The sequence below is a fragment of the Dreissena polymorpha genome, chromosome 1 (genome assembly GCF_020536995.1).
Source record: "Dreissena polymorpha isolate Duluth1 chromosome 1, UMN_Dpol_1.0, whole genome shotgun sequence".
Classification (NCBI taxonomy): domain Eukaryota; kingdom Metazoa; phylum Mollusca; class Bivalvia; order Myida; family Dreissenidae; genus Dreissena; species Dreissena polymorpha.
Window position 1 is genome coordinate 156,090,531 of NC_068355.1, and position 72,089 is coordinate 156,162,619.

The 72,089-nt window shown below is 34.7% G+C and overlaps 2 protein-coding genes and 2 long non-coding RNA genes across 12 annotated transcripts; 3 read left to right on the top strand and 1 right to left on the bottom strand.

Moving 5' to 3' along the window:
- Nucleotides 1-9,890: 9,890 nt before the first annotated feature.
- Nucleotides 9,891-21,969, top strand: LOC127867487 (uncharacterized). Of its 4 annotated transcripts, XR_008043515.1 has the most exons (7): nt 9,891-11,135; nt 11,253-11,316; nt 11,938-12,063; nt 12,841-12,902; nt 15,035-15,109; nt 15,653-15,766; nt 20,856-21,969. It is a non-coding gene; the product is annotated as an uncharacterized LOC127867487 (long non-coding RNA). The 4 variants fall into 4 exon arrangements; XR_008043512.1 differs by lacking the exon at nt 11,253-11,316; XR_008043516.1 differs by lacking the exon at nt 11,253-11,316 and having other exon boundaries at nt 15,035-15,105.
- A 28,463-nt stretch (nt 21,970-50,432) lies between these two features.
- Nucleotides 50,433-63,539, bottom strand: LOC127857402 (phosphoserine phosphatase-like). 6 transcript variants are annotated; one of them, XM_052393822.1, is made up of 7 exons: nt 63,467-63,538; nt 57,279-57,305; nt 56,390-56,620; nt 54,915-55,049; nt 54,200-54,345; nt 52,713-52,855; nt 50,433-50,637 (listed from the first exon to the last, which is right to left on the bottom strand). In XM_052393822.1, exons 3-7 carry the CDS (start codon nt 56,563-56,565, stop codon nt 50,524-50,526), a joined length of 714 nt encoding a protein of 237 aa, XP_052249782.1. In that variant the 5' UTR covers nt 56,566-56,620; nt 57,279-57,305; nt 63,467-63,538; the 3' UTR covers nt 50,433-50,523. The 6 variants fall into 6 exon arrangements, with proteins under 6 accessions (XP_052249782.1, XP_052249760.1, XP_052249768.1 ...); XM_052393800.1 differs by lacking the exon at nt 63,467-63,538 and adding an exon at nt 59,507-59,604; XM_052393808.1 differs by lacking the exon at nt 57,279-57,305 and having other exon boundaries at nt 63,467-63,539.
- LOC127857446 (uncharacterized) lies at nt 59,674-60,745 on the top strand. Its single transcript, XR_008038384.1, has 2 exons — nt 59,674-60,007; nt 60,569-60,745. It is a non-coding gene; the product is annotated as an uncharacterized LOC127857446 (long non-coding RNA).
- A 575-nt stretch (nt 63,540-64,114) lies between the features above and the next one.
- On the top strand, nt 64,115-69,010 carry LOC127867498 (uncharacterized). Its single transcript, XM_052408681.1, has 5 exons — nt 64,115-64,527; nt 64,678-64,732; nt 66,253-66,467; nt 67,127-67,234; nt 67,828-69,010. Exons 1-5 carry the CDS (start codon nt 64,419-64,421, stop codon nt 68,004-68,006), a joined length of 666 nt encoding a protein of 221 aa, XP_052264641.1. The 5' UTR covers nt 64,115-64,418; the 3' UTR covers nt 68,007-69,010.
- Nucleotides 69,011-72,089: the final 3,079 nt, after the last annotated feature.

A 72,089-nucleotide genomic window follows, 5' to 3' on the forward strand; every position in this document is an offset into this window, starting at 1 on the left:
CTTTGGTTAGATTTATTTGTTAAATATTCTCAAAACTACATCTGCGGTGTTCTAAGAGGAATTTATTCCGCGAAAGCATGACCCAAGACTCCTTGCTATGGGTCTTGCTTTTATCATGATGGTTTCCCCCATCCAGGAAGAAATTGTATTCAAAAAAGCTAAAATAATAATGTCCATGCGCTATGAATAAATGTGTCGTTTCGAAGGTCAATGTATATCTATATGCAAATTCTTTCATAAATTGCTTATTCTCCTTTATAGTTACTTTTCATGTTTATTTTGTATTTGCTATTTAGTATAATATTAACTCCGCAGTCGGCGGAGTCTTCAAAAAGTGTCAGATTATTCGAGATGTGAATAATGTGATCTTTAGCAAGTTTCATGAAGATCGGATTATAATGCTGGACTACATATAAATATATAAAAAATATCTAAATCTCACTATGCATTTAAATTAAACAAAGTTTGACTAAACGTATATTTTTTATAAAAACTGGTTACATATAGTCGAATGCAACGACAAATTCTAGTAGATAGGACAAGATTTCTGCTAACAAGGTACGTAATCTGTTCTAAGGGAGGTTAGTACAACATTCAAAAACGTGTATAAATAAGCGTTTCTCATAATCGATCGCACAGAGACTGACCAAGCATGCTTATCTTAAACAACCTATAACTATTGAAAAGATACTCGGAGTCAATTGTTTAAAAATTAAAAAAAATACATTTATACGAAGATAGTTAATTTAACAAGAGGGACATCATGGCCCTGAATCGCTCACCTGACTAACCAAATACAATCCCAACCAGATTTCATCAAGATAAACATTCTGACCAAAGTTCATAAATATTGGATGAAAACTATGACCTCTTTTGTCTACACACGGTGTTTCTATAATTTGAGCTAGTGACCTAGTTTTTTTAACCCCAAGTGACCCAAATACAATCCCAAGCCAGATTTCATCAAGATAAACATTCTGATCAAATTGTATAAAGATTGGATGAAAACTGTGACCTCTATTGTCTACACAAGGTTTTTGTATTATTTGACATAGTGACCTAGTTTTTGACCCCAGATGACCCAAATACAATCCCAATCAAGATTTCACCAAGATAAACATGCTGACCAAATTTCATAAAGATTGGATGATTAGTGTGACCTCTATTGTCTATAAAGGTTTCTTTATTATTTGACCTAGTGACCTAGAATTTGACCTAGTGACCTAGTTTTTTGACCTAGTGACCTAGTTTTTGACCCCAGATGACCCAAATACAATCCCATCCGAGATTTCATTAAGATAAACATTTTAACCAAATTTCATAAAGATTGGATGAAAACTGAGACCTCTACTGTCTACACAAACAAATTGTTGACGGTTTTTCTATTATTTGACCTAGTGACCTAGTTTTTGACCTCAGATGACCTTAATACAATCCCAACCCAGATTTCATCAAGATAAACATTCTGACCAAATTTCATAAAGATTGGATGAAAACTGTGACCTCTATTGTCTACACAAGGTTTTTCTATTATTTGACCTAGTTTTTGACCTAGTGACCTAGTTTGTAACCCCAGATGACCCAAATACAATCCCAACCCAGATTTCATGAAGATTAACATTCTGACCAAATTTAATAAAGATTGGATGAAAACTGTGACCTCTACTGTCTACACAAGGTTTTTCTATTATTTGACCTAGTTTTTGACCTAGTGACCTAGTTTTTGACCCTAGATGATCCAAATACAATCCCAACCCGAAGTTTATCAAGATAAACATTCTGAATACATTTCATAACGATTGGATCAAAACTGTGACCTATACTGTCAACACAAGGTTTTTCTATTATTTGACGTAGTGACCTAGTGTTTGACCCCAGATGACCTAAATACAATCCCAACCCAGATTTAATCAAAATAAATATTCTTACCAAATTTCATAAAGATTGGATGAAAACTGCGACCTCTATTGTCTACACAAGGTTTTTCTATTATTTGACCTAGTTTTTGAACTAATGATCTAATTTTTGACCCCAGGTGACCCAAATACAATCCCAACCCAGATTTTATCAAGATAAACATTCTGACCAAATTTCGAAAAGATTGGATGAAAACTGTGACCTCTACCGTCTACACAAACAAATTGTTGACGGACGGACGCACGCACACACAACGGACGCCGGATATCCCACGGTCAAGTAAGCTCACCATGTCACTTCGTGACAGGTGAGCTAAAAACAAGAGAAAGCGTAAATTTCAGCTCTTGTTGATATTTTTCCGCCGTGTTTATTAATTCAATGCATAAACATGTATACACTTTTTCATACAGTTTTTACTACGATGAATATGTCCCGTTATGCCACTTAAATTTTTTAATACTGTTCGTGTGTATTCTCGTTGTTATAACCCCTCGCACAAACATTTAAATCAAATGCAGCTTACCAAACATTTAAGTTCCATGACTTGCAAGTACTTAAAACTATTCACGAAAATACACAGTATGTAATTTTGTTTTTAAGTTATTTTTATTTACAATTTCTTTGTTTTTTGGATGAATTATGAAGCCAGCTTAGACAATTGCGTCATCGGTTATCTCGCGGTAAGTTTTTTATCATCCAAAAATACTTTTTAAATTGAAAAACAAAACTCCAGTTATACAAAGATTTTTTAATAATACACTGAATTAAATAGTACGAATAAAAAGCCAAAGTTTGACTCCCATTTAAATTTGATGTACACCTTACATTTAGAACCCGGACGATAAGGTACGAATTTTTTTATGCAATGTGGCAGAACACACTTAATTGCCTTGCATTAGACTAACTATCGTATTCACTTAGCATGCAATTTAAAACTCAAGACATTATATGTGATACTAACAATCTTCTAAAATGTAATTCCGGTCACTGTAAAACTATATACATGTATCAGAAATTTCTCCCCGGCTTATTAACAGTTTTTGCTAAAACCGTATAGTGCTTAACATGTTGTTGCTTTCAGTTACTTACAATATGCTTTTCAATCATGATTTGACATAAGTTTTGAATTATACCTAATATGTAATTGCTACTTGTATTTTATTCCGCAATTATCTTGCAAAATTGGTAAAAACCAGCCAGTGCCCGGATGTATGTAGTCAGCCAACCATATTGATAAGGTTTGTCAATGTCTTTGCAGAGTTGTCGTTTCATGCTCTCACATACACCTCTGCAACAGGCTCAGCAGCAATTAGAACAAGAATCTTGTTCGAACGGAACAAACGCGTTCAACTTATGTTTAATTCGCAAAGTGGGATCAAAAACATAAATCAATGAAATGTTATCTAACCGTCGTGCAAAAGATTGAAGGTCTGTATGTTTATTTATTGTCTCAAAGCACTAGTATAATCATTTCGATTCTTTCAGGACGGGTTATAATTAACTCCACAGTCGGAGGAGCCCGCAAAATGTATCAGGACTGTTCAATGTACGAACATCATTGACATTGGAAGTTTCATTACAATATCTCTCCGCGTGTGAGCACGCAATCTTTTAATCTAGCAAATATAAAACATATCAAACTTTAAATTTCAGTTGTTATATATATAACTTATTTCAAATAAGTTTCAAAGATAAAATAATGCAATCAAGCGAAGAAATAAAAAGCTAAAGGCTTAACATTTTATTAACAAGGAAAATTGTGTATTTAAAGGGAAATAAATTACAGATATTCATCTGTAAAGACAAGAGAAATTAGAGACTTTACGTAACTAGCTTAAATAAAAAAGTCAGAGTTAACAAATGGCAAAACAAATATCATTGTGATGGTCAATACACAAAAATGCGACATATATATTATAAATTATTTCGGTTTGAAATGGTGACCTTACATTTTAATCAATGGCTGACATTTAAAATAGAAAATAATTGTCTAAAAGTCAGCATGGTTTCTGTAGACACGATTTCCATGGAGATGGCGTCTCCTTATCAACAATCGTAGAAAATCGCAGGTAGAATGACAAATATTCCATGAATTAGGACAGTACGGTTCTTAAACTTCGCTCGACTACGGCATTTCGTGAGCACTTAAAATGCACTTTAAAAACGAACAAACATCAAAAACAAACGTCTCTATTTATAAACTTTGAATTTCATTTGTTGTTACTTAAGAAAAGTTTGTGTTTTATTGAAATGCAAGCGATTGATAATTTACCAGGAGGGAACCCTTATTTTTGAAATGGTATTTTTAGTTTAAGCCATGTATTTTAGTTCGATTCCATTGACACGGCGACCTAGATTAACGGTAATTTCCGAGAGTATGACACAAAACACGTGTAAAGATGTCGCACAATTAAACAATTAATACTTGAACATTAATGAAACCGGGATCAGCGCATTGGGACGGTCACTCCAAAGCATAGTGTGTTTAAACCGGTTTTTAAAGAGAAACGAATGGGATTCTGAGTCGATTGTTAGATAAGTAAGTCAAACTGTCATCACATCAATTCGTTGACGAATATGATGCTGAGCAAACGGGAATGGACACTTATTTTAGTGTGAGTTCGCTTGTAATTGATTGTTTAACTATTTACATTGACATTAAATATGATAAGTTGTGTTATTCATTTTAGAGTGATATTGCTCTCATTTTTACATTTCATCAAATCGTCGATCAAAGAAAATAAATTACTTAAAGATAACATTTATTTGTTCTTTTTTGTCAAATCCCATAGTTTGAAGACATTCTCGGATACATAACCAAAATAAGAAAAATGTTAATGTTTATTACAAGTGCGATTAAGTGCATAATGATCCGCGAACCTCAATTACACATCGTGCATACAGTACATGTTAGGGCCATCGTACATCGAAATAATAAGACTTATGTTTTACACGGGAGTGATTCAGTACTACTTATTTTATGATGGCTACAAATGACTTCCATAGCGTACGTTCTGGACAACCACCGTCAAAACTGTTGTTAACGTAATGCTACCTCGTTGAGAATGGTTTATCGGTCCACGAGTGGGATTTACATCTATTACTTTTGAGTTCCACTGTCGATGAAGCCTTTAGAAACAGGTTTCATAATACTATTTGTTTTGCTTAAAAGGGAATTGTCGTACAGTGCGGCTTAAAATAAAATATAAAAGCAAACATTAAAAGGGCTTTTTTCACATTCTGGTAAATTGACAAAATTAAAACAGTTGTTTCAGATTCGCAAATTTTCGTTTCAGTTATAATATTTGTGAGGAAACAGTAATACTGAACATTAACCATGTTGTTAAATCATTTCCATTATATGCATCTTTCGGCGATTTAAAAACCTGAAAATTATAAAGTGTTGCAACGCGAAGTGTCTTGACAAGCTCGGGCGAACTGCCAGGGCACGCATTTACGCAACTACATTCAATCCTTACAATGGCTATAAAGAGCTTTCTGAAAGCCGGCTCCACGCAAACATACTCAGGGTTTAAGATCCTTGACATATTTCGGTGTACATGAATTACAATTTAGCTCGCCAAGTCCTTATAAATGTATATTTTCAACTTTACGTGGACAGCCCGGAGTCACATTTGCATAATATTGTGACTACACGCTCGCATATTGAAATGACGACAACGACTGATTCAATGGTTTTCGAATATATCCAATTTTTAAGGATATGAGATGGTTTCTGATCGACAATGTCGGATGAATATGAAAGTATGAATGTCACTCAAAATGCATCCATCAACACAGAAAGAATTGAAAAGTTTCACGGTGCAGAACACCATTGGCATATATTCACGGGAAGCGGACAGCGACAACAAGCGAGGCATGGTATTGTAATGCGCAATGGGGGGGGGGGGGGGGGGGGGGTAAGAGGGTTAGGTTAAGGGTTAGTGTAGGGGTCGGGTTAGGGTAAGGATTAGCCTTAACCCATACCTTAACCCTAACCCGACCCCTAACACAAACCCTTACCTAACCATAACCCAGAGTTATCTCCCCTATACCATGCCTCGCTCGTTGTAATTGTCCTCTTCCCTATATTCACGAGCTAGTAAGTCTAAATGTCCGTATGTTTGGCAAGTTGCAAGTAAGTCCGGTTTTGTATGTATTATCTATTTTCAATAAATACATTTCTTTGCATAATGATCAATCAGCAAAACGAAATCGGACGCCAATTTTATTGTTTCCATAGATTATACCTCTGCCAATGTTATCTCCCTGTATAATAATTTGCAACAAATCGTCAAACATCTTATTGTTCATTTTAATATATAAGAATGAAGTGCAGCCATATAAATATCAACGTGGCCTTAAATTACCCTCTTCACAGAGTAAAGGGCTGTAACGTAACGGCATATAATGTAAATAAAATATTAAGGGTTCTATAAAGAAAATATTTGAATATTAGAAACAAAAATTACATAAATGAAGTTTGGAAATTTAATATCAAATCTTTGTGATATATTGGTCATGATTATAGGATTTGAATATTACTAATCTCCTTGCAAGTAAAAACCTGACATACTCTTACATTCATTGTTAAAGTAGGCTAAATCAACAATTTGAAAGGTCAACGATAAGATACTCTATACGAACGAATCTGTTATTCAGCAATGTGTAATTAACCAGATTAAGTTATTTCTGCAAGTACCGACAATTACAAAATCCTAATCTTATTAAATAATCTCCTACATCCATTGGTAAGACGATAACAATGATGACATTATTATCACCAGAACCGATAAGGTGGGTAAACACGTGCACCATTCCCGGGGCCTGTCATGTCAGAACAGTATTTTAGCGGTCAACCAATCGAATAGCAAGGGAACTCTATGACCAAACCAATTAGAAATCAACAATTAAGTAGTCAGTGAAACGCTTTGACCAATTAAATATGTTATAAGGAATAGTGTTATTTTATGTTGATGTGTATTTCAATATAAAACGAGATGTTTTATGTAGCAAAAAAAATATTCTGATGTTAGATTTGTCACATTTTTTGTACATCGTGGCGGCCAGTATTGGCCGCCACGCTGTGAAATTGTATTTCACAATCATTAGCAAGCGTTGTATTAGAAAATATTTAACAGAAATAAATCGCGATGAAAACAGAAATGAACTTTGTTTGTTACTGTGTGTTCTCCACGAACAATACGTAATTACGGTCACAGGGCATTTTACCTGCAAAGTTCACGGACCTCGATAACATAATTCAATAAAACGTATAAAAAACATTCTTACCGTGCTTGCCGTTGCATTATGCATCAAAACTAACTGTCCAGTGCCATTTGAAACCTTTGTTTACATACATTTCAACTAACTGACATATTAAACACACGAGTGATTTCATTGGTCCAATGCGAAGGTGTGTCCTTTACACCTGAAGATTTGATTCATTAATACTGTCTGATCGGTGTCAAGAAGGTCAGGCGAGTTGTGTATCGTGTTATTTCTTAAAAGTTGACTCAGCATGTATTAAAATATTGCAAGACATGTACATTTCCAGAAAGGAAATTCATGTCTAAGTCTTCATCGTCCGGGGAAGACATAATGGACATTCGATAAATTTTAATAACACAGTTTTCTTTTCAAAATGAGGAAACAAAAACTACCAAAAGGCGGAAATCGTTTCATTATCTAACCACAAATGTATGCTGTACTCTTCAGTCGGTTTTCAAATAAATTTCACTATCAAATATATATATAATTAACAAGGAATTCAACTCCAAATTACCCGAAAACAGAGTGCATCGCTTTGAACAGCCATAATTTCAATCAGTTGTGCAGCAATTTCAATGCACACCACTCGGTCTTAGATTTATTTGCTAAATATCATCAAAACTACAGAGGAATTTATTCCGCGAAAGTATGATCCAAGACCCCTTGCTATGGGTCTTGATTTTATCATGATGTTTTCCCCCATCCAGGAAGAACTTGTACTCAAAAAAGCTAAAATAGTAATGTCCTTGCGCTATGAATAAATGTGTCGTTTCGTAGATCGATATATATCTATATTCTAATTCTTTCATAAGTTGCTTGTTCTCCTTTAGTGTTGCCATTTATCTTGTGTAATTGCTCGTTAGTACACCATTAACTCCGCAGTCGGCGGCGTCTTCAAAATGTGTCAATTTATTCGAAATTTGAATAAAGTGATCCTAAGAAGTTTCAAAGTTCTAAGTTTTCCTACAATGTTTCAATGTTTCACTCCATTTTTATATACAAAAAAATCAAAATCACATTATGCATTTAAATTAAACAAATTTTGACTACATGTATATTTTTAATATAAACTGGTTAAATTTAATTGAATGCAACGACAAAATCTAGTAGTTAGGACAAGATTTTTGCAAACAAGGTACGTAATCTGTTCTACGGTAGGTTGATACAACATTCCAAAACGTGGATAAATAGGCGTTTCTCATTATCGATCGCACAGAGACTGACCAAGCATGCTTATCTTAAACAACCTATAACTATTGCAATGATACTCGGAGCAAATTATTAAAAAAGGTGAAAACAGAAATTTATACGTACCTAGTTACTTTAAAAACTAGAGAAAGCGTTAATTTTACCTCTTTATGATATTTTTCCGCCGTATAACAAATAGAGGATATTTTGTCAGTGTTTACAAGATCGTTTGTTATTTCACGAATGATCATAGAAAATATGATTTTTCTATGATCACGAGTGAAATAGCAAACGATGTTACACTGACATTAACAAATTTTATGTTTCTTGTATGCCCCTTTTTCAAGAAAATGATTAACAGCTGATATACATTCGCTAAAAGTTACCCTTTCTCAGGTGACGTTCCTCGATACATTGCAATACACGAAATGACGTAATTACACCAGCGAAATCCTCCGGTTAATTAAACTCTTTTACAATGTAAATAAACGGTGAAAAAAGCATAACATGATTGGTTTTTGTTGGATTCGATAGAATATCGATTTTAATTCACTCGTGATCATAAACAAGAAATATCTTTAAAAAGATATACGGCGTTGATGTCAATATTGCAAGCATCATAGTGATATGAATTTTTTGCAAAGAAACATATTTACACTAATAAACGCAAATATGGATTATAATAAATCAAAGACATTTATATTTCCAACACCCATATATTTCCTTAGTATCGCGGGCTACCGCCCCCAAACCCCCGCTTTGTCGATAGTGGTAAACAGCTGCGTACCGGTAAAGTGCAATCTAGCCTGTTTGTGTAGTGTTTAGTGTGGCCGCTAAGGCATTTAAACAATAGATTCTTTTAATTGTAGAGACATGTGATTAATGCTATACTGCTTCGTAAACTAAGGAATAACATTTCGATGTAATGTTTAGAGGATGTTTTGTATCATGACAGTTTTTAATTTATTGTAATTTACATGTTATTTACAATATATTCATATTTCAGTTCAAATGATATGCATCCAATGTTTTAGTCTGGGAACCCAGCGATTTTTTTGTCCTATTGGGAAAAGTACCCGAACCGGTCCAATTGGGAACAATTGAGTCGTGAAAACCTCAAAATTCGGAAAAATCGAGTCGTGAAAACCTTGAAATTTGGAAAAATGCGTCGTGAAATCTTCTAATTGGGAAATTAGTGTATTTGATTTTTTGCTAACAAATACTTTAAAATTGAGAATAACCGACGTCAAGTTGTTAATGTTATATTTATTAAGGTTCTAACCATAGAGCTGCATAAGTAAATTAATTAAAAAGTAGAGGCTGTGGAAGGGTATATCCGGACAAAATTGGAACATATTTGAAACTTATATTTTCTGAAAGGTTATAGCTTGTAGAATCTGATATCACAAAGTTCCCGAAAATTCCCATCCGTGAAACCTCAGAATCCAAGATGGCGTCCAATATGGCGTCTATTTTGATACTATGAGCACTTACAAGATTATTTCTTTAAAAGTGGCCTTTTCACAGATATTGGCATATTTTGAAGTTTGTCATTAAATGCTTTATATTGATAAATGTTAACATTGGATCTTAAAAGCTCCAGTAAAAAATCAAGAATAAAATTAAAAGAATGAAAAAAAGTGGCCGGTACCAGGGCTCGAACCAGTGACTCCCGGAGTCCTGGAGTTAGTCTGAAGTAAAAACGCATAAGCCCTCTCGGTTATTCCGCCGGATATACACAGTTAAAGTATTTTATACCTTATATAAGCAATCTTCATAGTTTCGTAAATTTAAACGACAACAACAGAACTCTCCAAATTATTCAATCGTTTCGCGTTGCAACGCTTTATAATTTTTAGGTGTTCAAATCGTCAAAAGATACATATAATGGCTTTATTGGACTATGGTAAATGTTCAGTAATACTGTTTTCTCACAAATATCATAACTAAAACGAAAATTTGCGAATCTGAAACAACTTTCCGGCGAACAGGTTGTTGATAGAGACCGACTCGCCATACTTTCGACCAGCTCGGGCTCGGATGTGCACTCCATCCTTTTTAGGGGACGTTGCCAACGTTATTGCGTCGTATCGGGACAGCGAGGTCAGGGACGTGTGCCAGCTGACCTTGAGGAATTCTACTCAACTGTTTGGGCTAGAAATAGCATGAATGTTTAATGTCATTTGTTTGGCCAATAAGCGAATTTTCAATATGGAGTTTTAATATTTTAATGTGTAGGACAATTATTTTAACGGAAAGGAAACACAACTGGAGTGTATAGAGTGTAACTAATTTAACAATGAATTGAAGTGAAAGTTTGGAAAGACTCCGTTGTTAAATATAGGTTTAAAGAAAAACTATATGCTGGGCTCAATTTACCAATCTATTCTGTTCTAGTGGACAATTACTGGAGCACAACAGAATTGAATACAATATAAAGTATCGCCAGAGCCCGGAATTTAAGTGTAGACCAAACTTTTGATGAAGTAACAAGTTACAAAGTTGAAGACTGAAAAAGGACTCTATGTCTCTTCCCCGTTGGATAAAATGGGGAGGAGTGTGGTGAAATTTACTGGTGTGTAACCGGAACAGTCAGGCTGTGGATAATTGATTGACCGGAAAGAATCGACAGTCATACTGCAGTCATTCAACGACGGACGTCTACATATTGTCTACTTTATATCCATTATCATCTCGTGTATTTTGTGTCTACGTTCCTTGCCTGAGGGATCCTGGAACAGATACATCTCTATTTCTAGGTAAGTACAACCAGTATTTACTTCAATTGTCTTATTGCAATCAAGTGTTACATAGTCCAAATAATAAGACTAGTACATCAATTGTAATAATAAACAAATGAACATTACCATTTTCAGATATACAAGTAGCAGGTACACATTTGAGAGTCCCAGTCGGGCATGTTTACTTGAACAATACAAGGTATTATGTCAAGTCACGGTCATTTAGATAAACGCTATCACACCAAGTACTCAACATTCCTAACTAAATTCCAATAATGATTTTTAACTTAACTGTAAGTAGCATTGTTTATAATAATTATAATTGTCAACATATTTACACAACATATTTACATCAACCTACCAATATGTTCTATACACATATGGCTATATCCTTGTCCTCAATAAATTAGTACCTCTCCCTGTGGCCATCAGGTAAGAGTAGTCATCAATACATATGTTTGTTGGATTGGTATACCTCATCACAGCAAGGGAAACAGTAATTTCCGAGTTTCACAATTTAAGCAATAATGCTTTAAGTACAATTATAACTTCTATCATCTCGTGCAATTCTAGGGCAACTATAACTCTGTACATCTTTGCGAACGTTCGCACGTATTTATATACAGCATAAGTGCAGGGCAAAATCTTATATTCCTCAATTGACAATATCAACTTCTCTACTCTCAATAATCTATAATCTCAATATCCCTTAGTCATTAACAACATGAGTCTCAGTACTGAAAGGATAGACAGCCTAAGCTACATGATTGTTAGAATAATGTGTATGCCAAATTCACTTTGTATCTCTAATATTTCTAAGGTGCCAAAACCTCATAAAAACTGATTAAAAGAGAATTTAGACCGGGTGGGTCTCACGTCTGGCCAGGGATCCTCAACATAAATGGCGGATGCAGTTGGTGTAAAGGACCAAAGCAAGAAACCAATGGTAATTAACTAAAATGGTAGATGCATAACCAACATAATAATAATCAGGTGGCACAAAATGGCATGGGAGGTATAAAGTCAACTGTTACATCTCAATCTCATAACGGGGTGGCATATCCCCAGGCGCCTAATATTAAGAGACCTGCCGGGCCCTATATTTAATCATAATGGCGAGAGCTGGAAGGGGGAGTATCCTAGCCCACCGGCCTCAAAGTAGTACAAAAGATGTGTACTAAAGGGTACAAAAATGTGAATCAAAAAGTGTAAGTCCTCCCTACTCTAATTCTGTAAATCACACACCGAGGAACTTAGCACAGGCTTGCAAGCATAAAATTTGAAATACAAAAAGGCAGGCTCCTCTCTCAGCATCAAAACTAAAATAATTATGTCTTTGTAGGTTATCACATGTCTCCTCATTACATCTCAAACAGCCCTGTTGATGCATTTGGTAAACAATAATGCCCTTAAATTCTAGAACTCTTTTATAGTCCTTATTTCAACAACTTACATATACAACAATTATTTACTATGTAGTACATTAAATAAGTAACAATTATGTACACCCATATCCTTGTAGAGCAATAAATAATTTACTTTTACTAGAATTTTAGAAAATTCTCGAAAGATCTCTAAACTCTCCATAGTCATGAAGATAAGTTAATTATAACTCACTGTCCTAATAATCTGGTTGATTAAAAAAAAAGGGAAAAAATATAACGCAAAACTGTACTGACAAAATATTAAACTGTTTTACAACAGTAAGATGAAATTTTTATAGGTAGTGCAAGTAAAGCCTACGTCTCCACCCCGCCCCGTTAAAAGGAGTAAAGGTATGTTAAGGTTAGTATAAAGAACTAGGATATAACAGTTAAATCTTGTACTTACATTCAGGACTGTCCCACTTACCATTAGTGAACAATGAAAAGGTTAAATAGTAGCAGTATAACATTTACTATGAATATAATTTATAACATATATTATAAATATATTAGTGAATTACTATCATAAACTATTAAGTTATAATGTCATTAATCACTGATGTCAGGTGTAGCCCACATCTTCGGTTTATAAACATCGTAGTTGGGACATCGTAGATTGGACATCGTTGACAAAACATTGTAGATGGGACATCGTAGATTGGACATCGTAGTTGGAACATCATAGATTGGACGTAGACAAAACATCGTAGATTGAACATCGTAGACAAAACATCGTAGATGTAACATCGTAGATTGGACATCGTAGTTGGAACATCGTAGATTGGACATCGTAGACAGTACATCGTAGATTGGACATCGTAGTTGGAACATCGTAGATTGGACATAGACAGAACATTGTAGTTTGGTCATCGTAGATTGGACATAGTATATTGTATATCGTAGATTGGACATCGTAGAGGGTACATCGTAGATTGGACATCGTAGATAGTATATCGTAGATTGGACATAGTAGATTCGACATCATAGTTCTTACATTGTAGGCAATACTTCGTCGGTGATACATGGTAGGCATCTTAGTATAAATGAAAAACATTGTAGACTGTTTATTGTAGCCTGGATTTTGAAATTAGTAGTATATTATGCTGTTAACCATAAGGTTAAAGGTATGAAGGAATAGTATGGTTGTATTCTTCTTTCATGTTTTGTTTTTAATTTACTTTTATTTATTTATAAGCCTCTCCTTGTATTCGATTTTCTTTCTGAGTCCAGGAAGGTGGTAATAGGTAGCCTCTGTCTTGAGTGTAAGCAGGTCTTCTTTAGTTTAGGGAAGAAGGGCCAGTGGAATGGTTGAATCATTTCTTATGAAATTCAAGATAGTTTTAAAGTGTTTGGCTGGTCTGTCAGTGAAGATTTCAGTTTCATTTGTTTCCTTTGTTAGATGGTGAAGTAGGGAATATGGTTCTTTACTCAGGGTGTGTTTGGATGTTGTAAATATGTATCCTCCGACGTTCAATTTTATTTTAGAGTTATTTTGTTTTTTTAATTCTGTTAGGGATCTTCTTCGTTTTCAGGTTCATCTTCAAAAAGGTTGCTTCATTGTCAGACAGTGTGCTTTCAGTATACTGAATGTCTTTGTAAGAGATCAATTGTTTTGGATTGTCCATTTTGTTCAGAATCTTATCAAGTACGTTATTTTTTGGTTCGTAAGATTTTGTTACTATTCTCTTGTCTATATCTAATGGTATTCTCGATGTGACTTTGTTGTTTGACTGCTTATTCTTCTTGGGGATGATAAAGCGTTCAGGCAATCTGCCCTCCTTGTGTTCCTCCTGCTGATGTCCCTGTTTTTGGGTGGAGTTTTGTTGTCTGAAATGTCTTCTGGGACTGGAAACTCCAAATCTATGTTTTCCGGAGCATTAAGTTTCCACATTTTTTCATATTCATCATCTTCATCTGACAGGTATAGGTCTTGTTGTAGGATGTTATGGTTTGGCTCTTTGTTTACATGTGGCAGGTTGGTTTTGATGGGGGCTTTGGACTTCTTTTCTTCCTTTCTTTTTTTATGGCCTTTTATTATTTCTTCATTTGTGATTTCTGTTTTTCTTTTATGTTGTTCGTGTGTTTTTTGGATTACTTCACATCTACGTTCCACTCGTGTACTAATGTAGTCATCGATTTTTACTTTCTTCAAGGCTTCTTCTGCTTTGTCTCCTTGGAGATTGTGTAGGGTGTTAATCAAAATTATGTCTCTTTTTATCCCATTGATTTTGCAGCTGTGGTCTTCTCTCCGGTTAATGATGTTGTTGCATTATGGCATTGATATTTAAAGTGGAGGTGGTTGGTTTGAATATGTCGTACTATGCTGGTTTTCTTGTTATAACTAAAGTCCATGTGGGGGAACAATTTGCACTGCCACACGCGAGCCTGTAATATATATAATGGACACATTTAAGGTTTACAGTTTAGCAATAGAAAATTTATTATTAGATTTCTTTCTTAGTAATATAATTGGAATTTCTTCTTTCTTTTCAGGAATGTAATTTTAAAGGGATCAGGATCATAAGGTCTACTCTGTGGGGATCATGGGTTCCGGAGCAGAGACAGTAGGTATATGTATACAGGTGTAAGTGGTATTAGGGTGTCGCTTTATTTAACATTAAAAAAACACAACAACAACAACACTACAATACACAACAAATATTGAATGAAGTACAATTTACATCATATAATGATCAGGCAAAGAATTATAACAATCTTTGTTGGGATGGAGGCTCAATCAGTGTCTTCATGCTAATTGGATTTGTTTGTTCCACGGTACCCTTTAAGTTTGTCGTGGTGGACAAGAATGGGTCTTGAATTTGGTTTCATTTGGATCTCGTACAATACATCACCTCATTTCTTGGTGATAGTATAAGGACCGGTCCATGCGTTTTGTAGTTTAGGGTTTAAGCCCTTGTGTCTTTTTGCATTGAAGTACCACACATGAGTACCAACTTCATAATTTATGTGGAATTTTCCTTTGTCATAATTTGTTTTCATACTGACTGCACTTTGTCCCAAATGTTGTCTTGCAATCTCATGAATTTCCGTCATGATATTTTTAAGCTCTATGACGTAAGTGGTTGTGAAATGTGATTTTTTCATCGACAGGTTTTCCGATGGCAAGGTCAATAGGCAAGTTCATCTCCCGGCCGAACATCATCATAGATGGAGTGAAACCTGTGCTTGAGTGTATGCTGGAGTTGTAAGCCAGTACCAGTAAAGGTAAATGTTCACACCAGCTCCTCTGATCTTTCTGTACAAAAGGTGTCAGCATGTTCTGAATAACTTTATTGATTCTTTTTACCAGTCCATCTGAACTTGGCCTGCCTACTGTTGTTCGTGTTTTGTGAATGCCTAGTAGGGTGCACGTCTCTTTGAATACTTCAGATTCAAAATTTGTTCCTCTGTCTGAGAATAGTTCAAGTGGGGTTCCAAAAGATCCAATAAACTTTTCAATTAACTTCCTTGCTACATATTTAATTTAATTTTTAGCAGTCACATAAACAACCAAGCAATGTAATATGGAATGTTTACACCCATTATTGCTGCTTCTTCCTGTATTTGCGCGATGATTATCTGAGATATTAACTCTATGATTCTATATTCTCAAATCTTTTCTATAAAGAGGGAATGTAGTTGACAATTGTTAATAGTTTTATTTGATCGTTCGTCAAAAAGTTGTAATTCTGTTACTCTTGTATCTTCAATGCAATTGAGTAATTAAATAGTAATTAAATTGAATGCGTTTTAATTCCCTTTTATTATTGTTTAATTTGAGTTACAATGCTATGACGTTAAATTTTATTTACACTTAAATGTATTATGAATATTGCTGGGCCAAGTGTGAGGTTGAGCGCTCTATAACCAGGTTTAAACCCCCAATGCTTTGCATTGAAGAACAGGAAGAAGCAGCAATAGTGGGTGTAAAAATTCCATATTACATAGCTTGGCTGTTTATGTGACTGCTAAACAAATTAAAAATAATTGCCAAACAAGAAACGCCTATCAGAGAGAAAATATAAATAAAATGGAACGTTATAAACCCAATGACCTATGCATGTAGATTACAACTGGGAAAGTCGGTCGTATGACGTCACAAAAATCCATAATGACATAATGACGTGAACAAATTCCAAGGGCAGTACTAAATAAAAATATTAATGGGGCTGTACTACTAATAAAACAAGTTAAGGTGATTTAATATTAAGAAGCAAATGAATACAAATGGTAATTCCATTAAAGCGACATTATTGGAATCAAACAGTATATAGGTGTTTTGACAACTGAAGACAGAAATGATTTGATGTACGATTTGAGTCCAAATGTAAGTTCTAACAGTTCAAAGTTGTGCCAATAATGTTTCATTTCCATACCATATTTAGATATTTCCTGCCATTCTGGGCGGTTTCCAGTGTTTAACCATTGTAGGACAATTTCAAGTTTAGAGTCGCAAGCTTGTTCTTCTTGTATTCTGGACAGTTCAAAATTTCCATCTTGGTAGTCTGTGTCGGAATAGTTATTGGGGGAAGTTTCTTCAGAGGTGGCTTCTCCTATGCGAACTGTATGTGCAGTCACTTCTTGGTGAATGTATTTTGTTTCCGCTCTTTCACAGTGAGTACAACATTCATCTGCACAAGGTCTGCGTGACGATGCATCGCTGTTATTGTGGACTCTACCTGGTCGGTATTCTATGATAAAGTGATAGTTTCCAAGGGATTCTAGCCAACGAGCTAATTGTCCTTCACAGTTTTTGAAATTCAGTATCCACTGTAGACTTCCGTGGTCTGATCTAATTTTGAAAGGGTTTCCATAAAGAAAATGGTGGAAATGTTTGACTGCTAGCACAATTGCATACAGCTCTTTTATTGTTGTGCAATAATTTCTTTCAGTATGGGAGAAGCATTGTGAGTAATAACGTATTACCCTCTCTTGGTTGTTCTGTACTTGTGAAAGTACGGCTCCTGCCGCAACATTTGAGGCATCTGTATCAAGGATAAAGGGCTGTGTTTCAATTGGGAAGGCAAGTATCGGGGCTTTGCATAGTCTGTTTTTTAACTCCATGAAAGCAGCTTCAGCTTTATCATCCCAGGTAAATGAAGTGTTAGCTTCTTTGAGTTTATGTAGAGGTTTTGCTATAGTTGCAAAGTTTTGAATCATTTTTCTGTAGTAACTACATAGTCCAAGGAAGGATCTCAACTGACGAACATTTTGTGGCCTGGGCCAGTTCCTTATCTTTTCTGTTTTCTCTGTGCAGGCTTCTATGCCATCTTCGCTCATTTGATGCCCTAGGAAACTTATTTTTCGTTGAAATAGTTTGCATTTCTTTGGACAAAGCTTCAGGTTGGCTGCCCGGAGTCTTTCGAACATGTCGCGCACGTTATTTAAGTGTTGTTGAAAGGTTTTGGAATAGCATAGCAAATCATCCAAGTAGAATTAGCATGCTTTGTAAGTCAAACCTTTCATTATTTTCTCAATCAGGCGTTCAAAAACGGTGGGACTTGTTGACATACCAAACGGCATAACTTTCCAGATATAAGTCTCTCCTCCTATACTGAATGATGTGACTGGTCGCTCCCCTTCTTTAATGGGAATCTGGTGGTAGGCTGATCTGCAATCCATTGATGAAAAGTATGTGTTTCCGGACAATGACCCTAAGGATTGATCTATTCGTGGAAGCGGATGAGCATCAAACTTTATTCGTGCATTTACTTTTCGAAAGTCTATACACAACCGGACAGATGACTTGTCTGGTTTCGGTACAACCACTACTGGTGATAACCATGGACTTTGAGCAGGTTCTATAAGATCTTTATTGAGTAGTTTTTGTATTTCCTTCTCGGCTTGTTCACGTTTAACAGCTGGTAATCTATAGGGTGCTGTTCTTTCTGGCATATTGTATCCTGTGTTGATAGTAAATTCTGCCAAGTCAGTGCGACCCATGTCATCTTCAGATGTACAAAATACATCTGCATATTCAATCAACAATGACTTAACTTGTTGACCTTCTTTTTCAGACTCATTTTGTAGAGTGGCTTCTATCAAGTCTTTAATGTGTTCTGGTGTTTCAGGTTGGTTGTTGTCATGGTTTTTAATTGATGTCGCGACATTGGTGTGATGTACTAAATGTTCTTGAAAGGCTGGTATACTATCCTTGTTTATCATTTCGAGATGTGCCACTATTGTGTTTTTATGCAGTTTGATAGGTATGGAATCAACATTAGCTATTTGTAATGGTACAAGTCCATTGGAAGGTTGTACCAATGCTCTTGCAAGCAGGACACTGTGTTTTTCAAAAAGATTAAGGTTTGGAGAGGTCACACCTAATGTTGCGTTGTCATATGGATCAATTGTTCTTCCAGATATCACAATCTCGCTTTCTGGTGGTATTTCTATATCTTCAGTCAAGGCAATTCTGCAGCCATGAACATCAAATTCATTTGTATGGCAGTATACTTCTTCTCCATTGATTTTCAAGATCTGTCTGCTTAGGATAATATCACAACTGTGGTTCATCATAAAATCTCTTCCAATTATGAACTCATTGGAAATGTCTGCTAGGAAAACTGAATGTTGAAACAGTTGTTTGTCAATTGTAAATTCAATGTTAATTTTTGCATGGAATTTAGCTCTATCTCCTGTTATTCCAACCAGTATATCATGTGTTGGTTGAATTTGGGGTTTGTTATCTTGCCATTTGTCATAGATGCTCTTTTTCAAAATGGTTATGTTGGATCCTGTGTCTACTAAAGCAGTAATATACTGGTTTCCCATCTGTATTGGTAGAAACAATCCTTCATGTACTGTGTCTCTTAAGTTATTTACTGGAATCTGTTGGCCCTTCTCATCAGGTTTTCGGGTCTCCTTGTGGGCCTCCATGAAGACCTGTTCTCGTTTCCCTGGTTTAAATGAGGTCTGTTTTGAGTCTGGGTCCTGTTGTTTTCATTAAATCTCTGCCACTGTCTTGGTCTTTCAAATGTATCTTCCTGTGTGAAATTTCGCTGTTGTTGGTGATTTTGAGGACTTGGTTTTCCATAAGTACCATGAAATGGTGTTGAAGATATGTCTCTGTAGTTTGTATTTCTCTGGTTTGTCTCATGCTTATCTTTTGATAGTTTTTCAAAAGCATCAGCCAATTTCTCGAGAGTTTTTGTTAGCTGTGTGACCGTTTTGTTTCCACTTTGTGCATCATCAGTGTTAAGAGTACAATTTGAATTGTTGGGCTTTGCTATGTGCTCAGAGTTATTTTTGAAATGACTAGACTCTGTTCGTCCTGCAGAAACATGAATGGACTGTTTTCTTCTGACCTCTGCTGTTTTGTATGCCTCAAACCGTGTTGCTATTTGGGTTGCCTCTGACAATGTGTATGGTTCAGCCTCTCTAAGTTTCATGCGCAAGGTTTGGTCATCAATTGCTTCAATAAAATGGTCTCGAGCCAAAGTATCTGTGAATTCCTTGGTTGTATTTGGGTAGGCCATAAGGGTCAGCTACTTAATGTTTTGAGCCAGTTCAGGGATGGTCTCTTCTACTCTCCTGGTACGGTTCTGTAGTTCAGTCCTAAATATAACATTTTGATTCTGGGAACCATATCTCTCTTTCAACTTATTGATCAAAGTGTTTATGTCTGTTTTCTCGTGCCTCTGTAGCTCGGTAAGGATGCCTCTGGAAGAGCCAATGAGACTGTTAACTAGGTGAAGGCCTTTTAGGTAGGGTGACCATCCATTAATTTGGCAACTTATTTCAAATGAGTCTAGGTATTCATAAATGTCCTCTTTTTCAACATATTTGGGTGGATGCACTTTTAATTGTACATCATTGGAGTATTCGTGATTGCACGAGGGACTTCTCCTAGGTCTGTATGGATAATTCACTCTGTCATGGTCACCTCTGTCATATCTATGTCTGTTTAGATTTATAAATCTATCTCTGTATCCGGGTTGGACAATGATCTGTCTAGGTTATGAGATCCGGGTAAATCTCTATCAGGAGACATGTTTCTCCTGGGCTGAGAAAGCTAGTCTCCATGTCTGGATTTTGGTTTGTATTCAGGTCATGGGGAGCAACTGTAGAGCTCCTGTTCTCTGTATTGGGGTTGTGTCCCTTGGATTGGACATTTCCTCTAACAATAAAGGAATATTTTGGGACTGGGTATATCAAACTCACTCGCTCACTGTAACATCAAACATTTATTTTACAAAATGTAAAATCATACATACTTATACATTGTAATGTTTATGAACAAATGTAAAGTTCGGTAATGTTACAAGCTTGTACTTTATGTTGTTGTGCAGCAATTGGTTTTTGTGTATTTTAGGCAGGAGCTGTATAATAAGTTCCAGTGCAGTCCGGAGTCCGGAGGAAGCATAATTAACATGAAGGTCCTTAAGTTCAGTGGAAACAAGCCACAGAATCTCGTGGAGCTAATCCATTCACATTAGCGCGCGTTATGAATAGATGGCCAATCTTTACATAACAAGGACTGCACATTGAACTTTAAATGAATGTACGAATAAAAGCAAAGTACTGTGGTGTTGTCACTATGAAAACAATATAGGTATTATGGTTCATAGCAATCATATACGGAAACCTGGACAACTCTTGTAATAATCGACCAAGATGATACTGTAACGTCATATATTTACATACGTCATATATTAAGTGACGAAATCGTTACATAATCTAAAAGTGCAGTTATTGCAAATGATTATGCAAATTGTGTTTGAAGTAGACGACTGTCGAAATAACCCGACTTTGTTCTAAATCCTGTGATTAATATTATTAGAATTATCATGAGGAATAATTGGATCAATAAACGCATTCTCTTTTGAAAGGCATGTGTTATCTCTGGCAACGAGAAAGGAACTTCTTAAAATGATAACTGGTTTATTGTTATAGGTAGTGTTCTAAAGCATCCGGATCAGGCTAACGTTTAAGGTTTGTCATATTACATATATTCAATTGATTGTCCGGAGCAATAATGTCTTTCTCCGTATTAAATTTTTGCTCCGGTCGGAGGAGTATTGATGGATTCATTGATCCGGATTGGGACCTGCTCCAGACAGCGTTTGCTATGACGTCATAATTTACCATCCGGAGTGAACTGATATACGTCATCATGTACATTCATACGGAGCTATCCGGCGAGGACTAAACATTTGTTGAATTTTATGAACAATATATTTTTAGTAAATCGGGAGCGGGAAATCTGCATTACACTGGTTTGAAAATGATACAATCGTCATTCTTATTTCTATATATATTTTTTTATTATTATATTAATTGATCCCAGCACTTCTGACACCAGTTGTTCCGCCGCCGGCCACCCCTGCCGTGGTGGTACGGTAACGGGACAAGGTTCCAGGCATATACACGCAGGTCCGTTGTTGCACAATAACGATATTTAATATTTGTATGACGAAGTCCGAGTTCCGGTTAAGACATTGATTTATTTTTCTATTGGGTTCGCATGGTATTCATATAATGGCATTGGTAATTACATCAAGGTACATAGGTTTTACACATGCAAAATCTGGTATATTTATGAATTATAATATTGTCATATCTAGGCATAACTGTCTCTGAGCTCCGTACCCATCATAACAATGGACTGGTAATTTATTATAACATATACGAAGCAGCTCCGGGTGGAACTGTTCTGAAAATACGGGAATGTTTACTATGTTATATACCTCACTTTCTGCCATCCGGAGTAGTTTATATTTAAATTACAAAGGAGGTTTCGTCGGAAAAGTGTTAGGAAAGATTGGCCAAATGCTCCGGAAAAGTCTGGGTTTAAATACCCTATTAATCACTCCGGATGACGTCATAAAAATGATGACGTGTACGGAGCTCTGTAGAATAAGAATTTACGGTCATAACGGAGCAACGTTTCGGCGATGTTCGTAGCGCACGGAACATGCCGAAGCGTATAGTTTGAAGTCAACATGTATATTTAAGGATAATATATTCTCAACAATTATTTATATAACTATAGTAAACCAACATAAACTCCGACATCTTGCTAGTTAGAGTGAAAACAGTAGAATATAATTTAACATCCATCATACTGCAAAAGATTGAGGGAACGCCCATGACGACAATTCGATTCGTCTCGGAATTGGTACTTGGAAGTGCCTTTAAGTGTGCATGCTATCAGAGACGTAGATATCTATCTACACTTGGCAATGTCATGTTGTTAATTATTATAGGCCGTTTAACAAGTGTGAATGCCGCATGGCTCTATTTGTAATGCCCCAATGTATCTTTTAGAAGACAGTGCACAACTAAAGTCACTGGATTAAATTCATGTAATTTGTTTTTAAGTATAAATAAATTTATTGTATTCAAAACAGCTTAAAGTGATATTATGGGCATCTAACAGTTTATAGGTGTATATCGCAACCGTTGTTTATTTTTGGTGTTTTCACTTCATATACACTTATATTTGTTAATGCAGCATCAACATACCAAAGCAATATCCCGGAAAGAGAAAAATAATGCATTTGAATATCAACCGTACTTTCGTTTGACAGCTGGTCTAGCATAAACGATGTGAACCTAAATTTAGTTTGAGTGCAGATTCGTTCATACGACACAAAGACACAATTTTGTTATATGGATCATTTCGCCTTACGGGACTGGGTGGGTCACGTAAGATATCGAATAAAATATATTTTTATAAACAACTGGTAGCAAAATGAGTTGCAGATAATTGGTCAGTAACCACATTTTAACTAACTCTTTTGACCTGTTGATTCTTTTCAGCTCAATTCAACAGTGAAAAATGCCCATAATATCACTTTAATATTGAAAATATTTTACAAGTTGACTCTATTTTCAATTAATAATAACCATTTATTGCCAAAATACAAAACTTGTTCATTCCTATCCAGGTAGGGAATACCATTGTCATCAAGATTATACACAATGAAATCTGAAGTAATGACCTAGATATCATTATACAATAGTTTGTGTTTAATCTTCATGAGCAGTACTTGCCGTAGTTATATAAAATTTCCATACAGCGCGCTTCTCTCATTTTAAACTATATTTCTTATTAGTTGTTCAATTGCAAACAACTGAGGTTAAAAGCAAGATTTGCAAGCCAGGTTTGCTAGTGACCAAAAACCTGATATCTGAGGTATCCGCGACGAGAATGAGTGGCGCGGTTTCAGTTCTTGAACTACAATCATTTACAAAGTGACACATAATATGAATATCGTGTTAAATGGAATAAACTTGAACGGATTGTTTATAGAAAAAGTAAAAAACATTTTTTTTTAATTTACGTGACGCGGAAGAGTCAGTTTATGAATGATTAAAACAGTCCACTGTGCTATGTCAGTCAAGAGATTTTTTTGCGCAGCACAGTTCATTCCAAATTAAAGGATAAAATACACCGAAAATACAACGACTGCTGATCAACAATAGGATGTCGAGATTGCAATACACTATCATGCGTATTTTGCGTAACTGGCTGATTTGTGGTAGTACAGCGGGGGGGGGGGGGGGGGGGGGGTGGGGAAATCTGCAGTAGGACTTCTAAATGAACTTTGAAATACACACATACACGTGCGCAGATGAGGCTATTAATTACCAACATTAATAACAGTCGATTCTTCATCAGATCAACGAAAGAAAAACGGAAGAATCCAATAATATTTTACTAAGTGATCAATTAAACCATCATTTCATAGTGTTAAGCAAAAACCAATATTAAAAGAATTTTTTTTTTAATTAATATTTAAACACATTCCGTTTCATCATTGTTTCATAATAATAAGTAAAACGCAGTTCATTTGGAAAATTCTTGATAACGGAAATAATTTATTAATTTTCGCTAAAACTCAACACAAAATAACAAAACTGTTTTGTTTGATCAGTTTCGATAAACGTGTGTGTGATATATGTTTAAATAATACTTCGAATTTCGACTCGGTACTACATCGTCCGGGGAAGACATAATGGACATTCGATAAATTTTAATAACACGGTATTGCTTTCAAGATGAGGAAACAAAAACTACCGAAATAGTGTAGTGTAGTGTAGTGCACGTGTCTATTATATATATAACAAGGCGTTGAGCAGCCATAACCCCATCAGTTGTGCAGCGATTACCATGCACTCGGTCTTATTCAACGCAGAAACGAATTTCCTTTCATTTTACAAATGATGGGACCAATTTTCAGAAATAACACGATAAACAACTCTCTTGACCTACTCGTCAACGATCATTCCCGATTAATTCATGAAATCTTCAGGAGTAGAGACACACCTTCGCATTGGACAAATGAAATCGCTCGTGTGTTTAAAATGTCGGCCAATTGAAATGTATGTGAACAATATTCAACGGCGCTGGACAGTTAGTTTTGATGCATCATGTAACGGCAAGAACGGTAATAATGTTGTTGTTTATTTCATACGTTTTATTGAATTAGGGTACCTAGGTCCGCGAACTTTGCAGGGAAAATGCCATTTACTACGTGACGATTTCAGTCTTCGATATGGTCTGATCGATGGCGATTAGGTCACGCGAGTTGTGTGTCGTGTTATTTCTTGAATTTTGACCCAGCATTTGTAACATTTCCAGAAAGGCAATTCATTCTGCGTTGAAGAGGACCATGTTCATGGAAATCGCTGCACAGTTGATGAAGCTATGAAGAGATGCACTCTGTTTTAGGGTGATTTTATGTTGAATACCTTGTTTTATATATATATATATATCCGCGATTATTAGTATTCGATATAAATTTTTGCCATTACTTGTGCATTCGAAGAAGCATGATTCTGTCGCATTAACTCCATTTTCGACCGTTATAAATGCATGTATTGTTGAAAAGTCTCCTTTATGTATCGACAAATTCAAAATCTCTAAACTTTTATGGGATGAAGGAACAGTTGTGTTACATATAAACTCCCCATAAAAATATCTTGAATGTCTATATTTATGCATTTGACATTCGAATAATAGTACTACAGTATGTTGAAAACAAGCCATGTCAATCGGCGTTTAGTATTGATGTCATGCTTATAACTGAATGTGCCACCAACTTGTAGGGAGTGATTTGATATAACTATAACTTATTCTTATCACATGGGCGCTTTTTAACTCTTCTAGAAGAGTTTTTAAAAGTACATGCGTAGCATTCGAATTTAAAACGCTCGCGACATTCTCATGAAACTTCAAAGATACAAATGTTTGTTAGCAATATATGTACTTATTAAGAATAATTATATTTTAAATACATTATTGAAAATAAGTATAAATATAAAATGAACTGAAAACATAGTAAATCTGTCGTTAAAGCAGTAAATGATTTTGTTCTCGAAAGGAACGTGTTTTATACTTCAGGGGACATAATTAACGTAAAAGGGAGATAACAGGTAAAATTCATGTCAACGTTCCCACATCATTGTGTATAATTTTGCGGTATAAACAACGCAACCAGAAACACGGCCCTATTAGTCATTAATAACCATCAAATGAATTAAAACTTCTAAAAAATGAAGAAAAAAAACCATTAACTTTCCAGCACTTCTTAAAGGTTTTTCGTTTAAGACACGATAGGAGGACCGATATTATGAGAGTAAGGGATATATATGAGGCTACACATCAGTACATCAATTAAGATCCAAACAAGTTCTATCCCATTTTTTAATGGCTTTTATAATTACTTTCTTATTCTTTATATTACCAAAATATATAATTAAAACACTATTTCATCTTTTGTTTTTATGTTTTGGAGGAATAACATTCTATGCAATTATGTTACTGAAAATTTTTTGTTTGCTATAAATTGAACATGCTATATTTCTTCTTTATTTTAACTGTAATATTGTTATTTCATAATTTATTCATTATGCGTATTGAGCAAAAATCAAAAGGATACTTAATATTGGATAGCTATATCTTAAACGTAAGAGTCAATAACATTGTGTTTTTTTAATTATATATTTGCTTATTTAACTTGTATTAAGTTGCAGCTAGCGATATTGCTTGACAAGAAACTCAAGAACAAACCAAGAAACATTTGAACATTTAGTTTCGGATCTCTAGATTTACATAGAGCCCGTGCTTTCGGTAATAACATCAAATAATGTTTATGTTTTGGTGGAATCACATTCTATGCTTATGTTACTGATAACATTTTTTTTACTAATTGAACATGCTAACGGCGCTGGAAAGTTTGTTTTGATGCATAATGTAACAGCAAGAACGGTAATAATGTTTTTTTCATACGTTTTATTGAATTATGGTACCTTGGTCCGCGAACTTTTCAGGGAAAATGCCATTTACTACGTGAAGATTTCAGTCTTCGATATGGTCTGATCGATGGCGATTAGGTCACGCGAGTTGTGTATCGTGTTATTTCTTGAATTTTGACCCAGCATTTGTAAACATATTGCCAGATATGTACATTTCCAGAAAGGCAATTCATTCTGCGTTGGATAAGACCATGTTCATGGAAATCGCTGCTGCTTATATATATATATATATATATAGTGGCTTGTGCTATATCGCATCACACTCGAGGCTCCGCCTCTCGTGTGATACGTCATCACACAAGCCACTCGAGTGATACAAACTCTTGGAACAATTGACTAGCGTAATATTCCGTATACATTATGTATTTCACATTCAAATAATAGAAACACGCCATGTCCATCGGCGTTAATATTGATGAGTCATGTTTATAACTGAATGTGCCACTAAATCGTAGGAGTGATCTGATGGAACTAGAACTTATTTTTATCACATGGGCGCTCATTAACTCTTCTAGAAGAGTTTTTAAAAGTACTTGTGTAGCATTCGAAATTCGAACGCTTTTTTCTTTTTCATAAAACTTTATTCATGACGTACCCTGGGGTGTAGATTGCCCCAGGTACCCGCTAAAAGAACTAAATGTGAAATAACAAATGTATGGTGACTTATTATAATATTTAACAAGATTAACCAAGTTATAAGAAACAAAATTATGTTTTTCACAATTTACAAACAGTCTTTTGCACGTCTGCACGTTTAATTAATATTCCAGTCTTTGTTCACGTCTGCACGATTATATGATTTTATTGTAAAATTTATATGATGTTATTGTAAAACAGAACACAATGATAGCTTTTAACAAATAAAAGTCACCATCTTAAATTTAAGCGGGTCTTTATTAGTATTATGTATTGAGTTTATATCCTTGATTATAAAACGAGTAATGTATCCACACTTCCTTAATAATTGTAAAGAATAACGAAAAGAAACATATAAGGTTGTACATTTAAATGAAAAAACTATAATGAAATAAAATGTGGTTCCCAGCGAACCACCTCAGATCATGCACGGGCACTTCCTGTGATGGTCCGCCAGGATCATGATATATAGTCTACAGCTGCCCTGGATGATGGAGTTGAGGCACGTGACAGCCTTCGGTACAACTACTCACCCGCCTCAACCCCACCATCCAGTTAAGCCTGAACAAGTGTGAAAAAGCATGTATAATATGAAATATATTTTTTGAAATGAAACTCAATACGCAAGAAAGATTAGTACAGTGTTCCTATGTCCTACATGAATGTAAATGAGGCAATGGTATAGCGTATATACATAGTGATGAAACATGAGTGATAATGAAATTCAATGAATGAAATGAGATGAGCCCATGACCGGGTTACACAGTATATGATATATGATTGAAATGATTCATAGGAACATTGATGATAACAGTGATGATACATATATAAATACATCAATACAAAAACTCATCACACAAATGACACAAAACACTGTATCACTTTGTTGTTCTCTCTCTCTGACCCAGGATGACAACCCGAGCACCGGCTCCCCACATCCTCGCTGCTGTCATTCTGAAATCAGAGAGAAAACGCAACAGCAGAAAACAAGTAAAATATTATAAATATGTTAAGTAATTTTGGTAATCAAGTTCTCTATGAAAAACAATATTTTCATTGGTTGTGTGACATAATCCACCCCAATATAAATAAAAGAAATCCTGTGTTAAGCGATGAAAATCTAATGTAATTCTATATTTTATTCTATTTATAAATTTAATAATTAAGTCTAAGGGAGATAATAATATTTTTTCATGTTTGACGGAATTCCTACATGTCCAAATAATATGTCTTGATTCTGACAAAAATATTAAATATACATATTTTAATTCAATACTTCCAACATTTTTTACATCAAAAAACTGGAACCATTTAGGATTAATATTAATGTTTTCAATCGTAAGTATATCAATTAAATATAAAACAGTTTTGTTTAAAGGGGAGGTAAACAAACAATCTATAAATAAATGTTGGGCAGTTTCGTCACAATTACAAAAAGTACATTTCTTTTTTGCATGGTTAAACTTTTTATCGTATAAATATTTATTTACATACACAACAGAATGTTATCACATGGGCGCTCATTAACTCTTCTAGAAGAGTTTTTAAAAGTACTTGTGTAGCATTCGAAATTCGAACGCTCGCGACATTCTCATGAAACTTCATGGATAGATGTTGTTGGTCAGCAATATGCTTATTTATTAAGAATAGTTATATTTTAAATACAGGATTGAAAATGAGTATTAAATCGAACTGAAAACGTCGTTAATCTATTATTAAAGCAGTGAATTATTGTGTTACTGAACGGAACGTTTATATACTTCAAGGAACATAATTAATGATAAAGGGAGATAACAGATCATATTCATGTCAACGTTACGACATCATTGTGTATAATATGCCGTAAATACAACGCAACCAGAAACATGATCGTCGTAATAGCCATTGATAACCATTAAATGAATTACAACTTCTAAAAAATGAAGAATAAACATTCACTTTCCAGCACTTCTTACAGCTTTTCTTTTGAGGCACATTACTATGAGAAGGACCGATATTATGAGAGTAAGCCCGGGGGGGGGGGGGGGGGGGGTTATCGATATGGGTATGGTTTTGAGCATCTAAGTATAGATATGGGTATTAAAATCAGAAATTTGCTTGTATATAAATGCATATAGATTTGAATGTATCAGTATCACAATACTAAGGTATGATAAATTTCATTCTTGTACAACCAAGCTATGTAATATGGAATTTTTACACCCATTATTGCTGCTTCTTCCTGTATTTGCGCGATGATTATCTGAGATATTAACTCTATGATTCTATATTCTCAAATCTTTTCTATAAAGAAGGAATGTAGTTGACAATTGTTATTAGTTTTATTTGATCGTTCGTCAAAAAGTTGTGATTCTGTTACTCTTGTATCTTCAATGCAATTGAGTAATTAAATAGTAATTAAATTGAATGCGTTTTAATTCCCTTTTATTATTGTTTAATTTGAGTTACAATGCTATGACGTTAAATTTTATTTACACTTAAATGTATTATGAATATTGCTGGGCCAAATGTGAGGTTGAGCGCTCTATAACCAGGTTTAAACCCCCAATGCTTTGCATTGACTGTTCCAAGGCGGTGACCCCAGCTTTATTCATATTTTGTGTTTATGTTGGTTTGTATTGTGCTGTATTGTGCTGTTTTGTACTGTTTGGGCAATCGGTCACTTGCCTTAAATAAAGGACCAACTAATTGATTTTAATGAAAATTCAATACTGCTCCAGCAGCTGGATTTTCACTTCTTTATATTGTATATTAATGGGTATAAAAAGTTTTATAAAGTTGTATGATACATATATGAAATTTACATAAAAGCATATAATAGCAAATTCAATAAGAATACTGTATTGATATGATAGAGATTAAATTTCTAGTATGAAATGTGTCCACTTTATCAAATTCTAGTATTGAAATGGGTCAAGTTTATCAAAAAATTTTGTATTGAAATAGGTCCACTTTCTCAATGGTGTCGTATACAAATGGGTCTGCTTTTTTTCAAAAATCTTGTATCAAAATGGGTCCTCTTTATCAAAGTTCCGGTATAAAAATGGGTCACATTTCGGAAATCTCAGCGGGACACCCCTACCCAAAAATTGGGAAGTTACCCCCGGGAGAGTAAGGGATATACACGAAGCCACACATCAGTACAACAATTAAGATCCAAACAAGTTCTATCCCAATAATATTGTTTCCATAGATTATACCTCTGCCAATGTTGTAAAATAAATTGCGAAAAATCTTCAAACATCCTAATTATTCATTTTAATATATAAGAACGCAGTGCATCCATATAAAGATCAACGTGGCCTTTAATTACCCCTTTAATTCAGAAACAACAAATGCACCTGGGCAATCACAGAATACAAAAAGAAGTAGTATACATAAACATTTCAATATTGTAGTCAGGGATAAAGAATATTTAGCCAAGACGTGTAGGAGCGTCATGGAAAGATGATTTAAAGGCAACTTTGTGGACATATATTAACAAGCAAGTAACAACTATGTACGAATTTTCAAGTTTATATATATATAGCCGTTTTTGAGAAATGAAAATATTGAACGTGTTGGTTAGAAGTGCCTTTAAGTGTGCATGCTATCAGAGACGTAGATATCTATCTATCTATCTACACTTGGCAATGTCATGTTGTTAATTATTATAGGCCGTTTAACAAGTGTGAATGCCGCATGGCTCTATTTGTAATGCCCCAATGTATCTTTTAGAAGACAGTGCACAACGAAAGTCACTGGATTAAATTCATGTAATTTATTTTTAAGTAGAAATAAATTTATTGTATTCAAAACAGCTTAAAGTGATATTATGGGCATCTAACAGTTTATAGGTGTATATCGCAACCGTTGTTTATTTTTGGTGTTTTCACTTCATAAACACTTATATTTGTAAATCAACATACTAAAACAATATCTTGGAATGAGAAAAATAATGCATTTGAATATCAACCATACTTTCGTTTGACAGCTGGTCTTGCATATACGATGTGAACCTAAATTTAGTTTGAGTGCAGATTCGTTCATACGACACAATGACACAATTTTGTTATGATCGTTTCGCCTTACGGGACTGTGTGGGTCACGTAAGAATATAAAATATATTTTTATAAACAACTGGTAGCAAAATGAGTTGCAGATAATTGGTCAGTAACCACATTTTAACTAACTCCTTTGACCTGTTAATTCTTTTCAGCTCAATTCAACAGTAAAAAATGCCCATAATATCACTTTAATAACATTGAAAATATTTTACAAGTTGACTCTATTTTCAATTAATAATAACCGTTTATTGCCAAAGTCGTAATACAAAACTTGTTCATTCCTATCCAGGTAGGGAATACCATTGTCATCAAGATTATACACAATGAAATCTAAAGTAATGACCTAGATATCATTATAAAACAGTTTGTGTTCAATCTTCATGGGCAGTACTTGCCGTAGTTATAAAAATTTCTATACAGCGCACTTCTCTCATTTCAAACTTTATTTCTTATTAGTTGTTTACTTGCAAACAACTGAGGTTAATAGCAAGATTTGCAAGCCAGGTTTGCTAGTGACCCAAAACCTGATAACTGACGTATCCGCGACGAGAATGAGTGGCGCGGTTTCAGTTCTTGAACTACAATCATTTACAAAGTGACACATAATATGAATATCGTGTTAAATGGAATACACTTGAACGGATTGTTTATAGAAAAAGTCAAAAAACATTTTTTATGTCCCCCACTTTAGTAGTGGGGGACATATTGTTTTTGCCCTGTCTGTCTGTCTGTCTGTTGGTCTGTTGGTCTGTCTGTTGGTCTGTTTGCGCCAACTTTAACATTTTGCAATAACTTTTGTTATATTGAAGATAGCAACTTCATATTTGGCATGCATGTGTATCTCATGAAGCTGCACATTTTGAGTGGTGAAAGTTCAAGGTCATCCTTCAAGGTCAGAGGTCAAATATATGTGGCCAAAATCGCTCATTTTATGAATTCTTTTGCAATATTTAAGATAGCAACTTGATATTTGGCATGCATGTGTATCTCATGGAGCTGCACATTTTGAGTGGTGAAAGGTCAAGGTCATCCTTCAAGGTCAGAGGTCAAATATATGTGGCCCAAATCGCTTATTTTATCAATACTTTTGCAATATTGAAGATAGCAACTTGATATTTGGCACGCATGTGCATCTCATGGAGCTGCACATTTTGAGTGGTGAAAGGTCAAGGTCATCCTTCAAGGTCAGAGGTCAAATATATGTGGCCCAAATCACTTATTTTATGAATACTTTTGCAATATTGAAGATAGCAACTTGATATTTTGCATGCATGTGTATCTCATGGAGCTGCACATTTTAAGTGGTGAAAGGTCAAGGTCAAGGTCATCCTTCACAAGGTCAAGGTCATCCTTCAAGGTCAAACATCATATAGGGGGACATTGTGTTTCACAAACACATCTTGTTTTTAATTTACGTGACGCGGAAGAGTTAGTTTATGAATGATTAAAACAGTCCACTTTGTGCTATGTAAGTCAAGAGATTTTTGGCGCAGCACAGTTCATTCCAAATTAAAGGATAAAATACAACGAAAATACAACGACTGATATATATATATCCGCGATTATTAGTATTCGATATAAATTTTTGCCATTACTTGTGCATTCGAAGAAGCATTATTAACTCGATTTTCGACCGTTAATGCATGTATTGTTGAAAAGTCTCCTTTTTATCACATTTTCACCGCGACATTGACGGTGTAACAGCTTATGGAATATACTAGCCTGTCTCCAACACTGTGGGATATACCTGTCGCGTGCACGGACTACTTTTTAAATTATTCAGCCACTGAATGATTTTTCGAAAGAAATCTCTAGAGTCGAGAAAACTTTGGCTTTAAAATTATAAATACAACCTAGATCTACAACCTTTAGATCTAGTCGCGGGACATAATTTTTCGCCATCCGTAAAATGAATCAGCTGATTGATTGCGTCATAAAATGACCAACTTATTGCGTCATTTGTGTGATGTCATCTTAAGTAAACTTTAGGTGTACACGAAACAAGTATGCGATGTCTGGGAATAAAACATAATCATTGAAGACTCGCATTTTTTCGTGTCTATGTATCGATTCGTGGATGTAATTATGAAAAAGTGCATATTCTATGGACCACTTACCTCGGATGGAACCGGTGAGACGAAGGATTTAGATTTACATGTAGATCTAGCTAATTCGTGCTATTGATTTTCAGAATAAGCGTGCCTATTTTGATGTGAATTTATGTGTGTAAAGCATACTGATGGTGTGTATTTTGGTTCAGTAGTCTATTCGTTTTGCTTTTGGAAGTAAGTAAACGTAAGGGTATTTTCTTTGATGAATAAACTTTGTCTTTGTGATTTTATCGAAAAAAAGTCTATTCAGTAAGAATAACCCTTTTGCAACAAGTGTTTCAAAGCTTTATATAATTTTTACGGATTATCTTGTGTTTGGATCGAAAACTAAAGGATGTGAAGGCTAGATCAAGACGCCATCAAAATCTGCAGCGTCCATGAACAAATAAGGCGAGTAGTTTTTCGATAATTTATGTTTAGAACGACTCTGTGTGTAAGTTGGCATCGACATCATTTTGTCAGGAGCAATCGCCACCATATTTGATTTTGATCATTTACTTTCGAAAATAAAATTAATAAAATCTTCCTTTCGCGGTCGTAATGTATTTAAATGTGCATGTTGCGTAAGATTAATTCGAGGCATATGGTGATGTTTTTTTCTCGTTGTACAGTTTTAGTGTGATTTTTTTAAAGACTATTTTGCGTACCAGAACAAATACATTGTATATCACTACGCATGGTTGCATTCGTTAGATTTAAAGAACTTTTAAGAATAAATTAAAATTATTGTTAAGGTTATTAGATCTATTTATTTTAAATGTCACGTTGAAAAAATGGGATAAATAGAATACAATGTTAGCGTTGAATACAGAGAAGTTTATGTTGCTCGGCTCGAACACCGAAAGCGCTCGCCAAGGCTCGCGCTCCCGGCATTCTTAGCCTCGCAACATAAACTTCTCTGTATTCAACGCTAACATTGTATTCTCTACATATATCGACAAATTCAAAATCTCTAAACTTTTATGGCATGAAGGAACAGTTGTGTTACATATAAACTCCCCATAAAAATATCTTTGACTTGAATGTCGCCATTTATGCATTTCACATTCGAATAATAGTACTACAGTATGTTGAAAACAAGCCATGTCAATCGGCGTTTAATATTGACATGTCATGCTTATAAATGAATTTGCCACTAAATTGTAGGGAGTGATCTGATATAACTATATTTATTCTTACTAATTGATTATTTTATCGGTCACTGGTCGTATTTTCTATATCTGAGTATCACTTGGGCGCTCATTAACTCTTCTAGAAGAGTTTTTAAAAGTACATGCGTAGCATTCGAAGTTAGAACGCTCGCGCCATTCTCATGAAACTTCATAGATATATGTTTGTAAGCAATATATGTACTTATTAAGAATAATTATATTTTAAATACTATATTAAAAATAAGTATTAAAATAAAATAAATTGAAAACATATTAAATCTGTTGTTAAAGCAGTGAATGATTTTGTTATCGAAAGGAACGTTTTTTAAATTTCAGGGGACATAATTGATGATAAAGGGAGATAACAGATAATATTCATGTCATCGTTCCCACATCATTGTGTATAATTTTGCGGTATATACAACGCAACCAGAAACACGGTCCTATTAGTCATCAATAACCATCAAATGAATTAAAACTTATAAAAATTGAAGAAAAAAAATAATTAACTTTCCAGCACAGGTTTTTCGTTTAAGACACTATAGGAGGACAGATATTATCAATCGTGATACATCGGCTATCTCGGATTCGGATTCTCGGATTCCTCGGATTTATGAAATAAATCGTCTGCTGATCCAGAGTGAGATATTATGAGAGTAAGGATAAATATGAGGCTACACATCAGTACAACAATTAAGATCCAAACAAGTTCTATCCCATTTTTTAATGGCTTTTATAATTACTTTCTTATTCTTTATATTACCAAAATATATAATTGAAACAGTATTTCACGTTTTGTTTTTATGTTTTGGAGGAATAACATTCTATGCAATTATGTTACTGATAACATTTTTTTTGCTAATTGAACATGCTATATATATATCAGGCATTTCCCCAGGATTTTGGACGGACACAGCGGCGAGACAGCTCGGAAGGGGGTTGGGGTGGAAGGCGTGTCCCGTTTCGCGTGTCGATTTTTTTTATATTTTGTAAATGATCTAAATCAAAATTTAGACTATTCTATAGCTATGAAAACACAGCATATCATTGTATTATTTATTGATGTTTTCTTAAAAATTTATTTCACTATTGTCAAATATTATAATATTAAATAGCAAGCGGAATAACAGTAGGCTTTTGAATGCAAAATGATTGAAGAAAACATCAACTTTACATACTTTACCATAAGTATACAGAAATACTTTGTTAACTTAAAACAAATACTGTTCTTTGTGACTTCTCCTGGTGCCAGACATCCACCATTCTTCCAAAGTCCACTGCCTCGTTTTGTCATTTTATGCTGACCACCATCAGAGCATTTAGGACTGCAGACTTCAGGCGAGAGCAATTATCTACCCTTTTCATTGTGCTTCAGTCCCTATCACAGTCTAAACACACACAATAGGTAATAACTCTTACATTAATTCTTTTAAATGGTTTCGAATTGAATAGAAAGAGATATATAAGCAAAAAAAGCATCTTTTTTTGTTGGTGTGTTCTTGACAGCCGAGTCAAGCATCTACAAGTTGAAGATGCGTATGTAGAGAAACGAAGGCGAACAACTTACCTAGATTATCATGAGGGAGTTTGTTGTGTGAGGAATTTCTTGCTTCATCAAAAAGTTAACATTCTTAAAGGCTGCCATCCTGGTACTTTTCTGAAGAGAGCCCATCTCTTAAAGCTGCACAACTAGATTACTCAGTCGGTGTACCATCAGTTGTTTTGCCTTTGAGTGTGTATATGTCTTCTGATGGCGGCTAAGTGAGTCCCTTGCCATCCATGTTCAAGGCACGTCTACCCACGGAGCGGTACCGACTGCTAAACGCACTGGTCTGCACATATGACGAATGAACACAAAGAACGTCATACATACAAAAGAGCGGACTAGTTAACGAACAGCTGTTTTTATTAATAGCCTATTTTATGTGTATAAAGCTATATTAAGATATGATTTCATATTGAAATATAACTACCCCAAGTATCTGATATACTGTTCCAGTGAAAGATACACATTTATTATTCACTTACGATTTCGTTTGTGCTGTTTTCACTACAAATTTAAAAATAAATAATAAGGTCAGTAGAAAAAGTCTTACCTCCTCCAAGCTTCTCTGACCCATGGAAAATCTTACTTCCTGCTACTGTCGAACCCACTGGCATGCTGTATCGCTTGCTTTATGGTCTCAGGATTACTGGCAAGGTCCTGGACACTTACACTTGCACGTATTGCAATATCTTAGAGATACGATTCATAAAAAGTCCTGACCAAGAAACATGTAATTGCAGATTAACCGGACCCAAGAACTTGTTGTTTCTTTGGTTTAATCATTCTGTCATGCACACAAATGTATAAAGCGTATTCCTTAAATATCAAATAACCTATTGGGTGTGACTTATGAAATTTTGGTGCTGTTTATTTATAGTTGCCATTGAGAAAATAGTGTGGACATATTTTAAGAAGGCGGGAGCAATTTAATAGGACGTTTGAAATTTAATTACCCACTACCGCAACAACCACCAGTTACTTTTTATTGTTAAAATACCGCTGAATTAGTCGTTAACAGTTATAATATAAAAAAAACACATTTAGCACACCTTTAATTTGCTATAACGAAACGTGTACCGGTATAATAGATCGATATCCACCATTATTCGTGGGCAAACACCAATATTTCCCCCATAGATGACCCGTGAAATGTCTAAAACTTAATGCCCACAAAGATGAATAGCGCGTGCTTGTTTTGGTTGGTCGTTTTCCGAATGCAGATAACATTCGGACCACATCTTGCAAGCGCGTGTGAAATATTCAAGCGTCGCGGCGACATGATCGGAAAATCAAGCGCCGCGGCAAAAGAGATTTTTTAGTCCAAGCACCGCGGGGCCGCTGTGCTAACCCGGTTGGGGAAATGCCTGCCGCGATTATTAGTACATGTATTCGATATAAGTTTTCGCCATTACTTGTGCTTCAGGCCTTGACACTAACTTTTTGACAGGGTACCCGGAGGGAACCCTACTTTAAACTTTTGGTGGCCCTCACCCAAACTAGGGTTCCCTCTTGTTTCAACACACAGCTACTCTCAGCGTAAGGGCAAATAAGAACAAGAAGCATACTAGTACACATTTTAGTACAGCCGAATTATGTACATTTGTTATGTATTTTCGTGGTAATCAGATCGATTCTACGACATGTTGTTGCAAGTTTGATTTTTGGTGACTGCTTTACGGAAGACTTAGAAGAACTTCCATCGATTTATTCATTTAGTATATAGTCTTCTGCGTTGTTTGATACCAGAATTGTGCAAATTGGTTGAACATTGATCGAGAAGTGAGCTTCGGAAATTGGCTGGTATGCCGAAATCAGCAATTCATTGGTCTAAGTCACATACCTTGTTATATATATAAATATATATAAGTAAAAAAAAAAATTTCGACGAACTTTTTTTGTCATGTTATTTTTTATTGAAATAGCTAATGCCGAGTGCCTGTGTTCGCCGCCAGTACTTGGCGTTTCTGAAGTTCTTATTATAAACTTATAAGAAATAAAAGGTAATTACGCGGATTCAGGGATTTCACTTGCCCAACAAAAGTTGTCGCAACTTTTTCGCGCCGGGAAAACTGTCGATTATTCCAACCTTATTAATAAGAACAATCATTTAAAGAAACCTGACTAAAATAATGTAATTGCCTATTTATCACTTTAAAAAGTATATTATTACATAATCAACAATAAGTACCTTAATAAGTCATACCTTCATAAGTCTTAATAAGCTTTATTTGTATACAAATTACATTTTTTTCAACTTGATAAACAACAACCAAAATAATATAACAATGTTGACTTCAATGTATTAAACAGTATGCTGCCTAAATGTTTCAAAATTTATTATTTAAACATAGAATCACACCAATTTACATCATTTGAAAGGGAAAAAGAAATATAAAACATCAGAAAATAAATTATCTCACTTAATTTGTTAAACAGTTATATATGGTCATTTGGACATGTCATACAACAACTTCTGTTGTTAAAACGTTTTCTGTTAGTGGTGGATGGTCATTTGGACATGTCATACATCAGCTTCTGTTGTTAAAACGTTTCCTGTTAGTGGTGGATTATTTCCAGGATCAATTAAATTATAGTTTTTCACGCCTATTTCCTGACAGAAACGCCCAGATAATTACCACCATCCATTCTAGTTGCCTGAAATAACATAAAGCATATTTTTTTTACAAACTATTAAAAACAAACCAACACATACATGTCACTATCTTGAAATGTCCTAATTTTAACATATCCGGAATATAGTACATCGAGTGAACGATATACTTTTTATTTCAGAAATTGTTGGTATCTAAATCAAATTATATCCTTCCAAGGTCATTATAATAATGGAACTATTAAACAGAAATGCTCACAAATACCTGTAGAAAAAAGTGTTTATGTATTTTTGTGGAGAAATAAATGCTTTTGCCAGCCCTATCGCCTATGGTTTTGATTTAAGAAATAGCGGCCCTAATAATTATTGATCGTCGTGGCAGTTTGTCCCAGTGTTACTTATAGTACTCCGCGTTACATCGTATAGCGGAGTACTTTTGTCCTGACGGACATGAGAAAACAAACCGGTTTTGCGAGTTTGTTTTGTGTATTGCTATTTATAGAAATAAATAGCGATAGAAATCAGTTCTAGCGAAGGCGTCAACGTGGCAAGATCAAATTCAAATTCATGTTTTGTATGAGTACATTTTTATGTATATATTGTATATCCATAATTGTTTTATTTTATTTTTTATGTTATGTATATGCTCGGATAAAGGCCGTAATTCCGATATTCTGAAGAATGGTCTAAGTGCATTGCTACGTGCCCCACGTTTCTTCCTAGGTAGGGAATAAACCCACCATAAAAGGGAGTTGTTCGTGGGCGGCTACCATTCTTGTGACGAATATATGGTTAAATCTGTAGTTGATGCTTTATCGTAATGCGGTTTAATTTTAAACACAATTTACTGAATATTTACTACAGATTTTACCTGAGCATACATTTATGCGCATGATGAAAATGCGCATCAATTATACTTGTAATTTCGTATTACTGTACCTGCTTTATGAAAATCAAGATTGTCTTGAAACTCTGTGCACATGCGGCCAAAATATATGCGTCTCTCGCAAATCGCACAACAGTGTTGTTGTTTGTTTGTTTGAAACATAGTTAGGACTTATTGTTTTTGCTCAATATCATTAATGAGCCATTAATCCGATAATAACCCCCATAAAACTTGATAATGGCAGTAAAAACACCGTTTGTAACACTTACACGCTTCAGTGATTTCAATATGCTACTCTCTGCACTGTAGGTCGCTTACATCGTCGAAAATCAATATTTACAACTGACAGACGCTGGCCGCTAATGCTCAGTCGCGTGCTTTCGATTCGCAGTACATTTTCGGATAAGATTTTACCGTTTTTTTTTTTACTTTGCCGCTTTAAAAAAAATTTGAGCCACTTTACAAAATTCAAATGGTCAATCAAGACAAAGTGGTTCTATAAATTAAGGGTTCCCGGAGGACCACCCAGCTGGAAAGAACTGGTGGTCCTCGCCAAAATCTGGGGGCCTCGGGTCCCCGGACCACCGTTAGTGTCGAGGCCTGTGCTTCCGAAGAAGCATGATTCCGTCGCATTAACTCGATTTTCGACCGTTATGCATGTATTGTTGAAAAGTCTCCTTTAATTAAATATCGACAAATTCAAAATCTCTAAACTGTTTTGGGATAAAGGAACAGTTGTGTTACATATAAACTCCCCATAAAGGTATCTTTGACTTAAATAATTGAATAAATGTCTAAATTATGTATTTCACATTCAAATAATAGTATGTTGAAAACACGCCATGTCCATCGGCGTTAATATTGATGAGTCATGTTTATAACTGAATGTGCCACAAAATCGTAGGAGTGATCTGATAGAACTAGACCTTATTCTTATCACATGGGTGCTTATTAACTCTTCTTGAAGAGTTTTTAAAAGTACATGCGTAGCATTCGAAATTCGAACGCTCGCGACATTCTCATGAAACTTTATGGATAGATCATGCATGTATGCAATATGCGTATTTATTAAGAATAATTATATTTTAAATACAGGATTGAAAATGAGTATTAAATTGAACTGAAAACGTCGTTAATATATTATTAAAGCAGTGAATGATTTTGTTATTGAACGAAACGTTTAAATACTTCAAGGGACATAATGGATGATAAAGGGAGATAACATATAATATTCATGTCAACGTGCCAACATCATTGCGTATAATATGCGGTATATACTACGCAACCAGAAACATGATCGTCGTAATAGTCATTGATAACCATCAAATCAATTACAACTTCTAAAAAATGAAGAATAAACATTCACTTTCCAGCACTTCTTACAGGTTTTCGTTTGAGGTTGTATATAAATGCATATAGATTTGAATGTATCAGTATCACAATACGAAGGTATGATAAATTTCATTCTTGTATATAAATGGGTATAAAAAGTTTTATAAAGTTGTATGATACATATATGAAATTTACACAAAAGCATATACTCGTAATAGCAAATTCAATAAGAATACTGTATTGATATGATAGAGATTAAAATTTTAGTATGAAATGTGTCCACTTTATCAAATTCTAGTACTGAAATGGGTCACGTTTATCAAAATTTTTGTATTGAAATAGGTCCACTTTCTCAATGGTGTCGTATACAAATGGGTCTGCTTTTTTCAAAAATCTTATATCAAAATGGGTCTTCTTTATCAAAGTTCCGGTATAAAAATGGGTCACATTTCGGAAATCTAAGCGGGACACCCCTACCCAAAAAATTGGGAAGTTACCCCCCCCCCCCCCCCGGGAGAGTAAGGGATAAACACGAGGCTACACATCAGTACAACAATTAAGATCCAAACAAGTTCTATCCCATTTTTTAATGGCTTTTGTAAGTACTTTCTTATTTTTTCATATTACCAAAATATATTATTAAAACGGTATTGCATTTTTTGTTTTTATGTTTTGGTGGAATCACATTCTATGCTTATTTTACTGATAACATTTTTTTTACTAATTGAATATTTAATTTCGGATCTCTAGATTTACAGAGAGCCCGCGCTTTCGGTAATAACATCAAAATTTAAGCGCCGTGTATAGATGCGTTACCTAATAAATATTTTCAGCATTAGCTATATCACTATCTATTTAAATGCGGCAGGTTGTTGATGTTTGTTGAAATGCAAATACGTTATCTCGATTTATAAATCGTGTTTCATCGTGCCAATATGTTCAGCGTTTCGTGAAATTGTGTATAAAAGCAAAACGATTTAAATTATAAATTATGATATACGGTTATATACATTTTTTAATATCAGTATTTATACTATTTAATATACATAGTTAAGTTTTCGTTGTAATTTGATTATTTTTCATTCAAAATTGTGTTTTTACTAATTGATATCATAGCTGCACGCTAACCACCCGTGCACGTTAAGGTCAGTACATGAAAATGAATATAAATGAAATGGACATACATTAAATGAAGCATTTAATTTCAAGACAAAATTGTAAAAAAATAATATGGTTTAATTAAGAATTTAATACGATGCTCGTTGATACCAATACACTTATTATAAGTATTACGTTGTGATTCATTCTTTGTTAGACTCACAGACCCTTTTCCTTAGCGCCAACTGAGATATACGTTGAATTATTTTTTTTCATCTTTGTAATCATAAGTGTCGTTTGTGTGAATTCTGTATAAAGTGATCGAGAGATTGTAAATCAATGGTCATTTTCCTCCTTTTTTTCAAAAGAGTCACCACTGTAGACAATTAAAAAGTAAATGAATTGGTGTTTGCATTTTTTTGTGGCCGTTCGACTAGCCTACGTTCAAAAGTCAAAGACTTAAGTTCATGCCCTGTGACTTTAAGTTATATTAATTAAATACTTTCGAAGAGCGAACAACTGCAGTGGCTTCAGTGCTTTGGTCAGATTTATTTGTTAAATCGCCCATTGTCAATGAAAGGGACACTTTCATTTTTAAAAGTAGTTAAAAGCCAACTTCTAGTTAGTGAAATTTTAATGCAACCTATTGAAACTTTAGACTTTGAATGATGAAAAATCTGATATGGGTACATTGTGTTTGCTATCAATAAAACATGACAGTCACTACAAATCGTATATATAATATACCCTGTAAGATACGTTATATATTATATCATTTCAAATTAAAACTACAAAATTGACAACTATCCAATGATATATTATTCATTTGAGTGAATGAATGATATATTATAATAACCATGATAAGCTTTTCAGGAATAATTTATCATAAAAGTTAAAGTAAATATATATAAAATAAACGAGATCAAGAATGGCTTCCTGTCATGTTTAGTGTACTTGAAAGACAAACAGATTCTTCCAAATCATCGCTGTCATTACATCAGTCTATTAGTATCTCATTTAACGTATCTTACAAAAGTATATCATGCATTGCACAAAGCGCTTTTTAGAACAAAAATATATCAAAGAATGACTGACTTGCCTTTCTCTAGTAGTAAAATCGTTTTAGAAGTCTAAACAATACCACTTGCTAAAATAACGGCAAAAAACTTGAATTTGTTAACGTCGCTTACATTTAACCTTAGTGTCAACTATAAACTATTTTTTTCTTAAGATGCTTGCTAGTTCAAGCTGAGCAAATATTTTTATATATACATAATGCATTTTGAGTTTCAAATCATCCCATGTAAGCCATACTGGAACGATATTTTGGGATCGTATGCCATTAAAAATGTTAACGTATCTTACAGTGTGAATCTTTCTTTGAGAACAACTTCGTGCCTTGTCTGTTGCTCAATATCTGTTTAAACTATTAATTGGTGGATGTTTTATTATTGCAGTGGCTGTATCTATAAAATTCCATTAATAACAACCACAGTCTACATTCTAAATGAAAAAGAGAAATTATGCAAATTGCTACATGTGCTTATAAACAAATCGCTTTAGTTCATTGATTATTATGTAAAAGAACCAAGTTAGATCAAACTCTGTATGCCAAAAAGTCTAACATTATAAGTAGCGTATTGGTAGTCATATACCGGTATAATCAAGTAAGATCACAATGAATTTTAAATAAATGTGATGTATATACAAATCGTATGAAATTTAACAGTAGGAGCACTCTCATTGTCAGGTTTTTTTTTAATTATAATTTTTGTGATTATTTTTATCATCTTAACTGTATACAGTGCCAAGAAAAGATCATGCACTAACAAAGTGACAGCTTTTAGATATGGTAAATTAAAAAAAAAGACAGCGGTCTTTATTAATGGTATGATTATACGTTTATTAAAGTCTACATTCTCCATGAAACAAAGATTGTGCAGTTTATTGTTAACAAACTGCTTCAGGTCATTGCGCATTTCATGAAGGTATCTAGCTCATCTACTACTGTAAACTGTCTAATTATTAAAATGAGCATGTCCCTGCAGGTCATTCACATTCAAATTATTTCCCTATCACTGTATTATTTCATATATACCCATGATGGAGTTCGGATAGAAATGTAAGATACGTTAGCAAAATTGTAAGATACTTTAAATACAATATCAAAAACACAAGGCCTAATACCCCTTCAAACTAAATACATACTTACATTGCAATGTTATTTTGACCCTTGTAATATCAACCAAGCACGCATTTCTGACAAAATAAAATTCATCTTATAAACATTGTGCTTTAAACATAACATAGAGCGTGTAATATACTTTAACTTTATGTAAGATACGTTAAGCCTGTTTGTTACGTTTCATGCACTAAACAGAACATCTATTCATTAACAAGACCTTTAAATATTAAGTTTAAAGTATAATATCATATAAAACACAAACAAAAGAATTATAAAACGGTTACTTATCCCAGCTATAACGTATTGAATTAACCACGGATCCCAAATCAAACTCTATATCAAGTTATAATCAACCTGCCTACAACACTATGGTAATTACCCAAGAACATGGTTCTGTCGAGTCAATCTAATGTTAGTAATGCACGTGTGTGGTTTAAAGAATCTAAATATAGGATTTTGACAAATAGGAAACTGATTACATGAAAGCACCGTATCTAACCATAACGTATCTTACCAAAATTTTAATTTGTATTACCATCATAATGTTTGTGGTTCGAATTACAATAAATGTGCTATATCTTGTCATTATAGAGCAGGTGATTAAGGAATCTTAACCTGGAATATCATAAATGTGTATATTTGGATTAGTCAGTCGATAGAGTGGTAATGTATCTTACACAAAATGTACGTAACAATTAAAAAATTCGAATTTCGTCCTTTTGTGGTGGTTTAATTCTCAAACAATGAGTCTTATTACTATTATAAGCATATAATGTGATCACTGCCCATGTCATATGCATATAATTCAAACTATATTTACATTATTTTATACCAAATATGTGTTACCAAAATTTGTTAACGTATCTTACCGCAGTTTACGGGACACTCATTAAATACGTTATGTGAAAATTATGAGCATGCTTTCAGTGTCAATTGCATATTTTAATGTTTTCCAGTTATGTTTCCTTCAGTTCACAAATAAAACCCCTCTCTAAATCACCAGTTAATTATATGTTGTGTCCCTTACACTTTATCACCCATACCTGAGACATTAGAAATATTACATTTTAGAGGTATATGTCGTCAAATATCAATTTAAAATGACTTTTTAACTCGGTAAAAAGAGCTGTGTTCGGTAACAACCATCTTTGTCTGTCCAAAACAGCTTAAATACTTAGCTTGTTTAGTATGAATTAAAATATATAGGCATGGGGCAGTTAAAATATGAAAATGTCCCTTTAATTGACAATGGGCGAAATATCCTCAAAACAACATCTGCGGTGTTCCAAGAGAAATTTATTCCGCGAAAGCATGATCCAAGACCCCTTGCTATGGGTATTGCTTTTATCATGTTTCCCCCTTCCAGGAAGAACTTGTACTAAAAAAAGCTAAAATAATAATATTCTTGCGCTATGAATAAATGTGTCGTTTCGAAGGTCAATATATATCTATATTCAAATTCTTTCATCAGTTGCTTATTCTCCTTTATAGTAAATTTTCATTTTGTAATTGCTCGTTAGTACACTATTAGCTCCGCAGTCGGCGGCGTCTACAAAATGTGTCAGATTATTCGAAATGTGAATAATGTGATCTTTATAAGTTTCATGAAGTAGGTACCTTAATGGATTAACTCCATATTTCTATACAAAACAAAATAAAATCACATTATGCAATTAATTTAAACAAATTTTAACTGAATGTATATTTCTAATATTAACTGGTTAAATATAATCGAATGCAACGACAAAGTCTAGTAAATAGGACAAGATTTTTGCAAACAAGGTACGTAATCTGTTCTATGGGAGGTTAGTACAACATTCCAAAACGCGGATATTAATTGTTTAAAAAAGTTGAAAAAGGAAATTTATACGTAGCTAGTTAATTTTAAAACTAGAGAACGCGTAATTTGTACCACTTGTTGATATTTTTCCACCGTATAACAAGTGTGTTATTTAATTAAATGAATATATAAACATTTTCATGCAGTTTTTATTGCGATGAATATGTCACGTTATGGGCACATTAAAAATGGCTTATTTTTTAGAACTGCTTAGAATTTTTATTCTGGCTTTAATCTGGAATAGTTATATTTCAGTTAATGTCTCTCAATTGTGTTTAAATTGTGTCCAAAGTTTTTCTAAAAATATCCAAGAACGAAAAAGTGATGGCAATAAATGTGGCTAAAATGTCAGAAGTGTAAGGAAAAAGTTTGACATTTTAAAATCAAATTGAACTTTACAGCAGCAGTGCAAACATATTTGAAAACATACCATATTAAAATGTCCTGCATATTAAAATTATGTTATTTGACCCTGGGGAGGGGGGGCAACTTCCCGAATTTTGGGGTAGGGGTGTTCCACTAAGACTTCCGAAATGTTACCCATTTTTATACCGGAACTCTGATAAAGTTAACCCATTTTGATACAAGATTTTTGATAAAGCAAACCAATTTGTATACGATACTATTGAGAAAGTGGACCCATTTCAATACAAGAATTTTTTTTTTGTTACCTTTGACCTTAAATGATGACCTTGACCTTGAAGGATGACCTTGACCTTGAATTTCCACCACTCAAAATGTGCAACTTCATGATAACGCCGCTTTGAAATTATTATTTTTTTACCTTTGACCTTGAAGGATGACCTTGACGAATGACCTTGACCTTCCACCACTATAAATGTGCAGCTTCATGAGAACGCTTTGATTTTTTTTTTGACCTTTAAGGATGACCTTGAAGGATGACCTTGATCTTCCACACTCAAAATGTGCAGCTTCATGAGAACGCCGCTTTAAAAATTTTAAAATTTTTTTTACCTTGAAGGATGACCTTGACCTTGAACTTCCACCACTCAAAATGTGCAGCTTCATGATAACGCCGCTTTGATTTTTTTTAACTTTGTTTTACCTTTGACCTTGAAGGATGACCTTGACCTTGAAGGATGACCTTGACCTTGAACTTCCACCACTCAAAATGTGCAGCTTCATGATAACGCCGCTTTGATTATTTTTTTTACCTTTGACCTTGAAGGATGACCTTGACCTTGAAAAATGACCTTGACCTTGAACTTCCACCACTCAAAATGTGCAGCTTCATGATAATGCCGCTTTAATTTTTTTTATTTGTTTTTTTAACCTTTGACCTTGAAGGATGACCTTGACATTGAAGGATGACCTCGAACTTCTACCACTCAAAATGTGCAGCTTCATGAGAACTCCGCTTTGATTTTTTTTTTTTACCTTGAAGGATGACCTTGACCTTGAACTTCCACCACTTAAAATGTGCAGCTTCATGAGATACACATGCATGCCAAATATCAAGTTGCTATCTTCAATATTAAAAAAGTTATGGCCAATGTTAAAGTTTTCGGATGGACAGACCCCATATATTTGACATTTGACCTTGAAGGATGACCTTCACCTTTCACCACTCAAAATGTTCAGCTCCATGAGATACACATGCATGCCAAATATCAAGTTGCTATCTTCAATATTGAAAAAGTAATGGCCAATGTTAAAGTTTTCGGACGGACAGACACCATAAATTTGACATTTGACCTTAAAGGATGACCTTGACCTTTCACCACTCAAAATGTGCAGCTCCATGAGATACACATGCATGCCAAATATCAAGTTGCTATCTTCAAAAGTGAAAAAGTTAAGGCCAATGTTAAAGTTTTTTTCGGACGGACAGACAGACTGACTGACAGTTCAACTGCTATATGCCACCCTACCGGGGGCATAAACATTATTTTTTTGGGGTGGGGGGGTGTGTAGTGTGAGGGTGTGGTGGTCATTTATTAGATGATCTTTAATTAAAAAAATTAATTGGGGGGGATTGAGGGGGGATTCGGGAGGGGGGGATTCGGGGGGGTGTCGTGGGGATGGTTTGGGTGGAGTCAATTGTGGTATGTCAGGTAAGAGTTGTTTTGTCAAAGTATCAATCGAATCTAATCGTAAATAAAGAAGTAATGGCAAAATAAGCAAAAATTAATAATTTGACCTTGAGAGTCAAGGTCATTCAAAGGTGAAGGTAAAATTCAACTTGCCAGGTACAGTACCCTCATGACAGCATGAAAGTATTTGAAGTTATAAAGCAATAGCCTTGATACTTTAGAAGTAAAGTGAATCTAAACACAAAATGTAACCATATATTCAAAGTTACTAAGTCAAAAAAGGGCCATAATTTCGTAAAAATGACAACCTGAGTTATGCAACTTGTCCTTTACTGTTCCCTTACGATAGTTTGCGAGTGTTCCAAGTATGAAAGCAATATCTATGATACTTTAGGTGTAAAGTGGACCAAAACACAAAACTTAACCAAATTTTCAAGTATAAAGGGCCCATAATTCCGTCAAAATGCCAGTCAGAGTTACATAACATTGCCTGCACAGTCCCCTTTCGATAGTTAGTAAGTGTTGCAAGTATGAAAGCAATAGCTTTGATACTTAAGAAATAAAATGGACCTAAACACAAAACTTAACCAAAATTTTCAATTTTCTACGTATAAAAAGGGCACATAATTCTGTCAAAATGCAAGCCAGAGTTATCTAACTTTGCCTGCCCAGTCCCCTTATGATAGTAAGTAAGTGTACCAAGTTTGAATGAATAGCATTGATACTTTATGAGAAAAGTGGACCTAAACGCAAAACTTAACCAGACGCCGACGCCAAGGTGATGACAATAGCTCCTAATTTAAAAAAATAAATAGATGAGCTGAAAATGATAAAATGGACACATTTAAATTCATACTAGAATTTTAATCTCTATCATATCAATACAGTATACTTATTGAATTTGCTATTATATGTTTATTTTAAATATTTCATATATGTTTCATACAACTTTGCCATTTAAAAATAATACCCATTTTGATACTGATACTTTCAAATCTATTTGCATTTATATACAAGCAAATTTCTGATTTCAATACCCATATCTATACTCAGATGCTCAAAACCATACCCAAATCTATAATTTTAGTCGAAAAACACACCCCATATTTTCAGCACACCCCTATATACCCGTATATAGGAAGTTACCCCCCCCCCCCCCCCCCACGGGTTATTTGACTAATATTTAATTGTCTTCTTCTACATTTTATTATCATTTGTGACTTACATATCTTGTGGTTACTTGAAGACACCCCCCCCCAACTGGAGAAGAACATATCCAATATGAGATGGTTTCCGATTGACAATCTTGGATGAATATGAAAGTATGAATTTAAATCAAAATGCATCCATCAACACAGGAAGAATTGAACCAGATTAACGGTGCAGAAAACCATATGCATATATTCACGAGGTAGTAAGTCTAAATGTCCGTATGTTTAGCAAGTTGCAAATAAGTCAGGTTCTGTATGTATTATCTATTCTCAATAAAAACATTTCTGTGCATAATGATTAATCAGCAAAACTGCATAATAATTTGCGACAGATCGTCAAAAATCTTCATTGTTCATTTTAAAATAATAACACAGTGCATCCATATAAAGATCAACGTGGCCTTAAATTACCCCTTTAATTCGGAAACAGCAAATGCACCTGGGCAATCACAGAATACAAAAAGAAGTAGTATACATAAACATTTCAAAATTATAGTCAGGGATACAAATATTTGACCCAGATGTGTAGGAGCGTCATGGAAAGATGATTTTCAGGCAATTTTGAAGATAAATATTAACAAACAAGTTACAACTATGTACGAATTTTCAAGTTTATATCTATAGCCGTTTTTGAGAAATCAAAATATTAAACTTGTTGGTTAGAAGTGCCATTGAGTGTACATGCTATCATCCCCTCTGTCAATGGAAACAAGATTTTTTTATTTGAAACATTTAAGCATCCTGTAATAAAAAATCAACCAAAACAATTGAATCATTATACAATATAAAACTGAGCACAAAATTTAAATTTATACTTTCATTTTTTCAATGTATCATGATACATATATATATATATACATATCACGTACACAAATAAGTTTTCCAAGACAGATGTTTTTTATTTAAAAAAAAATCTCTATATATTTTGAAGCTTTAATGAACACATGTCAATATCCTGAGAGATACATAAACTCATTTCAGTATAGATTGGTTCCTAGAAGTGTTCAATATCAGCTGGTCTCCTGAAGTTCGGATATAAGTTCTTTGAAATCAGTCACAAACCATGCTGCCTTTTTTAGCACTGCTTCTCGTACCACATTGCCACCGTAGCCTATGAAACAATCCTGAAATGAACAATTCGCAGTCTTTATCTGATAAAACTTGCGCATACTTTTATAACAAGAGGGCCATGATAGCCCTGTATCGCTCCACTGTTTTTTATGCAAAAAAAGCGTGCAATGCGCATGGGTTGAAATGTACTCAAGCATGTCACTCTCTTTCTATCCCTCATCCCACTGGGCGCTAAAGTTGGAAGGGTGAGGATTTTTATATATGCTTTTGAACTGATGGGTTATCATATTAACGGCAAAAAAGCTTATAAATTTAATTTGTTTGTAGATATGGGATGATTAAGTAACAAATGCCATTCTCGACCTTCCAATAGACCATAACTCCTTCTGAAGAGTTTGTTTTCCTTTTGAAAACAGGACTTCCGGTTTCAAAAAGGAGAAATTGCAATTTCTCCTTTTATCACAATGATTTCTTCCCCACCCAGCCAATTTATAAATAGTCCTTTACAATATTATTTCTCGTCTGCAATCTCTTTCAATTTGGGCAGTCCAAAATGTGTCGTTTGGTAAAGGGTTAACATTTATGGATAGTTAACATGTTGGTCTACCTTTCAAGCTGGCAATGTTTTTTGACGAATCAAATATTCTTGAACAACTTTTTAATGGGAGCCTTCAAGGGATAAATTTGGCCCCAGGGGCATAATTTTAACAAACTTGGTAGAGAACTATAAGATGTCACTGCATACCAAATTTGGTAGCCCTAGGCCCAATGGTTATGGACAGGAAGATTTTTAAAGTTTGCACAAAAGAGGCTTTATATAAGCATATGTTCAGTTTTGTGACCCCCGGGGCATGGTCAAATTTGAGCCCAGGGGAATAATTTGAACAAATTTGGTAGAGGACTATTAGATGTCACTACATACCAAATTAAGTAGCCCTAGGCTCTTTAATTAATAATTATTAATTATGAACAAGAAGATTTTTAAAGTTTGCAAAAAATAGGCCTTATTTAATCATATGTTCATTTTTGTGACCCTGGGGCCGGGTCAAATTTGACCCCAGGGGCATAATTTAAAAAAACTTGGTAGAGAACTTAAAGATTTTAATACATACCAAATTTGGTAGAAATAGGCCCAATGGTTATGGACAAGAAGCTTTTTAAAGTTTGCACAAAATAGGCCCAATATAAGCATATGTTCAATTTTGTGACCCCTGGGGAGCAATTAAACTTGATCCCAGGGGCTTAATTTGAACAAACTTGGTAGAGGACTATTAGATGTCACTACATACATATTTGGTAGCCCTATGCCATACGGTTATGGACAATAAGATTTTAAAAGTTTGCACAAAATAGGCCTTATTTAGGCGTATGTTCATTTGTGTGACCCCCGGGGCAGGGTCAAATTTGACCCCAGGGGCATAATTTGAACAAACTAAGTAGAGAACTAGTAGATGTCACTTCATACTGAATTAAGTAGCCCTAGGCCATACGGTTATGGATAAAAAGATTTTTAAAGTTTGCACAAAATAGGCTTTATATAAGCATATGTTCATTTTTGTGACCCCCGGGGCAGGGTCAAATTTGACCCAAGGGGCATAATTGGAACAAACAAAGTAGAGAACTATTAAATGTCACTACATACCAAATGTGGTAGCACTAGGCCTCATGGTAATGGACAAGAATATTTTTAAAGTTTGCACAAAATAGGCTTTATATAAGCATATGTTCAATTTATTGACCCCCGGGGCGGGGTCAAATTTGACCCCAGTGGCATAATTTGAACAAATTTGAAAGAGGTTCACCCCAGGAACATGTGTGAGAAGTTTTATCAGAATTGGACATGTGGTTTAGGAGATGTTTAAAGAAAAAGTTAACGCACAGACACACGCACAACGGACATGGACCATGACATAAGCCCCGCTGGCCTCTGGCCAGTGGAGCAAAAAATGAAAGTTTCAATAATTTCCACATTATAGTCATGTGAAGAACTGCTTAAGCAAATAAAATATTATATTATAGAAAAATCTGAAAGAGACATTTGGTTGGGTGTAAATATTCTTTAAACATGTGTATATGCATTCTAAATATTCTTTGTTGTAAGAAGTACGATACACAAGTCATCACTTACAGCTGGTGGACACGCCTCCATGTCTGTCATTCCATCTCCGATGAAGACTAGGTTGCTGCTGTGTTCTTTCAATTGCTTAGCAACCAGCTGTTTACCGCCAGAGTCACTTGTCGGCTGGTCAGTGTCAAATCCTGCATATTCACCTGAAAAAAAAACAACAACAAATAATTGATTATTTATATATTTCTTGATGATAACACCATATGAGCCGTGCTCTATGAAAAGGGGGTTTAATGCATGTGCCTAAAGTGTCGTCACAGATTAGCCAGTGCAATCTGCACAGGCTAATCAGGGATGTCACTTTCCGCTTTTATGATATCTTCTATTTAAAGAAAGTTTATTCTAAGCAAAAATCCTATTTAGGCAGAAAGTGTTGTCCCTGATTAGCCTGATCAGACTGTACAGGCTTATCTGGAACAACACTTTACGCACATGCATTAAACCCCCTTTTCACAGAGCATGGCTCATTATGTAATATACTGGCAATTAAGCTCGAGTTTTGTATCTGGAGTTCCATACTCAAACTATGATGTTGAAAGTAGCCATGCATTTCATACATAAACTGACAAGATTTGTAATGAAGTTCGCATTTGTGCCAAATGTTTTATTTATTTTGATCTTTGACTTTAAATTTTTTGTGCAGCATCAACCATGTACATGTCAACATTTGTGGCAAAGTCTTAAAGATAATTCAATACATGGTCAATTTCAATAATATATTAGCCTTATTTGATTTTGTTTAGTCCAGTTGTGTGTTGTTGTTTTTTTAGCCACAATGTTTAACCTTGACCTTGAACATAGCCATATTGTACAGACTATTCTTTCACACAAAACATTGGCTATTTCAATATGATTACATTTTGAAATCCAAGGAGTGGAGCATATATGCCTGGTACAATTGTTGGCCAAATCAGTATAAGTGTAGTTTACCTAATGCGGAAGTACCAGTGGTCGAAATTTAGCACAAGCCTGTATGATCAAGGCTGGCATTTGTTTGCCAACTTTTATAAATCGTCTGTCTGATATAGTTGTTTCATTTTTGTGTGCCTAAAACATTACCAGTAATTTTGCTTCGTATTCTTCTAAAGCTTTGCAGAAAACAATTGCAACTGCATAATAACAACTGCATATAATCATACATATGAGCAATGTAATGCAAAAATGTTTCTTATGAAAGCGAAGCACAGGTCCAGCCTGGCTATTACAGCAATTTAGTCAGCACCAAACTTCCTGCTATAAAGTCAAGCAAGGTTTGGCGGTCTATGAAGCGGACAGGGCAGCTCGTGAACATACTGCACCAAGTGCACAGGCTGATCTGAAGCTACCATCGGCCCATATGACACAACCCCATGTTGACATCTTATACCATCATACATAAAAATGACATAGAGTACACTCACTGAATCACTTTAATTGGATGCCACCCACATCAATATACCAATGAGGCTAGGTGCAGAAAAATAGTTATTCATAAATTTGATAAATACCATTGTAAAAGAATTTTAATCGATTAGCAAAGATGTTTTCCCTGGGAATGTTGAGTAGTTGTGCAGCCGGTTCAATCAGGGTTCGAAATCCCCCGGACACCAAGTATATCTTTGTCCCATGAGACTGCAACAGCGCCACTAGATCCCTGCAAAAATATTATTAGGTTTTGACCAAACAAGCTTCTGTTCTGAGAAAACTGGGCTTAATCCATGTGCGGTTTTAAAAGCTTATCAGAGACAACACTTCTCACTTTAATGGAATTTTTCATCAAAGGAAGTCTTTTGTAAAAGAAAATCAAGCCTAGGAAGAAAGTGTCGTCCCTTAACAGCCTGAACAATTTCACAGGTTAATCTTGGATGACTGAGGCTTCAATATTCAATTTAGTAAAAACAAGTTTTCAACACTCACATTTTGAAGTTGGATTTATTACAAAATACACGGTGTAATGTGCCAAATAGTAATATATAATAAATAGCTAATACCGAAATTGGTGAAACATCACTATCCCATAATCTAATCAAAGCGTTTTCACATAGCGCTTTATAACCACAGTCTCAGCAAAAGCAATTAAGTAATTACTACGGAGATTCCATTATTTTATATATACAATATTTATTATTCAATTATTATTCAATTAATTATAATTATTTTTATTCATTCATACAGTCTTTTCAATAAATGTTTCAGTATAGTTTCTAAAACTGCTGTACATACTTGACCCCCTCAGAGAAGTGTATTGGATGCTGCATTATGAACTGAGTTAGCTGCTGATGTGTGGGCTTGATAATCTGCAGACGGCTTTCCAGCGCAGTACGAAACCTCATCGAGCCTCCCATAGCCTTGTTTGTCCTGAAACAAGTCAAGGGAAATTTATTAATTGCAAACATATAAAGATAAAAAACATTTATTATGAAAACTTTACTTTTTTGCATCATCACCGTATCCAAAATATGAGGCACGTCAAGGGAAATTGATTGGTATATATAAGGATAAATAATATGAATTTTGAAAAAGTTGATTTTCATCTCAAATGTATCCAAACTATTAAGTCCTTGTGTGTCTTGGGAAGAACCAGTTCTTTGTGACTGCTTTGATAAAGATGAGAAACTATTACTGGTATAATGGAATTTAAGTAAAGATAAGACATCAAATAAAGAAAGCAGGGCTTTTGTGCTGATTTTACAACAATGATTCCTGATTCCGTCATATTCACAGTTTAAAAAAGTATCTGTTTTTGCAAATCCGGTCATATAATCTGCAATTGATAGTTAGCCTTTTATATGTTTGGAGATATAGCTGTTAAGTATTGAAGAGAATTAAGTTGAAATATCCATTTAAATGAAATCTTTATGTTCCAGTCATTTATGTTTTATGGCAGTTTTAACAATAGTAATTCAAAAGTTATAATTCATGCAGTGTTATGGTTGACAAAATTTAAGAATAAAATCCCAATTTCCCAGGTAAAGGTTATGTTTCCAAAATGGTGAGTAAAGGCACTAAAATCGACATGTTTTTTATATACACTTCTTGTTGGCTAAACATGTTAAACATAGTAATAATGTTATGTGCCAGTTGCCTAAATGAAATATAAATATTTCAATCTCGCAGACAAGCAACTACAAAATAAATACAGGTGTTGAATTAAAAAGCCCAAGTTTTAATTGTAAGTCTTAAATCTCACAAAAACGTTTAAAATCTGATTTTTTATGAAAGCTTGTGGTAATAAAATTATTTAAAGTAGTCTTAAATTGACTTTCATTGAAGTGATCATTAATAAGCATAAACAAATAAAAACACCAGAGAACAAAAACATATTTTCATATTGAGTTTTTCTTTTTATTTGCATTTAAAGATGTTCAACACTGAATGTTTACTATAAAATGAACATTTGAGGCATGTTCTTGATAAATGGGGCTTAAAGCATGAGCGTAAAGTGTCGTCCCAGATTTGCCTTTTAGGTCTGCACTGACAAATCATGGCTGACTGTTTTCAATTAATGGAATTTTTTGTGCAAAGAAGGCATCTTCAAAACAAAAATCTAATATTGGCAGACAAAGTAGCCCCCTGATACGTCTGTGAGGACTGCACAGGCATATCAGGGACAAAATTTTAAGCCCATGCATTAAACCCATTCTCCTGGGGCAATGCAGATTTTCATTACACTTTAAACCAAGCATACAGAAACTGACCATTCCCTGACCTGGGCTCCCACACCGCAGAATTCTGCCAGCTCGTCTAAACCCTCATCCTTAAGAAGTGTCGAGTCGACATCAAAGCACACTGTATCCGCCTTGCGCCAAATCTGCTTGCATTCCTCCAGGGTAGACATGGTTATTCTTTGTCTAAGTATTTGTGTTGCACGCATCAATTGAACACCTTAACCTCACTGTCTTACTGCTTCCTCATTAATTCTTTGTAGACTGCAAAAATTGTGTTAAGAGTATATAAATTATGTATGTCATAGGGTGATATTTTGAGTTACTGTGTTATTACAGACTGTTAATAAATTGCTTTCTCATCATTTCACCATTTACAGCAACTTATCCTTTTCATAAAAACCGGCCATGCCAGATTTAAAACTTTTCTTACATGAAGTGTGAACACAGGAATAAAGAAATGTTTATCATATGTTTCAGGTCACTTTTCATTTGTATCATTATTGATTATATATCTAAAAAGAAATGTTTTATAAAAATATCAACTTAACAGTAATTATCAATACATTTATATTGTTAAATTAATTCTCATGGATTAACAGTCATCATAAATAATAAGAATTGTAATGATATTGTGTAACTATATATATTTTTTATGACAAATAGTAATTTGATATTATATATATCACATATATACATATATAATATAATACGAGATACAGAAACCTTTATCACATATAGTGTGAACAGAGACAAAAAGAATTGTATTTCATATGTTTCAGTGCGTATTAATCCTCAGACAGAATCAAACACGCTCTAAAACGTATAACACAAAAGTAACTAGGCACCTGTTTGGAAACAAATTCTTGTAGGAAAATCTGTTACATATCAAAAGAGATACATGTAATCTCATATTACACACCTTTACATCATCTACCTGTGGTCCTTCCTGTTTGAGCAATGAAAACAGAAGTACATAAACACTTAAATTTGTCGTTAAGTCCAAAGTCTTGGATTGGGAAAGTCTATATAAGTTGAAAAAAAAATATTGTTTGATTAAGAACAAACAAATTAATCCAGGTGTCTTCATGATTACTGATTAATATAAGTTGGCTTTACTCACTCAACAATCTACACTTTTCAGAAAAGCAATAACACGAAATGCATAAATGCAGGTGTCATTTTATCTCTTCTTAACATGATACCTAAGAGATTTTCTATCAAGAAAGTGGTACAAACACACATAAGTGTACAGTGTACTTTGTTTAAAGCCACAAGTTAGGTGTGTCATAATTAAACATTCATAGTCTGTAAGGCTGATTTGAACTTAAAGCAAATAACTGCATGTGTCCCTCATAAGTGAAAATTTCTTAAGTAGAAAACTGGAAATCAACATTCAAAAACCATACACCAATGACTATATGGTTCTATGTTGTTTTATTTTTAATCCCTCTTCTAACAGTACAATTCATCATGAATTTCTGAATACTGAGTATCATTTAGTTTAAACCTATTTATTTTAGCTCGATTGCGTCGAAAGCCTTAGGCTTATATAAACGCTCTCGAGTCCGTTTCCTGGGCCTAGAACCAGTACTTGGTGTCTTTGGGGGAGATCTAAAGAACGCTCCCACAGTGGGGATCGAACCCGTGACCTCCCGGTCGCAAGGCGGACACCATATCCATTACACCACGGCGACCTTTTAAAGTATCATTTAAGATTTATACTAAATTCACTCCCGCTGAACTACGTTACAATGAGAGGTGCGTCGAACGACAACGCGATACGGCGTCATAATTACAACGGTTACAGCGTCTTGACAGTAATAGACATATACACGCAATTACACATGTAAATTCTTTGTTAAAGCTTACACGTAAAACGGGATATGGCATTTATTTTCATTTATTAATGTTTCTTAACTCGCTACCAAAGCTATCGAGACATTTTCTAACGTGAAATCATAATAAAAGAAAGAAGTTCAAGCTCAAAACATAGAAAATCAAATAAATTCGTTGTTTCTGGATTGCAGTTTTTGTCACGATGCTTATTTTCAATGATTTGTATCAAGTTCACTCTTTTACAAACATGTGATGCCCATGTGTATACTATTATTGGTGATTTCTATCCGATTTTGCAAAAAAGTTGTAGCATGTCAACTCCATGTACATGTTACGGTATCTTCTGTTACGACTAAGACATGTTACGGTGTCTTCCTTACAGCGTTACAGCGCCTGCAAGAAGTCAAATTTACAACCATAGAGATTTCGTTCCACGATAGTAGCATTTTGGAAATGCATATGGAGGTCGTCATTGATTGCAACAACAACAGTTACTAATTACCTCAATTACTTTAAACAATTTAGCATCAATTTAGAAAATATTTCACGCATCGAAAGTGGGGAATTCAATAACATATTAAGGTCATTTAAAAGCAAGACTTCATTTACTTTTTTTTTTTTTAATAAATACACCAAATCTAAAAAAAAATAGTATTGATTTATTTGAATCGTAAATTTACTTTCAATAAAGTTACATTTTAAATTCAATCTACATTTTTTGGTTTGGTACCTTAAATAATTCTTTTTAAAAAGTTCAGTGGTAACTCATTTATGCTCCTAAATTCTTTGCTGTAGGCATTTTATTAATTTATCAATAAAAAAAGAATCCCCAGTTTGCAAATAAATGCCCCTGCTGTAAGACAATAATAGGTGACATTAACACCTCATAGTAGGTATACCCTCTATAAAGATCCATTTTACCGAATCCTCCACAACATTTACTGTATAAATACAATTTACCGAAATTGTTATTTACCTAAACCTCTAGTACCCATCCATACTACAAATGTATACCGTAACCTTAAACATGTTGTAGCAAATGCACTGTAACACTCTCTGTAAGACGCCATAACATTTTAATTCAGCAAAAATTATCTCATTACACTTACATGCAGTTAATTTTGAGACAGATCTTGATAAGATTGATTCAATATTCGTTCGTGCTTATGTTTGTTTGCATTTTTTCTGTTTAATGTCAAACTTTGAATTATATTCCAATGATTTTATGAGTTGTCTATACAGGTCTGTAAAACTTTCATTTTATCGATAACATAGGAATGAATGGCAAGCACACAGGTGGAAGTAACGTACCCAGGATAGTATTTTTTATATATTTTTTTTAGGAGCCCAATATATTCAAATAAATATATAAAATCAGGGTTCCCGCTGTCGATCGCCATTGGCGCCAATTGCGACAAAATAAAAAATCTGGCGACAAAATTTCGTAAATGGCGATTTTAAAAAAATCGGCATTTTTCTGCGTTCATATTTTCTTAAAATGACAAAAGACGCTGTGTTTACCAGCCGCTTTACGGCAGTCGTAATACTATAGATTTCCATGGTGTAAGCGATACAGCTGTAATCAATGGAGCGTGGTGCTGACTGCCGACTACCGCAAAGTGGAATGTTATGGTGATAATTGCGATTATCTGGGGTGTTGTTGCAAGTTATCTTAATTGGTCAGCAGTTTTATTGCTTCAGAGATAAGGAAATATTGAAATATACCGACTTTGCACTTAAATGTGAAGTGTTTGTCACAGTGTTCGAAGCAGATTCAAGACCGTTAAATTGACAACAATGACAATCAAAAAGGTAAGTATCGATTGTTTTTAGAAAAATCGGTGTAATTATTGAAAATAGTAAAACATTTTACATCTATTGGTTCTATTTAAACGGTGACATATTGCTGTTTCACTCGTCAAAATGGCAAGTTCAGAGTGTAAAACGACTTTTAGAAAGTGAACATTAGATGCTGCTTATTTTGAGACTCATTCAAAATGCAAACGTTCCCACCGCTATTATTCACCAGCTAACAAACAAAAACCAAACAAAGACAGTTGTTTATCAGAATTTCATTTCCTTCAATATGATTTCCAACACACAATCTATGCTGTGTGAACTCTTTATATCCTCAACACTTATCAATTCATTCACTACCGGATGTACCTTAAAAAAAAAGGTAAACATAGTTTAGCACATGGAAATCAATTTGACATTTGATATACACAAATGCTTATTTTATTTGACTGTTGTGTTAAGGGCTCTATGTAGTAGATCATATGCTAGCACACATTTATATTATTTATATACTTCACATTCATTGATTATTATTAGTATTATATTAATATTATATTTCCCTTTTTGTATTTTCAGAATACCATAAAGCTTCTGAAGCACCAAAACTGTGGCAACATATTCAGGCTGCTAAGAAGGTGTCAATCAACAAGAGTTACAACTGATTGAATGTGCCTTTATTTAATTAACAATGTTAAATGTGTTGTTATTATTAATACTACTGTTATTAAATCAATTCCTTTAACATACTGTAAATGCTCAGTTTTTGTTTGTATTATAATAACATGATCTTCATTGCCCAAATGTAGCCCCAGTGTGGCGACAACTTTTTAAATTTGGCGAAAGTAAGTGGCGACAACTTTTGAAAGCCCAGAGGGAACCCTGAAAATCATGTTTAATGAGAAACAAGAAATATCTTAAAAAAAGATAAACGGCGTTGATAGTTCAATGAATGAGATCAATGATAGCGAATGTCTTTTTCTGTGCAGTTCATAGCTGCATCACACGCAGTAAGGGATGTTACGCGGAGTTTTCGCGGCTTATTTTACATTATTACATATTGCTGGTCATAAACCGTTAGATACAAAACGTAAAAACAAAAAGAAGAATGAAAGTTAAATTAAAACATACGAGTCAACCGGCCACACTCGAAGTATCCGTATTTATAGGCGCGTTCTTTGAACAAACCTGTTTAAATGGTTTGTCGGGCATTGCTATTTGATTCGATTATTAACAGTTTCGAGAATCATCGCGCTCATGCTTAATAAAATAGTCAATATGGTGGAATAATTATTGTTAAATTAATCTAAAATAATATTTATCATTGTATTGTTGAAAACACATTAATAATCTATTATTGACATATCATAATTATATTGCTGAATATCTTCATTTAACATATTTCTGGTCTAAAGAAAATTCCAGGTCACCTAGTTCACGGATAGAGTCTTTATTATATAACGATTATTTTACTGGCTGCGAACTCCTGTGATGAACTGTATATAAACTCTGACTTTCACACACTGGCCGCGAATTGACCCGAAACCTCGCTGGTTGAAATGCAATGCATTAAAGTGAGGCCTCGCTTCCACTGCTCTTTATACTTTTACATGTTAACATGTTGACATGAATATGGAAGTAAGTACTAAATATGAGAACATAGCCTTAAGTGTAAACGCTTTTGCGCTGGTAATTCTCTGAAAATAAAAGGTCCACGCACAAACTGTATTTATGTCGAGAATTGATTGTAAAACTGTTCTATCTATTGAGCCTTTTAATTAGAGATAAAATTGTTTCATGCAGTAAAACAGTGTTACAATAACGCGGATATGTTTCCAATGTTCTGGTGTTATACTCAAATCAGCCAATGGAATAAATGAAGTGTATTCATTCGTACCTAGCCGCGGGAAATTTTATTTGAATATTATTGGACACTTCAGGGGTTTTTCAGCACTGTCTGCGCCTCCGGACAACGGAGGCACTCCCAAAGCAAACAGACCCGATCCCAAACCGAAATTATAAAAAAAATTCCCAATTTCCCAAAAAAAAAAAAAAAAAAAAAATTTTTTTTAGAATGAAGTGTCTTATAACTTGTGTGACTAACCAGTGTTTGTTTTGGTCAAAAATATTTGCTATATGGTTTTGACTGTTCAGTTCTTATCACAGAGTGTAACTGTAACTGAAAAACAAAACTGCAGTACTTGAATTAACGTTGAACATGCCCAATATTGCATCTGTTTACATAAAGAAGACAAAATAACCAAATAAAAATAAATTTATTTCTTAAACCACTGAATTATTTAAGCATGATTAATTCACAATTTTTTCCCAAATGAGCCGTTTCATTGAAGCAAAAATTCCCAAAATGACCAATTTTGTCGATAAAAAATTCCCAATTTGGTCAGACTCCTTTTCCCAAAATAGGCAGAAAAACCCCTGCACTTACAAAGGTCAGGTCAGGTGAAAAGCTGGCTTAATACAGCTTACGCCGAAAAAATTGACAAAGAGCCATGAAAAAAAATGGGTGCTGGAGGTTTCGGTAAATGACAAGTTCGGTAAATTGATTTATATAGTAAAAGCCGTGGAGGTTTCGGTAAATTGATTTTATAGAGGAGGTATACATACAACGAGGTGTTAATGACACCTATTATCGGCTTACAATAACATTAGAGGCATTTATTTGCAAACTGTGGATTAATTTTGAGTTGAGTAATTAATGCTATGCCTAAGGTAAAGAATTAAGGGAAATGAATGAGCTACCTCTGGAAAACGAATTCTGTTAGAAAATTTTTGGTTAATTTTACGATTTAAATAACGCAATACTGTTGTTTTTTTTACGTAGGTATACCTCCTCTATAAAATCAATTTACCGAAACCTCCACGGCTTTTACTATATAAATCAATTTACCGAACTTGTCATTTACCGAAACCTCCATAACCCAAAAAAATCCCCACCCTCTGATATTGGAATCATGATTTTTTTCATGGCTCTTTGTCAATTTTTTTCTCATTTAACATGATTTTATATATTTATTTGAATATATTGGGATCCTAAAAAAATACTATCCAGGGTACGTTACTTCCACCTGTGGCTGTGGGCAAGCAGTGAAAGAGGACACAATATCCGTTTTTAAATAAACATTGGCTTAAACATACAAAAACTAATCAAAATTACCGTTATTATCATTTATTTTAACAACGTCCCGTATCGTCAACAAACTATGGAAAGACACCGTAACCGTTGTAGTTATGACGCCGTATCGCGTTGTCGTACAGACGCACCTCTCATTGTAACGTAGTTCAGCGGGAGTGAAATTATAGCGCTCACTCATTTCACTTTTTCAGTACTTTCTGAGAACACTTAATGCTATGTACATGAACTTCAAACTGCGATTTGTTACAAGAAAGATGTGATTCCGAAACATTTTGTTTAAAACAACAAATTAACTGGCTTAAAAATTACCAAGTTGTTCGTACCAATATTTCTGTAAATATTAAGGTTTATGTAAACGTCAAACCCTTTACACAGTGTTACTTCCCTTGATAATCATACTGCCATAAATACAAGAAGGGGAAGTAACAACTCTTGATTGGGGAGGTAACGCTACAACGATATTCAACGGTTATTTAACAATAACAGATATTTCCGTTTTTTCGACATAGCCCAGTCGGAATATATTTATATCGTGATGTGCTCTTATTTGCTGATGAGTGATAATTTAAAGCAAGTATCCCATGAAATTGAATATTGGCGATGAACTTAAATATATGGGGTTGGGTCTTGCGCGTGTACTCTGACCCATATTGCACATATCTTCTACATTTCGAATCTATGATTGAACAAAGATATGCTCTGGAAAAAGTGCTTGGGGTTGATTTCTTATAGTTGACCTTTGACATTAAATTGTGACTTTGAACTTGGCCTTGGTGCAAGACAAAAAGCAAGGCTGCCTGTATGTTCGCCTGGCCGTTCGTCAGTCGTCCGCTCTGAATTTCATAGTTGCAATTAGTGGATTTCTAACTGTTCAGTCTGTTCTACTGCCTGTTTGTTATACCGTTCGTTGCCCTCCCTATAGTGCTGTAAATTTATTTAAAAAAACAATAACATCACGTAGTGAGTGAATTATTTCAATAATACCACAGTGAGACTTTTGAATAATCAAATTTTGATTGTAATGCGAGTAAAGTTCGATTAATTGTTCTTATTGTCGGTCTAAGGAGCGAAGCATAATGTTTCCGTCTTTCGCGTTATGAATAACGTAATAACGCAATAACGCGACCAGACACCGTGAAAAACACTGCATACCACAGACGCACATTTACTCTTGATATACACATGAACTAGACCTGCATCGTGAAACGCTATCATCTACAATGTAAAGCGTTTAGCGCACTAATAAATACAATTGGATAAATTAAGCTCGTAAACATGGATGTTTCGTTTTTAAAGAAAGAATGTTTTATTGGTACATTCATTTTAATATTGATTTCAATTACTAATGTGTCGAGTGCAAACACCTCCGGAAGATCAGGTTATGGTAGGATTTTTTAATTATTGTTTTAAATAAATTATAGTGTAGTAATATAATATGGTAATTGTACTGGTAATTTTTCAACTAGCACTTGTAATTTAACTGCTGTTGACTTTTAATTGACCTTTATACTATGCCGTGCAGTATTTTTTGCAGATATGTCGCTGAAACAACGACAACGTAGAGCGCTAGAGCCACTCAACGTAGAACCGTAATAACTAGACACTACCGTTACTACTGATACTATAACGATTACTTATACTACTGGCAGCACTACGTCTTCTTCTACTTTTTCTTCTTCTTCAACTACTACTACTACTACTACTACTACTACTACTACTACTACTACTACTACTACTACTACTACTACTACTACTACTACTACTCTACTACTACTACTACTACTACTACTACTACTACTACTACTACTACTACTACTACTACTACTACTACTACTACTACTACTACTACTACTACTACTACTACTACTGACTACTACTACTACTACTACTACTACTACTACTACTACTCTACTACTACTACTACTACTACTACTTCTACTGCTACTACTACTACTACTACTACTACTACTACTACTACTACCACTACTACTACTACTACTACTACTACTACTACTACTACTACTACTACTACTACTACGACTACGACTACTACGACGACTACTACGACTACTACTACTACTACTACTACTACTACTACTACTACTACTACTACTACTACTACTACTAGACTACTACTACTACTACTACTACTACTACTACTACTACTACTACTACTACTACTACTACTACTACTACTACTACTACTACTACTACTACTACTACTACTACTACTACTACTACTACTACTACTACTACTACTACTACTACTACTACGACTACTACTACTACTACTACTACTACTACTACTACTACTACTACTACTACTACTACTACTACTACTACTACTACTGCTACTACTACTACTACTACTACTACTACTACTACTACTACTACTACTACTACTACGACTACTACTACTACTACTACTACTACTACTACTACTACTACTACTACTACTACTACTATACTACTACTACTACTACTACTACTACTACTACTACTACTACTACTACATACTACTACTACTACTACTTCTACTGCTACTACTAACTACTACTACTACTACTAACTACTACTACTACTACGACTACCACTACTACTTCTACGACTACTACTACTTCTACTACTACTACTACTACTACTACTACTACTACTACTACTACTACTACTACTACTACGACTTCTACTACTATTACTACTACTTGCATTGGAATAGCAAAACTTTTCTCAAAATCTTCAAGCTGTGGTGTTTAAGTTTTACACTATTTGCATATTTTATTAGCATTCATTTTAATATATGAATCGTGCTCTGTGGAATCGTCCCAGATAAGCATGTGCAGTCCGCACTGTCCAATCAGGGACGACACTTTCCGCTTTTATGATATTTTTCGCTTCAAAAAAGTCCTATCTTGGCAAAAATCAAGTTAAGGCACATCCACGAAAACTCCTTTTTCACAGAGAGCGGCTTATCTGTTATCTGTTATGCAAGATTGAAGAACAACATTCATAAGTCTCTTGATTTTAGTTTCTCGTTGTCCGTCTTTCTAAAGGCGGCAGTGTGAAAGACAGTTTGTACTTACACAAATATGTATTGTTTCACCTTTATCAGTACGGTACACATCTCGGGCAGGTCCCGCGCCGACTTGTGTGACCGGTCACTCTGCCCCTGGGAAACCGACTGGCACTACGACAGGGACCGCATCCCTTCGAGGCTCCAGTACGCCGTGTGCACTACGAACAAGTGCAGTTACAGAAGCGTCTCCATGGGGTCGCGCGCACGCCGGAAACTCGAACTGGAGACGGTGTGCGAGCAAATCAAGACAGGTTAATCATGATGGTGGTGTTACAATAATCATAATCCGTTAACACTTACAACCCATACGCTGTTACGTGTATAAGCTGTAACGTTGAATAGCGCGCTTAATCAGTTTGAAAAAGAACGGGTTTAATATCACTTTTTTACAAACTGAGGGCCTTGGTTTCTTCATGCTGCGATAAAAGAGATTATCTCGTTAAAATTACATTCATTTTCAAAGTAAAATGAAACTTCACGACACCGAAAACAAACATTGTATAAAATGTTTCGAAATATTTTTTACTTAAAAATCATGTAGCCCCGCTTTGTAATAAAATGATCGATCTAAAACATACTTTTCTACTGCATAAAATATATTTTTATCAATGCATAACATATGTATTAGCATGTCCCTCAAACTAATTGGAGATACCAGTCAATTGAGCCGCTTTCTGGAAAAAAACACAGGAATTTATACTCGTGTGCAAAGAAAAATTCTTTCCGCGTTAACTGAATTTTTGATAAGAAGAGACTTCATTTAAACGAAAAATAATATAAAAGAGAAAGAGTCGTCCCTGATTAAACTGTGCGGACAGTACAAGCTAATCTGGGATGACACTTTACGCACATGCTATTAGCCCAGTTTTCCCAGAATGAGGCTCAATTGAAGATTGCCAATCAATTGTAGAGTACCGAGTGGTGGACGTTAACGGAACGGAATACTGGTTGACGGAGTGGCCGATAGCCTGTGTGTGCGCCACGAGGAGCCACGTGGACGTGATCTTGCCCGGTCCCGGTAGGACATATGCGATTCTAGCAATTATTTCCTGTCGCATATATGAGCCGCGTTCTAGCAAAACGGGGCTTTATGCATGTTTGTTAAGTGTCGCTCCAGATTAGCTTGTGCAATCCGCACACGCTTATCAGGGACGACACTTTCCGCCTTACAAGGGTTTTCAATTAAAAGGGACTTTCTTCTTGCGAAAAATATCAATAAAAAGAAAAAGGTCGTCCCTCTACGGACTGCACAAGCTAATCTAGTACAACAGTATTGTAAAATATCAATAAATCGGTACCCACTTCTGCAAATCCCAGACTAAACACAAACTGATACTTTTTGTTGGACTTAGATAGTAAGGTTTTGTCTATTGTTTGATGGATTTATGGAATAAGAAGAAAAGAAACTACACAAACTTTGTCGGGACAGAAATTCTTTTCCTTTTCCACTACGTTTATTCCAAAACATAAACCATAAAAAATAATTAAAACTGCGATCACCGCGAACGGTCTGTGCAAAGCTAAAAAAACATCTGCTTCACTTAATGAATTATACCTTAGGTTTAAATTATGGCTAACAGTAACTTGAAGTGTATAGGTGTATACTTGAAGGCAACGTTAGGGCGTCCGACACTGAGGGCTACCTGTCCTCCGTTCAAAATGACGTCTCACCAATGTTCGAGTTTCAATTGGGAAGTCTCGAGCAAGCACGCCGCCACTCAACACACGTGCACGGACAGAGGAAAGAAATCACATTTGACGAAGTCATGCGCAGAAGACGCCAATACTAAAAAACTGCAACATTTTTTTCTTAAATGTGACTGATTGCTAACATTTAAATGTATACGTTCGTTTCGTGTTAGTCGTGCTCGGTTTTCTGACAGCCAGTCTTCACAAAGTCTCAAAGGAAATACATTATTTGTAATGTATTGGACGATGATTTTCACTTAGTTTTACTATGTTCATTTTATAAGCAAATACATTGATCAATATCTTTTTCCATCTTTTGGTGAACTACTTACGTCACAAAAGGCGGTAGATAACAATATTCTGTCAGTATGCTATACTTTGCGAATCAAGTACCATACCTATTATCCTGATGCCAGTATGTGTGTGCTGCACATTTTATTAGTTGTGTTAATAAAATTTAACCTCTGAATTAATTAATCAAGTTTATATGAGTCGCGTTCAAAGAAAACAGGACTTAATGCATGTGAGTAAAGTGTCATCCCAGATAAGCCTGTGCAGTCCGCACAGGCTAATTCATGGACGACACTTTCCTCCTAAATTGGATTTTTGCTGAGAAGAGACTTCATTTAAACGAAAAATGTCATAAAAGCGGAAAGTGTCGTCCCTGATTAGCATGTGCGGACTGAGCAGGCTAATCTGGGACGACACTTTACGCACATGCATTATGCCCAGTTTTCTCAGAACGCGACTCGGTTAATTAAGTTTTAATAATCATGTTTTGATTATTGGTTTTGCATAAAAGTATTGCATGATAAAAATGTCAGTGTATTATAACATTGGTACAATAATGTCTTTTATAATACACTCTCACATCTATAACTATTCAATATAATACCTGTGTATAACTACGTTAATTATATATTAGAAGAATGATTTCATACGCCTTGGCATCACTAAAAATGGTTACGTAAATGTATGCTTAGATACATTTTAAAGATGTATTCAGAATAAATTATCAACCGTCTCAAAGGCACTCGCAGAAATTAAATTGCTGGTTAAATGATATCTTATAAAGTATAAAATATGTGTTCGCTGAAAGTGGATGTAAACGGTCTTGTCTTTACATTACTAGGTAAACAAGTACATATTTGTAAAGGACTCGCGCATGAAAAAAGTAATGTTTGTGGAGCATGTTATACTAAATGTCAACAGCAAATGACAAAACGTCACTTAAAACTAACACCAAAACGCCAAACAGATCTAGTAAGCCGACGTCTGTAATATGCATACATGTCAGATGGATCTTGTGAAACTTGTTTATCGAGTGTGTGCACGTTGTGATATGATGTGATTCCTGTCGAGTTTCCGCATGATATAAAAGTTACGTTTGAGATGACAATCGTGGCGGAACTGACTGGTTGGTACCCGCGCTTCTCACTTCGCGCCCTGCGTTCAATCCCCGCTCTCTGAGCATGTGAATTTGCTTGATGGTCACCTTAACGGACAGGTGGGGTTTCCTCCGGAAACTCCGGCTTCCTCTGACAACGAAATACCAAACCAAAAGTGAATATTTTTAAATGAAAATCTAATAGCATGAAATTGCAGCTATACTTACATACTCCGGATCAACACTTAATGCAGCCTAAGACGATGAAGGGCTTCGTAAAGTCCGCTAGACACACACACACACTCACGAACACACTCGCACGCACACGCGCAAACACGCACGCACAAACACAAAGTACTTGCGGATAGTTTCTGGATTCCCGGGGTTACACGCTGGCGCGCAAACTCGTAGGTCGCCGGTTTGACCCGCCCCGCCCCTTTAAGTGCTAACACCAGTTACATAAATTAAACATATACTAGTACCACTATTAATTCTTCTTAGAAATTCTGCATCGATAGTTAGCACATTATAAATGTTAGGGCCTGTCATCTGCCAAGTATGTTATAAATGAACTTTATACAATTTAAATGCTTCTATATATTTTTATCAACGTTTTTTGAAAAGATGACTCAATCAATCATATTTCAATATCTCATAGAAATTGTTTTTGAATTGATCCATTGCTCGATGAATTACCATTAAACGATTACCGGTAATACGGGCAAAAGCCCGCGAAGCGTACGTTGACCGTTCATACATATGGAAATTTAGACATAAAATTACACCTAGGGATGCACCTCAAAAAAATTTGCCACACGACATATATTTTCGCGATGCTATTTATGACCTAGAACAAATCAAAAATACGATGCCATATGCTAAATCACATGTCAAAACATACCTCAGGAAAAAGTATATAAATGACATCATAATTGTGTAGCGAATCGCACTTGATATTCTCGCAAACATTGTCAAAGGGTTGTTAAACTAATAATTTGAAGGAAATGATGCTGAAGAAATATGAAGGTTCCCTTGCATATTTAGTCTGGATATCGACAAGTGTCTGCCAGTAAATGTCAAACTAGTAATACAAAACTTACCACAAGTATGTAACAGAACTAAGTATCTGTCATTTTTATTAAGATAGTGTAATTCTAAACAGTAGCAAATAGCTTGTTTAGTTAGTGTATAATGTCATTAATATGATTTCCTTTCTATTGTGTAATTAATAAATTTGTTGTTACTTGTTGTTCCATGTTTTATGTGTTAGTACAAAATCAGCATGGTTATCCCCACGCTTTTCGGAGAAAAAGTGGGGATATTGTGGTTATCTCCGTCTTCCGTCAGTCCTGGCCACTATCTCCTCCTACACTATAAGCAATAGAACCTTGAAACTTACACACATAGTAGCTATGGACATATGTGCGACCCTGCACTATTTGAAATTTTGATCTGACCCCTGGGTCAAAAGTTATGGGGGTTGGGGTGGGGCCGGGTTAGAGATGTTCACTCATTTTTTATGTTATTTTACATTAACTTATTCATTTCTACGCCGATTTACTTCAAATTGATATTGAACATCTCTTATGAGTCATAATGGGGCCATGCATAGTTGAGATTGACTGTATTGTCATACGTTATGACAATACAGTCAATCTCAACTATGCATGGCCCCATTACCAACCTGGGGGCGCCCTGACAACATAGACCACGCCCACCCAAAATTGCCTTTTACTATAATTTCTTAATTTCTACACCGATTCACCTCTTATTGATACTGAACTTCTCTTATGAAAATACGGTCAATCTCAACTATGCATGGCCCCAATACCAACCCCGGGGCGCCCCGCCCACATAGACCACACCCACCCAATATTGCCTTTTACTATAATTTCTTCATTTCTACACCGATTTACTTCAAATTGATACTGAACCTCTCTTATGACAATACGGTCAATCTCAACTATGCATGGCCCCATTACCAACCCTGGGGCGCCCCGCCCAAATAGACCACACCCACCCAAAATTGCATTTTTACTATAATTTCTTCATTTCTACACTGATTCACTTCAAATTGATACTGAACTTCTCTTATGACAATATGGTCAATCTCAACTATGCATGGCCCCATTACCAACTCTGGGGCATCCCTGGGTCAAACATGCGGCGTGGGGATACGCGTCGGCCTCTGCAGCGCCATTTCTAGTTCATTTTGTAAAAGGTAATAAAATGTTACTTCATTGATTCCACAGTTTTGCAAAAGATAACATCACTTTGGAATTTCAAATACGTAAATATTCTTGTAAGTTGATGACAGTGTTTTAGTATTAATGATTGTGTAACTTTTATTTTATGTGCAAATAAATGAAGTGAAGCGTTTCGTATCACCACACAATACCACACACCTTTTTATATATGTACTGAATATATACTAACGTCATTTACATGCTTGTGCTAGCGGCTTACCCAAGAAAGACAATGACTTCTTTAGCGTAAGAATTCCCGGGTACATTTCAGTAAATTTTCCGTACCAGGTGTACATTTAAGTATACTAAAGAGTACCCCAGGAACATTAACGTAGTACCCGAACCAACAATGAGCAGTTCTTAGTGTCTTAAGGGTGATCTTAAGAACCCTCCCACTTAAGGGATCAATACAGAAACCTCCCAGTGACTAAGCAGACAACATATCCACTATACCGCAGCCACCGAACCAGCTTTAAATTCCTGCGGCTAGAAAACACACAAAATTATAAAATGCTAGATCTTAAAGCAAGGAACATGTTACTCGTTTGAAG

Coding starts and splice junctions, on each gene's coding strand:
- LOC127857402 (XM_052393808.1), bottom strand. CDS start 56,565: ATGCGTGCAACACAAATACTTAGACAAAGAATAACCATGTCTACCCTG. Junction 55,050..56,389: donor GGAGCCCAGGTCAGGGAATG/GTCAGTTTCTGT, acceptor GACTTGTTTCAG/GACAAACAAGGCTATGGGAG. Junction 54,346..54,914: donor CACTTCTCTGAGGGGGTCAA/GTATGTACAGCA, acceptor ATATTTTTGCAG/GGATCTAGTGGCGCTGTTGC.
- LOC127867498 (XM_052408681.1), top strand. CDS start 64,419: ATGGATGTTTCGTTTTTAAAGAAAGAATGTTTTATTGGTACATTCATT. Junction 64,528..64,677: donor CTCCGGAAGATCAGGTTATG/GTAGGATTTTTT, acceptor TATTTTTTGCAG/ATATGTCGCTGAAACAACGA. Junction 66,468..67,126: donor GTGCGAGCAAATCAAGACAG/GTTAATCATGAT, acceptor AATCAATTGTAG/AGTACCGAGTGGTGGACGTT.